The sequence below is a fragment of the Podarcis muralis genome, chromosome 3 (assembly GCF_964188315.1).
Source record: "Podarcis muralis chromosome 3, rPodMur119.hap1.1, whole genome shotgun sequence".
Taxonomy (NCBI): domain Eukaryota; kingdom Metazoa; phylum Chordata; class Lepidosauria; order Squamata; family Lacertidae; genus Podarcis; species Podarcis muralis.
The window spans coordinates 66425816-66485674 of record NC_135657.1 but is presented as its reverse complement, the minus strand read 5'-3'; the positions used below and the strand labels follow the sequence as shown (position 1 = coordinate 66485674).

The window sequence follows — 59859 nt, the reverse complement described above, 5'->3', positions numbered from 1 at the left end:
GGGTTTCAGGTGAGGTTCTCACCTAACCCTTCCTTGGAGATGCTAAAAGCTGACACCTTTCGAATGCATGTGCTCTATCAATGAAGTACAGAGTTATTGCATGTTTTCTTGGTGACCCATACTTCTGCACGTAAGGGCGGGGGGAAGCAGTCAGTGTCAAGTCACAGATCTTTGGGCCTGTCTCTATTCAGAGTCAGAAAAAAATATTTTGTGTGCACTGCGTTAAGTGACATTGTTGTAACAATATTTTATACTATATCTCACTTCTTAAATACCCTCCATTTTCCTTGGGGAAACAATGTCGCCTTAGTCAGTGTATATTACCCCACCTATTGATATATTTAATTCCTTTTTAGCATGGGTTGGGGGAGAGGAGGGGTGGGCAGATATGCTAATTCTATCTTTCATACTTTCCTCTTTTTAGGGAACAAGGGGTTAATCCCTGGTTTTCTTTGCAAGACAAATAACAGCCCAGTGTCTTTTTAAAATCTTCACCAGCATATAGAGTTTCAGTGGAAACTAATCTGAATGTCTTATTGTGTGGCTCTCCCTTTTGAGGCCGCCACCTCCCTATGCCAAGTTTTCAAACACAACTTAAAAGACCCTCAGACATTTTTACATTCCCCTCACTCACAGAAGAGCCTCTTCTTCTCCCTCCCCTGATTTCCAATCTGAATAGGATGGCTGGTCCAACCAGCTCTGTTGACCCAGTGGCCTGATCCAATCATCTAACAGACTGGAAACCTTCCTCCCCCCCCCCTTTACTCTGCCTCAAAGGAGCAATGAGGAGGCCTGGGTGGAGCCTCCAATTTAAGTTATTTTCGAGTTTGCATGCCTCTTCTCTCAGTAAAGAAGGGGCTGAGCTGGAGTGAAGGTGCAAGATTCTAACACAGGAATAGTAACACCTGCTCTCGCACCAGCAGTTGTCTATCCCTCTCATTCAACAGCTAAAATGGTCGAGGCATTCTGTGCTACCTGGAAGCTGATTGACAGCCAGAACTTTGATGAGTACATGAAGGCACTGGGTATGTAGAAGTAACTGCTTAAGCCAGGTCATCCTAGGTAATCTACTCATGCGGTTTGTGACTGTTTCTTCTTTAGCACAGTTATAGAGTTTGGGATTTTGCAGCGTGCTAACCCATTACAGCAATGTAAGTCTTGTGATACTGACCGAAAAATGATTTTAATATTTTAAATAAGCATGCATTGCCACAGGGAAGATGAACTATGTTCTGTAATTTAGACCGGTATGAACTAATCCACAAATGCTTGAATTTAAGTACCGGTAAATGCTGTTTGCAAGTCTAAATATGCTTGTGAAGAAGTAAGTCTGAATGAACTAAGGCTGAGATTCTAATCATGTATGGTTGGAAGTGCACTTATATTTATTAAGTCAAGTGGATTTGCTTCAAAGAAAATATAGTTAGGATTGGGGTGTAAATGTACATAGATATTGCTAGCATCATTTGAATGAATGTTACTCCCAAGTACATATTTTCAGGAATCTTAGCCTAACAATATGATATTCAAGCACACATATTAAAAAGTTCCATTGGAAATTAATGGACTAAAATACTCATCGCAGTAAATATTTGAGCATAATAGAATTGGAAACAAAATTCTCTTTCAGTATAGCTGTTGTGGGAACTGTTTTGTGTGTGAATTAAAAAGCAGCTGAGGGTGCACTGGCTCAGCTCTGTAATGGACGGCCCATGCTTTATGTCGCTTTATTTTTTGTGGAAAATAAATGACATCTGTTGCAGTAGCAAAGGCAAATATAAACCTGGTGCTGATTAGAGCAAAAATGTCATCTGTGTGAGCAAAATGCAGCAGTCAGTAGACAAGGTAATGAATTGCATCACTGATGATTCTATATCCTCATTATTGCTTTTCAGTGAGCTAGCTCAAGCAAGTATTGGAAGAGGGGGGAATCTCCATATGCATAGACAACTATGCAATGAGTTGCAAAGTAGATGACTGAACAGAAAAATAAAATTCATGCGATCTTCTCCTTTGCAGGTTGACTCTCATGGAAGTCCCATGTAACTGCACTAGGATTGCAGACTTAACATTCACATCTTTATTACAATCACTTTATCTTGATTCGGTGTAATCTCTTGCACAATTCTGATTTTGTGAGCAGTCTTGAACAGACCAATGGAATGGTGAGATGTAAATACAATAAATAAGCAGAAGGAGATCTAAGTACTTCACTGGGATGGATCTAAGCCAAGGCTAGATGGCTGGATGCCATGAGTGCTGTAGTTGCATTCTGCACTGATTCTACATTGAGCAGGGAACCGGACTAGATGATTGTAAAATTTCTTTGTTTCTAGGGGAAACACGATTTTTTGAATAGGGCGGCAAGACCTCCTCCACTTTAAACTTCAGAATCCAATATATAAAATAACCCAGTTTCATTATTTTCATTTTAAATTCTTTTAAAAACCTTAGGAGTTGGCTTTGCTACTCGCCAAGTTGGGAATGTGACCAAACCAACTGTGATCATCTGCCAGGAAGGAGGCAAGGTGGTGATCAAAACCCAGAGTACCTTCAAGAACACAGAAATCAGCTTCAACCTGGGAGAAGAATTTGATGAAACTACCGCAGATGACAGGAACTGCAAAGTAAGTAAGAAACAGCTTGAGCTGCCACAGAGACTTTTTTTTAAAAAAGCTAATCTTTCAGAATTGACAGGAAGTAAAAGAATACAGATATTTTTTGTCTGTTACTGATGGGAGCACTAAGTAAGTAAGAGAACAAGGAAGGCGTTCTTGGTGAGTTCTGGCACCTCTTTTCCAAGAAAAATAGCACTGGCATGAAATAAAGAATGATTTATTTGAACTTATTCAGCACATTGAAACAATGAGGTTATAGGGTTTTATTAAATTTTTGGGCCACCTAAGTTATGACACAAAGCACACCTATTTGGAAGATATGTTCAAACCAATGAGATCTGGTTCTAAATAAATGCATTCAGTATAGGGATCATATACTTGCCTTTCATCTTTTCCAAGGCCTCTGGGAGTGGCATCACCCCCTTAGCAGAGACCTCTGGGCATGCAAGGTAGGCATAGTGTATCTGAAGAACATTCATGACTCCATTATGCATCACCCCATGACTATGTCTCAAATGGTCCAGAATCTGCTGGATTATAATGGGTCCTTGTTCTGTTCCAGAAATGCTTCTGTTCTGATCAGAACCTGTGTTCTTGACTTGAGATCAAACTCCACGTTAGTATTTAGCAATCTGACTTTTAGAGTGAAGGATTTCAACTAAACATTGAATCCATTTACTGGATGATGTTAATCACACCCAGAGAAGACCCACTGAAATCAAGAAACTGAAATGTAAGTCCACTGATTTCAGTGAGCCTACACTGAGTATGACTTGGTTGGATTACATCTATTACAATTCACTGAAATGTGTGAATGGTCCCTACACCTGGTCAAATATGAATTCTGGTACAGCTTTATTTGAACCAACTACGCATATAAGAATCAAATTATTTTTTATATATAGTATGCATTTTATTACCGAGCTGTTTTTAACTGTATTGTTACCAAGTTCATTGATTTGAAATAAATGCTTCAGACTAATAATTCAGAGATTTAAACATATGATTAATTTTTCCATTGATAATAAAGAGATTTTGAAAGTCCTTAGCTGTGGCTGGATGGGCTCAGAATTATTTGGATAAACTTAATGACACTTGCCCTATTCTAAATGAAACATCTGGTGTGTGTTCTTTATACCCACAGTCAGTGGTGACCATGGATGGTGATAAGTTAGTTCATGTACAGAAATGGGATGGCAAAGAGACAAACTTCGTTAGAGAAATCAAAGATGGTAAAATGGTCATGGTAAGTAAATAAAGGTTTATTGAGGCTATATATGCTCATGCTGATAACACTATGAGGTATTATGTCTCAGACTTTCTGATAATTCCCCCCCCCCCTCTTCTGACCACTTATAAAGAACATGTTTAGCATAAGTAACATCTGCAGTTCCAATGTTAATAATAAACTAAACTGATAATGAACATTTTAAAAAAGTCAAGGTGTAGCCATCTTACTTCTGAGTAGACATGGTTAGGCTTGTGCAGTAAATCCTACTTAATGCACTGGGGTTTACGCCTAGCTGAGTAAGATTAGGATTGCAACCTCAGCTGGAAGTTAGTTGGGAATGTTCTAACAATTCCTCTTCCTGCCGTCACATATTGGCAGAAAATCCATTACTTTCTTCTTCAGACATCTAATGAGAATTCTCAACATATCATTGAAAGGTCTGTAAAGAGGTTTTCTCTTCTATTACTCTTCATTCCTTGGTTTCCCTTGAAATTGCATTTTGTTCCATATCTTCTTTCAAACCCTAATGGTTTTCAAAACCTGCAGTGGTACATTCTAATGTGAGTATCTTTGCCCTTGGTAAAATGGTTCTTGACTCGAACCACATTGTGCAATATACTGATGAAATAAATCATAATGCAGTATATTGATAAGGTAATATACTACGCAGGAGGCCCCTCCTCCTTCCCTGTTTGCACAATTTTTGAACGTAAGAGTTGGCTGGATCAGGCTGGCCCATCTAGTGCACTATCCTGCTCTCACAGTGGCCAACCAGTTGCCTGTGGGAAGCCTGCAAGCCAGCTAATTTTTGCAACAATGTCTTGTTTGTGTTATGTCCAAATGGCACATACTGGTCCTAATAACCCAATCTCTCCTTGAATTTGCAGACCCTCACCTTTGGTGATATTGTTGCTGTTCGTCAGTATGAAAAAGCATAGAAATGTCACTCTCTTGTTGGAGTTTGTATGAAGAACTGTCTTCAGACTATCATCTCTGAAATGAGCAATGCTGACATGGAAGGAAAGCCAAGTGCTAGTTTGTTTTTTACCTGTATATCATCAAATTGGCAAACTCTTGCTCTGTAAATTGGCAGCAGTAAAACTTTGCAATAAATTTCTGAAATTCTTGCTTGTCTACTTAAGGATTCCAGTAATATTTGACACTTTATACAATTCAAACAAAACTGAAACCAAGAGAATCTTTGGGCTTCATACTAATGGTACGGTTCAGTGAAAATAATGTTGGTGGGATGGCCCTTTTATTCAATAGTTGATCACAGGGAGGGACAAACTACATGTTACTCACCCCACTCCATCTGTCTTCCAAACATATGCATATTCTCTTACATGAACATCTATATCTTTTCTGTTACCCATAAACATGTCAGGTGGGGGATACCTTTGGCCCTCCAGATGTTGCAGGATTGCATCTCCCATTATCCCTGGCCTTTGGCCATGCTTGATGGGGCTGATGGGAACTGTAGTTCAGCAACATCTGGAGGATCAAAGGCTCTCAATCCCTGTGGCATATGCTTGAATCCCACCTGCAAAATACTGGACACACACAATCCATATTATAAAAGAAAAGAGATTAAATTCCAGTTTCTATTGCCAATATCCCATCTTATCAAACTTCCCTATGGGATTTTATATGTAGTTATACATCCATATACACAGAGGCTACTGTGTTCTGGCCGATGGACCTGGGGAACTTGCAATCCTCTCCATGATTGTGGCTATTTCTAAAATGCTGCTGTGATTTTGAAAGGTGAGGTCATCACGCACCACTGCAAGAAGTAATTTGATGGTGTATGAATTTATTGTTCACAACTTCATAAGCTGTAACGATTCTGGATGTTTATAGAATCCCAAAGCTTGTAGCACACACTCTAAGTGGCAGAATTGTAAAATCCAAAGTGGTGTATATTTAGAGGTCCTTGTCTCTAAAGATCTAACAAGAATAAGAATGGTCCTCTCCAGCATTCTTCACAGGCGCCCAAGAGCTGTAGTTATTTCTGCTTAACTAAGGGAAGCTGAAATAGAGAAGCCACAAAACATACAAGAAAGGCACCATATTGATCAATTCAAAGTTGTAAGGCATGAGAAAAAGCTAAGTTCTGTAGTGCAGCATTTACATGTGTGGGGCATGGGGAACACAGTTGAATACCCTTTGAGACGGTACGTTTAGTTCAGGGGAGTGCCTATGCTCTTCAGATGTTGCAGGACTACAGCTCCCATCATTCCTCACCATTGGCCATGCTGCTGGGGTTGATAGGAGTTAGAGTCCAACAACATCCGCGAGTCCACAGGCTTCGCACATTGGTTTAATTGATGGTTCCCTCTGCACATTATTAAAAGGTTGGTGTCTGGAGAACACACATTACTTCTGTCAGTACTACAAGGATGCTTTGGGGGAACATTTTTGATTGGATGGGAAGTTATATTCATAAAGCCAATGCTGAGAAGAAATGACCACCCAGTCTAAACAACTCTCTTTGGTATTGGTTCCATCCAGACAGAATCATAAACAGCTTTGGAGACAACTGGACTGAATCTGCCGTGGTGGGGAGTGATGAAAGTGTTGAAGTCAAACCTTTTCTTTGTCTTAGGGTTTTAAAATACTCCAGCATTCATCCAAGAATCTTCTGTGCATGGGTGCTGAGCTTGCACTTGAACTGGTTTGGGTCCTTATTCATTAACTGCTACACATTTAAATGTATTTATTTATCCAATTTAACAAGCCAAAGATACTACACAGTGCCCATTTTATATTTTCTTTGCCATCAATTTGAAATATGTGCAGACTATTACTTATTACAGCAGCACATGAGAACCAAAGCAGCTTACAATGCTGACAACACATTCCATCCTTTTATTTCATCATATACTTGAACTCAGAGCCATCCTATAAAGCGAAAGGTGTTGTGTCGGTAATGAGGCATGCATACTTAACCAGTTGAAATAACAATTGCATGGTTTTCACATTTTTTAAAACTTGTTACAGGCCATTAGTGCTATAGCTGGATTACAGCGTTCCCTTATCATCAATGAGGAAGGAAAAGGTCCTTTATTATTTTACTTAACACAAGAAATGTTAGCACCCCATGGGATGCAACAGGAAGTAAAAAGCTCACATTTAAATCAGATAAGTGGTAGCATTGCTTTCAGTTACAGTGGTGAACATAATCATCTTTCACAAGGCTGATCAGAGATATAGCAACATTTGACACTATTTTCCCCAAAGAATGCTGTAAGTGTTGAACGCATATCTCTCCAATGAAATCATTGTTGCCTACAGCTGCCTTTACAAACACTAGTTTTTCCTCACTGCTGTTATCAGACTGAACCGCTTCGGGTGCAATGGAACACCGTGACAGAAACCAGAATGCATGGAAATGCTGTTTACCTTTCTGCGGCAGCGGTACCCATTTATCTACTTGCACTAGTGTGCTTTCAAACTGCTAGGTTGCATGGATCCAAACTGCCAAGCTTTTGATCAGCAAGCCCAAGAGGCTCAGTGGTTTAGACCACAGCGCCACCCGCTCCACTAAGCACCCAGGCACTGCAGTAAATAATGAGGAAGTGTTCATGCCTGCAGAAAGACCTGTAGATAGAATTAAAAATATTTCCAGGCTGCTCTCCTATCCAGCACTATATTTGGCAGTGGGTCCTACACAGGGAGCTGCCGCTGCTAGTGTACTGGGAATGTCCAATGTATGGATGGAATCAATGCTGGAGTGTCCATGACAATAGCATTTAACAATAGCATTAAGCAGGAAGTTCTGTCAGCACTAGTTTTCAGAAACTGCAGCCCCAGTACAGATGTAGAATCATGATGTATGTGTGTGAATCTATGCAAGACTGTAACTTATTTGTGTAACCTCATAATACTCTTCTTCAGAGCTTGCAATGTTTTGTGACTGCAGTATGGTAATACACATTGTGTTTGTAATCCATTAATACAGCTCACATCACTGCTGTCTGGCTTGTGAGTTCAAAACAGATGACTGCCTTTCCCAGACCTCCCATTCCCAGGGATGTGAGAACAAGGTTGTTGACTTCATCTCCATGGAAAAAGCCATCATTCGAGTGGCGTTAATTTCCATGGCAACTGATTTATGGTGGTACCAAGCGAAAGAAAAAAGATGGATTAGGTTAAAAATGGGGAGGAAAGAAAAAAATGGTTGGAAAGGATTCTGGCATATATACTATGTTTAAATGATAAATAAATATTTGACAACGCCGTCTCTTCTGCTGTGTGATATTCTTCACACACATTACAAACATACTGTACTTCAATTCTCCCTTCCCTTCTTTTAACTACACACTTCATGTTATGCATCACAACTTTACTGACTTGCAACTTCATATGTAATCGATAACTGTGAATATCGAAGGACAAGAACATGTTGCTACTTGCCACATCTTTTGGGATGCAGAGAAATTAGGCTGGCTAGCTGCTTGAAGATGCAAAACTCATGTAAAACACAAACAAGGGAAACTATGTATTTCGCGTGGAAAGTTCACGCAACATGTGAGCCTCTGGAGACCAATAAATCAGCAGGCAAAACGAAAGGAGAAGTGCTCCTCCCGAGTCAGCACGAAGGTTACGCTTCCTCAATCGAGGCAGGCAAAAAGTGAAGAAGTGGATCATTGCCTTCCATGGAAATGCGGGCAAGAGACTGGGGTCGGGCAGCTACACCTGTTGGGGACCTGCCGCCGGTGGAGCCCTTCTAGGAGCGGGGAAAGAGAGAGGTGGCTTTTGCCGACACTTTGCATTTGCGCGACGCCTCTTCAGGATGCCTTTCCCCGCTTCCTGATTTACGAGGCGTCGGCTGGCTCCCTTCCAAGCTCCTCCGAGCAGGCCGCGCCGTCTCGAGAAGCAACCGCCTTTCCTGGAAAGGGCTTGAGAAAAAGAAACCAGAAAAAGAGCCAGGCTTCAGCTTCTCCGCGCGCCTCGCCAAAAGGGGAAAGCCAGCTTGGGAAGGGGAGTCGAGTGTTGCGCTGCCGCAAAGCCCTCGCCTTCCTCCTTCCGCGGGGTTGCAGGAGAGCGAGCCCGCTGCGGGGTTGCAGGAGAGGCCCAGCCGAGCATGGGTGGGCGGCGCGGCTTTCGCGGCCTGGCCCTGTGGGGACTTCTGCTGTGCGGCTCGCTGCGGGACCTGGCCAGTGCCGCCCCGGCCTGCGCGGCGCCCTCGGACGCGGGTGAGTCGGGCCGAAGCCGAGCGCGGCCTTGAGTCACTGGGAGGTGCCAGCCGTGTCGTAGGAGCGGCGACCGAACGAGGCGCCTCCCTCCTTCCCGCCATAACAGAAAAGTAGGTCGAGGGGCCGCTCCAGTTGGAAGCGAGACAGGGCTGGCCGGCTGGCGCTGGGAAGGCTGAAAGCGCCGAGGGAGGAGCGCCTTCTTCCTCTGGGCTCAGCGGCAACTCAGCGCCGCAAGGCCTCGCCCTCGCCATTTGCACCTACCTCGGGCAAAGGGTGCACGCTTGCATCGAGGACTCCTCGTAGCAGCGCGTTTTATTGTGCCTCGAGACAGCATTGCGCAGAAGGCGTTAGCAAATTAATACTGATGGTTGTGGTTATGGTTTATTGCAATAATAATAATAATAATAATAATAATAATAATAATAATAATGAAGGCAGGTGGTGATAACAGTGGGCGTTGCTGACAGGTGAGTAGGCAGAGGATTTCAGCCGTCCATCCAGTGCTGCAGGAGCCTGCTGCAAGTTGCTGCCATATGGAAACTGGCAACAGCAAGGAAGTACTGTCAGACAATCCGGATGGAGCTGGTAGAGAAAATATTCCTGTAACTTAGGGTGAAAGTGTGTCAGATAAAACATTGGCTGCATGAGGCAGATCCCATTGCTGATTTCATTATTGCACAGGTGTTGCATACGGAACTATGTACATAACCAAGGGGCTGGGTCACAACAAAAGTCTTGTCTAGTTCAGCATTGTGGCTCTTAAAAGTGGCCAGTCAGATGCCCTTGTGGCATTCATAAGCGAGGGCAGCCAAGAAGAGCTTGCTGGATCAGGCCCAGTCGCCCACCTAGTCCAGCATCCTGTTCTTACATGCACCTTAAGTGGTGCTGATTCCAAAGCGGACACAATCTTGCCCAAAATTGGTGCTGATGACGGATGTGCTTCTCTACTAATAGCAAAGATGGCGGGACAGACTCACAGGGGTGCTGCCTCTGGGGCTTCTGCTGTCTGGGGCAATAGCTGCTCCCTGTCCCGTGGCCTGGCTCTGTGTGTTGCCATAGAGACAAATGAGTGGGCATTCCTCCCTCACCTGGCTGGATGTCATGTTGTCCTATGGGTGAGAAAATAACAGGCATGGGGAGCTGCTCTGGATTCAGTGACTGAAGTTGTGATAGGAGCGACAGAGTAGCTTGACTTGCTCTGTATGCTGAATCCAAAGCTATGGCTTTGGGGGACCCCACTAGAAAACTAAGATCTTCTGGAATATCAATGTTGCAAGCCCTTTCATCCTGTGCTCAGGTTGTATATGCTTGTAAATAAAACCATATATCCTAAAGACACTACAGTCTCCACTTTTGTTCCAAGGAAACTGAACCTTCAGTAAGCACTGGAACCCTGAAATCTCTGTTTCTTGGAGATTGGGGTGCACACAACAATATTTTGCAGTGAGTTTGGGAGCAGAGCTTGAGTTTGGGAAAATGGGAAAGAGGAAGAGAGGTAATTGATATGCTCAAGCCACTGCCCTGGCAGCTTAAGGGAAGTATCATGAAGGAGGGATTAGAGTCGGGAGAATGCTTTCCCGTCTCTAGAACTTCATACCCCACAATATTTTTTCTCAGTACAGGGACTTAGACTCAATGACCTTTATGTCCCTTGCATCCCAATAATTTGATGGTTCTATTATTCCTTGTCCTCAAGTAGCTTTTACCATCTGGGACTGTTGTTACAAATAGAACATAACACATGCCAAGCAAATAACTACCTGAAGTACAAAGTAAGTAAATGGATATCTTTTAATTAAATCAGTCTCCATTGTTGAAAGTATGCAAGCTTTTGAGTCTATTGAACTAATCAAGAATTCTGAACTTTTCTCATTATTACATTCCCTTTTGTGATGTCATTCCCAAAGAGCTGAGCAGTGTGCAACTGTTCCCTCTTTTTCCAACAGGTTGCATAATTTCTTATCCTTCTCTATTCTGAAAACAAATAAATCCCAATGTGTAGCAATAAGAGAGCTGGTTGTGTTCTATGCTGTATTGACGTCACCTTGGCTTGGATCCAAATCTGCAATAGCAAAACTCTGCTTGTAATGAGAGTTTCCCAACGTTCGTCCTCCTAAAAAGTTTCCCCTGATGATTGGCAAAACCTCAATAAAATGGTGTTTGACGTGGTGCATAGGAGAGAGTAATTGGTTGAAATTGGAAAGCCCTTTCCAAGTAGAAGTGCCTTCTGCTAACAAGCACCATTGGATCCTTTTCTTTTTCTTTTTGTCTCAAAGCACAGTCTAATCCTTAAACTGTGAACAAAGGCAGTCCCTCATTTTCTGTATGATTTACTTTCCCTATTATTTCTAGAAGTGGCATGTTTGCGTGTTCTTCTGACTCATGTTCTCAGATCCATACCACTGAGACAGTATTGATAAAATTTCTTAAGACTGGCCTGAAAAACCCAATTGCCCTGAAAAAAGAGTGATAACACTCAAAATGTATTGGACATCAATCTGGTTTGATTAACTGTTCCATTGCTCCTTTTGATATTTGTCTCTTCAGCTTTTTGTAATTACGCAATGACTTCTGAGGAAGAAATTTAGTTCTCAGAGATTTGCTGCTGTTGCTTCTTCTTCGTCTTCTTCTTTTTAAAAAAGCTCATAAACATAGGACTCTAATCCAGTGTTGTTGTCAGTTTTGTCCCAGACAGTGTTTAACTCCATGTAAATCACTTCACCATCTGTATGCCATTTTCAGAACTAAAATTTGTTTCGTTACATTTAAGAGACTTGCCTATTTAAAAAGTGAGTACCAATTGAAAGGTACCAACCGAAAGTATTGCTTAGTGTTAGAATAAACATTTATTAAATTCCATATTTTTTCAGATCTATGTTTTGGTTAGTCCACTACCTATGCACAAGTGTTTGTGGTATGTTTCAATTTGTCTACTGTCTTGACCTTTGCCTGATCAGAGTGGCTTTCTGGGCAGGAAATTGTTGTCAACAATTGCCATTCCTGGTCAGTTATTTCATAGCCATTGATGGAGAAAATAAACCTTAGTTGCTGTCACCTTTTAAATCTTCTTTTTAAAAAACACAGTTTTGTAGCTGCACAGCTGTGCTTCATGAAGTGCCACAGATTACTTTCCATTTTATATCTCCCCCTGCCCTGGAAGTTATGGGATGCAAAAAACCCCCCCAAAACACTGCCAACTATGAAGTAGCCTTCCATTGTAATCACTGCCATGTGGCAAGGAGTTCCTTGATTAATTTAAGAGGAAGAAAACACTATAGTACAGTGTGTAAAAGCACCAAGAGCACGTCCATTTATAAAAACAAAGCAGCACAACAATGCCTCAGCAGTGTAAAGCTGACTGGTGGAGATTTGCCCCAAGTCTGGAGAAACAACATAAGTACACCTAGGATTGCTTTTAGAATTGTTGTGATACAATAGTTCATATCTTTCATTCAGAAAGTTCTGTAAATCCAGACAAGAGTTAAAAGAAAAAAGCCTAAAGTTTATAGTGAAAGCTTAAAATTCTGCAGGAGTTGATGATTCAGACCTTGTCCTCACCAGGGAAAAACTTTCTGGTCAAATGAATAAATAATTTCTAGGTACTGACCAAGGTGATGAACCCTTAATGGGAACATGGAGTCTTAATGGGAGTTTCAGGATTTTTCAGTAGCAGTATTTTTTTACATTTTGTTAAGAAAATGTACATCTAATTCTCAGTTTTTTCTTCTCTTTTGTCTGGAAACAGGCCAGTTCTGGCACATCTCCGATTTACACTTGGACCCCACCTACCACATTACAAGTAATCGCACTCAGGTTTGTGCCTCTTCCAAAGGAGTGAATGCCTCAAACCCTGGCCCATTTGGAGATTTCATGTGTGATTCACCATATCGGCTTATTTTATCAGCTTTTCAGCACATGAAGGATTCTGGTCAACAGGCATCCTTCATGATATGGACAGGGTAAGTAAGAAAGACACTAGTATTTCTGATGTAAAGCTACTGAAAGGTTAGAGCAAATGTATTTGGCCATTTCATAGCCTTATTTTAACTTATGGGATTAACTTTAAGGGCCAAGTTACACATTTTATTTGACTTCTGAAGCCTTGATTGACTTGTCCCTGGGCTCAGCATGCAGGCAAGTGGAATGGGGGGGGGGGAGCCCAGATAGATCCTGTTTTTTGGGACCCGGGATTACAGTCTGGCTGACAGGAAATGTTGTATGCTACATCCTGGGGGTTTTTTCTCTTCATATTGGCAGATTCTCCAGTACGCACAAATGGGAGGGATAGTAATATTGCTTCCTGTAGGTTAGACAGATTGCAGGTTACAAGGACTGAAGATTGCGTGCATTGAAGCCCAAAATGTCCTTTGAAGGGCCTGCAGTTTCTTTTAACTCTGGTTAGTCATAAAGCAATTTATGTAACACATGAAAACATTTCATGCTTAATTAATTTCTTTGAAACTGTTTGAGTACGTTAATTATAACTTTAATCACTCTCAATATGCAGTACTGAAGTACTTTTAGAGTACGACAGAGAAACTAATGTTTGATTTCAAAAATAATTACACAACTACCAAGTTGAGTTTTTTCTTTTTCTTTGCTTTTCTTAAAGAGACAGCCCTCCACATGTTCCTGTAAAAGAACTCTCCACAAAAATTGTCATTGACATTATTGGTAACATGACTTCTACCATAAGAAGTTTCTTTCCAGATCTCCAAGTTTTCCCTGCATTGGGAAATCACGACTATTGGCCACAGGTAAGACAAATTCTTCAAGAGAGTGAATAATTTGGCAACCTGATCCTATGTTTCTATACTCCTTGGAGGTTGTGGGTGCAAGTATAACTTAACTGGGCACTATCTGCCTTTGATTAGTAGTCAGCGTTATAAAAGATGGCTTAACAATACAACAGTGCACATTTGCTTTGAAGAAAGTGCTGCTGAGTTCAGTGAGACATACTCTCAAGTAAGTGTAAGTAGGATTGCAGCCTAATGTTTGTACATTTCTTAGGTTAGGAAAATCCTGTTGCCCCAGAATGAACTGCCCATAGAAACACAGTGTGTTTCAGTGCTAAAGTACAGAGGAGCAAGCAGTAGGATAAAGTGTGTTGTAACGATATGGAGTTAACTGCTTATGGTTGAATTCTTACCTGTTTCAAATACATTTGTCACTATTTGAGGATTCAGATGTTTAGGGTTTTTGTTCTTAAACGCACCTCATGCACCTATATGAGAATGTGGCCTGATCTACCTGTAGTGCAAAATGAGGTGGGGTAACTCTGAGACAATAAAATCAACAATGCTATTTCAGAATGTAGGTGGGGGAATAGAATGATACTCTCCTTTATCCAATGTAGAGTTTGGGGTACATTCTTGGTACATATCCAAACTGAAAAGCTAAGATTTGGACAAATAATGATTAGTAAGGGGATGTCTGTATTTTAAAGGATCAGTTGCCTGCATCTGTCAGTGAAGTTTACAATGCTGTAGCGGATTTCTGGAAACCTTGGCTTACGGATGAAGCAGTCAGCACCTTGAGAACAGGTAGGATGGATAGTAAAACAGCACACATTTGCTAGGTCCGCTGTCTTTATTTGGCCGTGCTGGATATGGGTGAAATTGACATGGTAAAATTTCTAATATTGGGTTCTTATTGCAAGTGAAAATGTTTCATATTTCAGGGCACTTTCTGTCCCTGAATCGCCAAGGCCTAATCATTCTACTGATTTACTAAACATTAAAGTTATATGTGACAACACCCACGATGTTGTATATTTTGTACTGTATATCCTTGATAGTTTGCATAGGCTTTTCTCAGAGTTTAACGTGTTTCTAGGTGTTTAAAGTCAATGTTAAGGATGTTGTTTACAGGAACAGAATGGTGTGATACAAGATATAACCCTCCTCTTTGTTGTTGTTGTTGTTTAGTCATTTAGTCGTGTCCGACTCTTCGTGACCCCATGGACCAGAGCACGCTAGGCACTCCTGTCTTCCACCGCCTCCCGCAGTTTGGTCAGGCTCATGTTTGTAGCTTCAGGAACACTGTCCAACCATCTTGTCCTCTGTCGTCCCCTTCTCCTTGTGCCCTCCATCTTTCGCAACATCAGGGTCTTTTCCAGGGAGTCTTCTCTTCTCATGAGGTGGCCAAAGTACTGGAGCCTCAACTTCACGATCTGTCCTTCCAGTGAGCACTCAGGGCTGATTTCCTTAAGAATGGATACGTTTGATCTTCTTGCAGTCCATGGGACTCTCAAGAGTCTCCTCCAGCATCATAATTCAAAAGCATCAATTCTTCGGCGATCAGCCTTCTTTATGGTCCAGCTCTCACTTCCATACATCACTACTGGGAAAACCATGGCTTTAACTACATGGACCTTTGTTGGCAAGGTGATGTCTCTGCTTTTTAAGATGCTGTCTAGGTTTGCCATCGCCTTTCTCCCAAGGAGCAGGCGTCTTTTAATTTCGTGACTGCTGTCACCGTCTGCAGTGATCATGGAGCCAAAAAAAGTAAAATCTCTCACTGCCTCCATTTCTTCCCCTTCTATTTGCCAGGAGGTGATGGGACCAGTGGCCATAATCTTCGTTTTTTTGATGTTGAGCTTCAGACCATATTTTGTGCTCTCCTCTTTTACCCTCATTAAAAGGTTCTTTAATTCCTCCTCACTTTCTGCCATCAAGGTTGTGTCATCTGCATATCTGAGGTTGTTGATATTTCTTCCGGCGATCTTAATTCCGGCTTGGGATTCATCCAGCCCAGCCTTTCGCATGATGAATTCTGCATATAAGTTAAATAACCAGGGAGACAATATACAGCCTTGCCGTACTCCTTTCCCAATTTTGAACCAATCAGTTGTTCCATATCCAGTTCTAACTGTAGCTTCTTGTCCCACATAGAGATTTCTCAGGAGACAGATGAGGTGATCAGGCACTCCCATTTCTTTAAGAACTTGCCAAAGTTTGCTGTGGTCGACACAGTCAAAGGCTTTTGCATAGTCAATGAAGTAGAAGTAGATGTCTTTCTGGAACTCTATAGCTTTCTCCATAAGCCAGCGCATGTTTGCAATTTGGTCTCTGGTTCCTCTGCCCCTTCGAAATCCAGCTTTGCACTTTGGGAGTTCTCGATCCACATACTGCTTAAGCCTGCCTTGTAGAATTTTAAGCATAACCTTGCTAGCGTGTGAAATGAGTGCAATTGTGCGGTAGTTGGAGCATTCTTTGGCACTGCCCTTCTTTGGGATTGGGATGTGGACTGATCTTCTCCAATCCTCTGGCCACTGCTGAGTTTTCCAAATTTGCTGGCATACTGAGTGTAGCACCTTGACAGCATCATCGTTTAAAATTTTAAATAGTTCAGCTGGAATATCATCACTTCCACTGGCCTTGTTATTAGCAGTGCTTTCTAAGGCCCATTTGACTTCACTCTCCAGGATGTCTGGCTCAAGGTCAGCAACCACTCTACCTGGGGTGTACGAGACATCCATTTCTTTCTGGTATAATTCCTCTGTGTATTCTTGCCACCTCTTCTTGATGTCTTCTGCTTCTGTTAGGTCCTTTCCACTTTTGTCCTTTATTATGGTAATCTTTGTACGAAATGTTCCTTTCATATCTCCAATTTTCTTGAACAGATCTCTGGTTTTTCCCATTCTATTGTTTTCCTCTATACAAATGATCAAACAATAGTTTATTACATAAATATTCAAGCAGTGATCATAGAATTGTAGAGCTGAAATGGACCACAAGGCTCATCTAGTCCAGTGCCTTGCAATGCACTGTAACAAAGCCAAATAACTGAGGTCATCGTTTATTTTTCCCTTGGTTAACAGTTTGCAAATAGTTAGCATGATATCTATAGTTAAACTGTTCTATTTTTGCTCTGAGATAAGCAGGAGCTACAACCTGCTTATATAATCGGCAAGCAAATAAATTTCCAAATCTATTGTAGCCTCTTAAGCATTTGAAAATGGAAAAAGGGTTTTCCCCTTGAATTTGATCCTTATTTTGCACATTAAAATTCAGGAAGTAAAATGGAGACCTGTAAATCAAATTTTAGGTTACATATTTTTTTCCAGCAAATGTACAGAATATTAGAAATATGCAGAATTCTTAAATGTTAAAGATGTTAGAATTCCTGCTCCATGATTGCAGTCATGGGATTTTAATCTATCACATGATGGTGTATGTTTTGACTCCACAAAGTGGGAAGTGACGGAGACAGGATGTTTGTGTTACTGTGTTCTGTGAAGTGGGACTGTGGTCCTTTGTTCTTTTTCTCTTTGCTGTCTGATGCTAGAGAGAGAGGGAGCCATGTTGCAGTGTTCTGTGTGTGTTTATATGTAAATAAATTAGATTAGCCAAAATGCTGAGTTGCTGAGGTCTGTTATGCAAGCTGCGAAGACTGCGGATCCCTAAGTGTGCCGATGTCTGTTGGCATTGGTCGCTGTGATGTTCGGGCTGAAGAAAGCTTTTGAAGCTCCCAAACGATCGGCCAGGAGGGAGAGAACATGCCAGTCAGGCATGTGTCTCTGCCAGAGCCCTACTCGAGTGCGGAATGAGCTCATGACAAAAGATGCAGAAGTTATATTCCATTACTCCTGTTTACCCTTTATTAATTATCCCATTGGAATTATATCCATGGAACATCTTGAAGAATGGTATTTCCCAGCAGGAATATGTATGTTAGATTTAGGCCCATAGAAAGGATATTGCATTTAATTTGCAAGCCAATTCTTAGATAATTCTGTCCTATTCTATTCTACCTGACTGGAGAAGACAACACAACCAAAAATCGGTGGAACTTATCCATAGTAAATTAAAGACATACATCTTCTCTCCACCCTCCCCTAGGTGGTTTTTATACACAAACAATTCAGTCCAACATGACTGCACAACCTCTTAGGATAATTAGTTTAAATACCATCTTATACTACCCTCCCAACACTATGACTCTGAATATGACTGATCCAGCAAACCAGTTTGCATGGCTGGAACGTGTATTAGAGACGGCACATCAAAACAAGGAAAAGGTAAGGATTTTTTTAATAAAAAAAGTAATATGAATGAGAAAAGGGTAACTATTTGTTTCAAGAAAGTTTGCAGTTGGTGGGACCTTTGAGCAAGGTAGGTATGTCCCCTGAACTTCCACTGCTCTGAGTAGAAAGCATACTAAACTTGTATCAGTTAATCCAGGGGAACTCCTAACTTTGATAATAAGGGAGCACCCCAAAGGCCACCCATACACAATGCTAAAGTATGGGGACACTCTTACTCAGTCTGGTATGCTGCCAAAAGTATTCAGAGTGCCAAATACCAGGTCCCACCAAATAGTTTGGTGCTGCCAAATGCCAAGAGTTGGAGTTGCTTTAATCAGTAAATGTGAATGGGTTGAAAGCATGTGAGCTTTTCTGTGTGTGCTTGAGCCTGGAGCAGGTATAGTCCTGAAGTTTGGAGTGTCATCTAATTCTTCATGGTGCTTATGTCTATACTGGGATCATTAGTTCAAGGCTTCTAACTCCTAAATACATCAGTTGTTGTGGCCAGAAAACGAAGTGACTAATTAAGATAAGTCCTACCTGAAATACTACAAATGCTGTTTGAATGCAAGACTTCTTGTAACAAAGGTTTGTGCAGTTAATAGGAAATAAGTTGTAACTCATGCCTCTAGTCAATGGCATTGTAGAACTTTGGTTTATTCGACCTGTAATCTATATCCTCCAAGCTTGTAAGCCTTTATGCCTGTTTCAAACACTCTATGACTTCATTCTTAGTAGGGGGGAAAGTGTTTACCTTTCAGAAAGCAACGAATGGAAAAGTGAGATTATAAGCAATTTCTTTCACGTCAACGTTATAGTATACACCTAACGTATTTGATGTAATATTAAAGTGCCTTTTCTGATATTTATATTCTTATCTCCTAGGTTTATGTAATAGGACATGTGCCAGTAGGTTATCTGCCTTTCTCTCGAAATACCACTGCCATAAGAGAACACTACAATGAGAGGTTGATAGAAATATTTCGCCGGTATAGCAGCGTGATTGCTGGGCAGTTTTTTGGACATACTCACCGAGACAGCATCATGGTTCTTCTAGATGAAAAGGGTAATGATGTTTGCAGATGACAGCTTTCTTGGCTGGTGACACAGATTACACAGTAATGGGAGATCTTTTTTATGGTGCTTTGGGGATAGGCAAAGGCCATATTCTCTAATGGGATAAATCAGAGTTAACCCATATGATGCCATTCATATGTTGTCAGGTTGCAACTCCCATCAGCCCCAGCTAGTGTGGTCAGGGAGGATGGGCGCTGCAGTTCAGTAACATAGAAGGCACCACTAAACCTGGCCCTGCAGTTCCCAGCTTGAATCCTCCTCCTCCTTCATCATACCCTTGCTTCATGATTTTGGTACATTCTTACCCTTCCTAAATCTATCAGTTCTATTTAAAACTATCACAAATAATCAACGTCGCAGAAACTAATTCCACTTTGAAGAAATAGATGGTTAAAAACAAAGGGGCAAAACCAACCACATTGAGTAAATGCATCCCAACAACTTTAAAATTCACACTGGTATTATTACAATCAGTACTTTTCTAAGTACCGAATCGTGTTTTGCAAATGGTTTGGCTTGTGCTTTATTTTCAAATACGAGCCATAACAGCTCTTTTGTTAGGTTCGCACTTCATCATAAGACAATAGCAGATCCTATACAAAAATCTTTCCTTCCTGTTTCTTCAGAGACAGTCGCAAATTACACTGGCCAGTTCCTACCCATTGTAGAATGTGTCAGAAGGAAATGTTCTCAAGCTTGTTAGATACACTCAGTTTTTCTGTGTGTTTCCTGCATCTTTACTAGGTCTCTGTCTGTACTGGGCTCCCTGCTGCTTAAGAGTTAATTAAGACAATAACAGAGAGTGAAGATAGAAGGAGAGAGGAGTCTTCTAACCCATAATAATCTGTAAAATGTAGCCAACATCCAACTTTCAAGATTATATGCAGTATTATATATTCTTCTCTAAAGTTGTTTCAGATTGAACAAAGAAACTTGCAGCAGCAGGAAGCATTAAAATCTAAGAAACACCACTTAAATATTGTATCCCTTTAAACATCATGGCCTAAACAAACTATAAGCATATTGGCTTAGTGTTGCATTTGCTGGTTCGGACATCATGCTAAACCAAGGCACGTTGTGGTTTAAATGAACAAATCACAGAAGTGTTATTTGCAAAGGCAGTTGTTATCTCAGTAAGGCACTATATTGAGTTTCCAATAGTGATATAATCATTTGGTCAATTGATTAAAAAGCAGGTGCTTAACCAACTGGATGTTCTTTAATTTGATGTCAATCCCAATACAGTGGTACCTCAGGATACATACGCTTCAGGTTACAGACTCCACTAACCCAAAAATAGTACCTCGGATTAAGAACTTTGCTTCAGGATGAGAACAGAAATTGCACAGCAGCTGCGGCGGCGCGGCGGCAGCAGGAGGCCCCATTAGCTAAAGTGGTGCTTCAGGTTAAGAACAGTTTCAGGTTAAGAACAGACCTCCAGAACAAATTAAGTACTTATCCCGAGGTACCACTGTAGTAGCATCCCAAAATGACATAAAAAATAAGCAAGTTCAGTGTCTGTATTGTAGAAGATCCACATTTGAGACATGCTGGCATTCATTCCAATTGATGACAGTCTGCTTCAGTTGCCTATGGCTTAGAAGGGAAAGCAAAATTGTTTCACCCAGAAAAGCAGAGCATGTACTGATTTTTTATACACATAGTGATAACCTATCCTCTTCATTTAATCTGGTATCTGTAGATGTAAACCAGTATGCTTGTGTAACCTGAACAACAGCAGGTTTTTGAAGCATCCAAAATCCTTTTGCTTGTTGATAATTGGTGAGCAATTAAATCTTTAGTCCTGGAATCTGGAACTGGAGAGCCTCTGGTTGTTCAACTACAAATCCCATTATCCCTGGGCACTAACCGTGCTGGTTGGGACTGATACAAGTTGGACTCCAACAGCATCCCTTCTTTAGCTGATTAATTCAGTTAATTGATATGCAGCCAAATCCTACCCATGTTTACTTGGAAGTAAGCCTGACTAGTTCCCATGGAACATACTGCCAAGTAAGTATGTGACAGGTTCCAAAAGCTTTGAACTAGTCTAGTTAATAATGTCTGGAAATTTCCACATTTTAAGTAGAAATACAAGTAATTTAATGATGTGAATGCTTATGCAATTTGACTTTTTTTAAAAAAAGCGGTCCATGTATTCTTTATGGACAAACTCAGTGTAAATAATTTTTTAAAACCCTAAGTAGTCAAATTGAATTGTGTTTTTCTTTTTGGACAACTGTGCAGTACAAATTTGTGTATGTTTACTTAGAAGTAAGTCCCACATGTGACTGACTCTCTAGTAAACGTGTTTAGGTTTTCAGCCTAAATTCATCTGAAGAAGTCTTGCTTTTACAAAGCTTTCTTAAGCATGGCTTTTGTAGAGATACCTTGACTGCCTTTCAGAGGATTACCCAGAATCAGATCAAGACAAGGGTCATAAAAGTTGCTTAGGTGCACATAAGGGGCTTTCAGTGGCTTTTTAAGTCTTTTTTACTCTGAACAGTAGACACCCCTCCCAATTTCAAAACTGTGTTCATTGTTATTTAAATCTATCCATTGCCCCAAAATGTGAAATCTCCAAAATAAGTTTTACTTCAGGGAGTTGGCATAACTTTAATGATTGGCAAGCATTGATGGCTGCATCAGAAATTGTGGCGAGGGGTTCCCATGTGTGGTTATTGCATAAAGATTTTTAATGTGCCGGTGGAAGAGCAGGACACAAAGTACATGTCCTAATGTAGTGAACATATGTGTAAGTTTAAACATTGCCACTTATTAAAACCTTTCTCCATTTCCCCAAACCTTTTGTTTTGTAATCGTTCAGAAAAGCCAGTAAACTCCTTGTTTGTGGCACCTGCTGTGACACCAGTGATGGACGTATTTGAGGTAGACTCAAACAATCCTGGAGTGAGATTATATCAGTATGACCCTCTTTCTTATAATCTACTGGTAAGTAAAGAAACAAAAATAAATCAGGTCTCCTGGAAAGTAAAAAATTAATGTGATGGGTTTTGTGATTAGTTTTTCAGCTAACACTAACTTCTGTGGTTAGTGGTAAAGCCATTTGTGCTTCCTAAATAGTCATTTTCCATGTTTCCATAATTGTGTATCAATGTTTAACGTATATGAACGGAATTGAAACCAGTAGCTAGAAATGTATGAAGAAGTATGGGGAAACGTCTGTACATTTTGTATCCTTACCTGTCTCCCAAGTTTCACATGCTTTAGAATTCCCTTGTTCCTCCCTTCTTCCCCAGTGATTGCACAGTTATTTATTTATTACACTTTTTTCTCCAAAGAGCTCAGTTGCTCCTCTCCCCACTCTCCATTGTTAACTTCACAACAACTTTATTGAGGTAGGCTGAGGGATTGTGGTTGCTTAAAGGTCACTCAATGAGCTTTTTTGCCAAGTAGGGATATAAACCCATATCTCTCTAGCCCTAGTCTGGCACCCTAACCTCTACACCACACTTGTTAGAAATAAGCTACTGTTCTCTTTGCTAATCCTACAAATGGTCTTCTCTTTCATTCAGTGGTGCAGTTTAGACTCTGGACTTAATCGTCTTATGCCCCCTGCATCCCTCTTTAGATGGCAGTGCAAATTACTCCACTTACATTAAAACTTGGTAATCCATCTCTGCTGTATTTGTGGGTCCTCCTGCTCATTCTGCTGTGTGTGGCCCTGGACTCCTGCCCTGAAGGCTCCACTGCTTTTTTCTTCATTCTGCCTTGGTTTCTCAAACTGTTTTCATTTGCAGGAAAGGAAGAGCAGCAATCAATATGAGGCAGCTCTGCAAAGAGGAGGAGGAGGAGGAGGAGGAGGGGTTGGGGTTGGGGAGAACATGCCTTGTTCAAATGTTATTTGTAGTAATTCATTGAGGGAGGTGTAAATCACAGTTCTGCTGGAAGCATTATCCAAAGCGGTGTACATTAATGAACCCTATTATCGCTAAAAACAATGGGATAAAACAAGCCACAGACCAGGATGGGGATGCAAGCTGTAATTAAAGCAGCCAATAAATCTGCAGGGCTTGCTTGTTAGCAGGCATTTACCAGTTGCTGAAAGACCCATAAGGCAAGGACCACCAGACAAGCATTTCCACAGTTTGGAATGTGTCGCCAGAGAGACCGGGAGAATTTGGTTCCACACCTTCACTTTTAAAAAGGAGGACACAGAGCAGGCTTGCCCCAGTGGATCTGAGAACATGGGAATAGATGTATGGGAGGAAGAGACCCTCCCTAAGGTGTGCAGACCTAGAGCATTTGGAGCTTTAAAGGTCAGCAACTAGGCCTGGAAACAAAACATGCCATTGAGCTAGAACTAGAACAGTAAATGAGATATTCCCATCTGGTGTCACACATTTTTCACTGGCTGTTGCTGCAGAATCCTCTTCAAAGGCAGGCCCATGTCGACCACATTGCTGTGACCCAAACAGATGATTGCTGAAGCATAGATAACTGAGGCCGACTTTCTGTTTGAGAGAAGGGGTTGGAGTCAGCTCCTCAGCCTAAGCTGGAGAAAGTAGCACTCCTGATCACTGACACCATGTAAGAACCTAATACTAAAGCGAGATTCATGGGCATACCAGACTCTCAGCCAGCCTCTGCCAACCTAGTGCCCTCCCATCAGTATCGGTCAGAATGGGCTGGCTGGGGCTGATGAAAATAGTACCCCAGACCAAGAAGGTGCCAGTTTGACAAAGACTGCTCTAAGCATTGCCCTTCATGGGGTGTCTTAACTTCATATGGGAATGCCACATTCCCTTCCTGTTTTGGGCTGTCGCAAGGTCATGATGCTTGTTCTGTCTGGATTCAGTTTCAGTTTGTTAGCCATCTTCCAGCACATACATACAACAGGGCAATTGTTCAGGAAATCCATTGTTGTTCCTGGATTTGCTGGGAAAGGAAAGCTCATGCTGAGTGATGCAGCACTCCATGCTGTCAAAGTTGCCTGTAGATGTTAAAAGTCTTGGGGCCAAGATACAACCCTTTGGTATCTCTGGTTCTGTTGGGTTTATCAGCTGCCTGTCAGGTGCGAGTGAAGCCTCCTGCAGAGCAGTGTCCTTAACTCCCAGCAGTCTCAAGTAGCACAGAGATATCTGATTATATAGTATCAAATGCCACTGAAAGGTTTAAGAGACTGAACAAAGGTATAACTCTTTCTATTCCAGACACAGGTAATAGACTGGAGCAGCTAAGGTGCTTTCAGTCACAAACCCTTTTCTGAACTTCTATAATATGGGTCTAGAAAATATTTATCATTCAAGAGGTTTTGTTGGTCTGGTACTTTCTGGTCGAGGAAGGCAAATTTATACTGTACTATATATGTTCAGATTAACTATCTCAAATGAATATATATATTTTTAATCACGAGAAGGTGGATTGCAGCATCTCTTAAGCTTATTGGCACCATCCTCATCTCTACTAGTATGTGAGAAGCCAGCACCATGAACTATTGGGTTCTGAGACCTTTATCAATCATGCACATTTGCATAATTTCACTTCTTTTGCCCAGATTATTCTACCATAATGGAGAGAGAAAAAGAGTCCTGAAATCCTACTACACCTACTAAAAATCTACTTGGCCAACAGGCATTGGCCTTGCACACATTCAAATATAATTTTGCACTAATGTGGTGCAAAAAAGTTGAAGGTTTTGTTCGCAAGAAGCTATTTTGTGCTCAATTCCACACTCATGGGACACAGAGAGTAATGGGTTATGTTGGTGTGAATTTTCCTTGAGCTGGATATATTGTTTGTCTTATCTGCAGGCCATGCCCAAGAGTGTTGTTTTTGTCTCTTTTCTTCCCATCCGTTCCCTTCCCCCAGTATTAGCATATGTCAGAAACTGAGCTATATATGAGTCCACGTCTTGTGGTGGGACATGACCTTTCTCTTCAGTTGTGAATAATAGGCAGTGACGGCTTCTTAATCAATACATCACTCTAGAAGTTTAATGAAGCAGTGGATACAATTGTGCACTTTTTGTTTCCGTTTAATTCCAGGATCTTTGGCAGTTCTACTTGAACCTCACAGAAGCCAATGTGAAAAATGAATCAGTCTGGAAACTTGAGTATGTTATGACCAAAGCTTATGGAATCAAGGACTTAACGCCAGAAAGCTTGTATGAAATGGCAAATCAACTTAGTGTACCTCACAGCAAATTGTTCCCAAAATATTACAGCCACTACTTTGTGAGTTACGATGATCCAAGCTTGTTCTGTGGCGAGCACTGTAGGATCAGCCAACTCTGTGCAATTCAATATTTAGACCTCACCTCTTACACTGATTGTATCGAACATAAAGGCAAATTACATGGGTAAAAAGTAGCGCTCACGCTAAAGAATTGTGTCCTCTAGGGCCTGGTTCTGATGTAGCAACTTTAACCGTTGTTTCTTCAGCTGAGAACTAGTGTGGTGTCTACCCACTTCTCTCTTCCTTAGTTTTCCATTACAAATGAACTGCTCTTGGTTTTATATCCTGGTTACCAAGCCATGATTAAACCACAGTTTCTCAGTTGAAATGTAGCAGGAAATGGTGGTTTCAACTAAACAGAATGGAAACACTGAAGCTAACATGCATTGGGGGGAAACGCACAGGCACAACATTAGTTTTTGGTGCAAAAAACCATGGTTTATATAAGCAGAGGTCATTACTGCTGTATTGAGCCTAAATAAAGTCCAAATAATATTTTGCCAAATTAATTTTGCCTGCAAATTACTGTATTTTTCGCCCTATAGGACGCACTTTCCCCCCTCCAAAAATGAAGGGGAAATCTGGGTGCGTCCTATGGGGCGAATGCAGGCTTTGGCTGAAGCTTAGAGAGCGAGAGGGGTCGGTGCGAACCGACCCCTCTCGCTCTCCAGGCTTCAGGAAGACATCCGCAGCCTGCTTCCCGGAGCGCCGGGCGCGCTGAAAGCAGAGCGCCTGGCGCTTCGGGAACACATCCGCAGCCTAGGCAGCCCTGCGGGACTTCCCACAGGGCTGTCTAGGCTGTGGATAGCAGCCTGCTTCCCGGAGCGCCGGGTGCGCTGAAAGCAGAGCACCCGGTGCTTCAGGAACACATCTGCAGCCTAGGCAGCCCTGCGGGAGTTCCCCGTAGGGCTCCCCACGCTGCGGATAGCCTGCTGCCCGGCGTGAGGGGCGCCCTGAAGCAGAGCGCCCTCGCGCCCGGCAGACATCGGCCAGCCCCACAAGCTCGGGGGACAGCAGAGAGGCGCAGCGCCGCCATCCCGCTGTTCCTCAACCTGGTTCGGTTTCCCCAACCTGGTTTTGGGGGGGGGGGGATAAAGGAAATTTTTTCCCTTTTATTTCCCCCCCAAAAAACTAGGTGCATCCTATGGGACGAAAAATATGGTAATCAAATGGAATGTTGTAGAACGAAACCAGGTATTTCATCAACTGGAAGGGGTGGGATGGGGTGCTTCCCTGTACTTTTAAAGCTTAGCTGTTTCTTCAATCAACTCCTGCAGTGTATGCAAACACACAAAATATCTCATTCAAGTGACTGTAAGCGTATATAGCTGCATCTTGCAAGCCTTTTAGAAAATTTTTCTTGAATGTATGATTCATTTTAAAATATTTTTAGAGATATTTATATGGAAATTGTACAATTTGTATGGTAAAATTGTCATACATCGAATCATGGAAAGTATCTGTATATATACAAAGTTATGGCTTTGTTTCTTTGTAAGTTTTAAGAACTTGTGATTTTGCTCAAGGGCAGGCAAGAATTCATATGGCCATAAAATAATTATTTTTCTGACACAACTGTGTCTATCATCCGTATCCATGGGGAATGGTGTTGAAAGTAAAACAATGAAAGGAGGGAGCAGTCTAGTTTCTTACCACAAATAAAAGATGAAAATAAGAACACAGGCTGCACAATTTGCTTCATATCTCAGGTTCAACAAAATTTCACATTTTCTTTCAAATGAAGATTTTGGGTTATATATTTGCTTTTCTTGCTGATTTATATGAATGGCTTTGTCTAGCTGTTTGTATAGGCTTGGATCCTAAGTTGCTTCTCAGTTCATGTAAAGGGCAGATTTTTGACCATTTCCTCTTTGTCTGTAGCCCTTCACTCATGCCATATCCAAGAATCCCACAACCTCCAGGAGCAAAAGTTCAGGGGCTGCAGGTGGATGGGGTGAGGCCTCAAATCCCTGTTTTGTGAATGCGAACTCTGTTCCACTTATGGAAAGAAAGTTAGGATCCAAGTCATGGTGTTTAAGAAAGATTTGGTTTTATGAATCTTTTAGGTGTGGGTTCCCCTTCACCCTGGAATAAATAATATGGCTTGATCCTAAGCATAATTTACTTCTATTGCACACAGGCTTGCAGAAATTAATTGGTGGTGTACTAGCTCAGGGACTTTCACAATCTTATTTTTCATTGTGTTAAAATAAAACTTGCTCATTCCAAGTAGATCTGCTAAAAATGTGTATGTGTAAATGTTTGGGTGTTTATAAAAGAAGATCTATAAGAAAAGCTCCAGTGGAGAAGATGGGGACAAGTTACATATTTTTTGTTAGCAGATCAGCAATTTCACTTTTGAGTTATTTGGGAACTTTCTGGTGGATGCCCCCTGTCAGTTTTTGTTTTGTCAATAAAGTCTAGTACTTATCACCACTATTTGTCTCAGTTACTCAGGCTCCCTGTGAAAAGTTGGTTAAAGCACATGGTCAACCTTATATCTTCCCCTGTGAAGACAGGTGGAAAACATTTATTCAGTTTCTTTGCAATCTCTGTTAGCACATCTTTGACTCCAAAAGCCCAACTGCCTCTCTAGTCCTGTTCCTGCTACTAATGTATTTAAATATTTTTTTGGATCTTGCTCTTCATGTTTTTAGCAATGTGTTCCTCAAATTCTTTTGTTTAGCATCCCTTTTTGCCTGCTTGCATTTCTTTTGTCAAAGCTCCTTTCCCTCCTTATTTAAACTAAGAATTCCATTTAGCCTCTGGTCTTTGACTATGCTGGCATCCTCTTGGCCTTGTCGGTACCTGCTTTGCTCTGCGGTATATATTCCAGCTGAGCTTCTAATATTGTGTCATTAAACAACTCCTAAGCCTTCTGGAGAGATTTGAGCCTCTTGCTTTTTTTGCCTTTGGAGACTCCAGTTGTCATTCCAGAACACACAGCTGCAGCTGGATGTTTCAAGGGAAGATGGATAGCAGTGGGCAAGTTGTCTTTTAGAGAACGTTTGTGCAATTACCAGTTTTCCCACTGCAGAATCTCTCAGGCTTCCAAGAAATTGAGGAGTCTTTGGAAACAGCTGAAGCTCAATGGGAGAGTGCATGCTCTGCACACACAAGGTCCTAAGCTTAATCTTGGCATCTCCAGATAGGACTGGTGGGAAATGCCCCTAGCAGGAGAGTTGCTCCCAATCACTGGAAATTACTGAACTATACAGATGATGACAACTCAGGATAAAGCAGCAGTTCCCTTTGGGCCTATTTGTACTATGGAGAAATTAGCTTCCTACATGCCTGGGAACACATGTTGAGTGTCATTTCTGTACTGCAAGGCACATTAGAAATGAGTAACTAGTGCTGGATGTCCCAGCATTAGTGAAATGGCAACAGAATAGGAACCTGTTCCATTTATTTTTATTCGAAAGGAAAAATACAAACCACTTTTTTTTAAAAAAAATCTCTTAACACTGAGAAGGAGTGGATGCTGTAATGCCTGAGTAGTTACATCACTAACATAGTTGTAGCATGGGCACAGATTTAATTTGCCACTAGGGCTTCTTAGGAACGTTGTGCTAATCCTTCAAATGGCCATGCGAGAATGCAGTGAATTAGAAGAATCTTTAAGCAGGCTGTTGTATTCACTCTATGCTCTTAAGATTCAAATCACTTCCACAGCAGAATGCTCTCATTCATTGGAAACTGATGCAGATTTCCTATGTAGATGGACTTTAAGATATCTGCATTTTTCATCAAACATAAACACAGCCTAGACAATTCCTGGAGAATAGCCTAGAAAGCAGAGAGAATTGAAAGATGCCCTTTAGCTACCTATACTATTGTTGCAATCAAGAAAATGAAACTTCTAAAGATCATAAATGTGTATATATGAATGAACAGCTTAAAACAGGCTAAATTTACTCATTCCTGTGCTTGATTTGTACCTGCTCAAGATTATGTTTGTTATTTTTCTTCTACCAGTGATCCATCCAGGCACTGAACAGACCCATGCACGTGTAACTTCAGCAAAGCGATGGCTTCATGTGCTTTTAAATTGTTCTGTGATCCAAGCTATATTTATTTTAAGGTGTTATATATAGTTTTTCAGACATAACAGTCTCCCAAAGTGGGTTGAAAATGCAACAGAATCAGTAAAGATTCTTAAGGCACAAGAAGATCATGGCAGATGAGCCTAAAAAAACTCATCACTCAAAAACCGGAGATTCTGAAAGGCTGTGTGAATAATAATAATTTTGGATGGAATTCAAGATCATGAGAATGTTAGTAGTCCACCAGCTCAAGCATTTCTGCTTGCCAGATGGAACAATATCTCCCCTCTTTCTCCTGCTCACTGTTCTGGGTATTCTCCCAGCCCTTGGGGAATTAATGTTACACTTGCAAGAGTCGCTGCATTCTAGAGCAATGGGGTAGTTGAATCTGGCCCAAAATGTTTTTACCTAACATGGAAAACTCGTAGCATCACAAAAGAAAGTGAAACTGAAACTCCACCTTTATGCTTGTGCAATGGATTATTGCACATTAAGCAATATTCTCTAGTGCAAAAGTAGGACATGTTGTCGGACTACAACTGCCATCAGCCCCAACCATTGACCCTGCTGTCTGGGCCAGTTGGGAACTTAAATTCAACAACGTCAAGAGGACCATATGTCCCCCAACTCTGTCCTAGTGATACTTGGAACACCAGCATCCCAATCCAATGATTACCAGACAAAGGAGATCTGTCATGTACATATATACCTTTTCCATTTAAAAAGACCTCCAGTTCCTCCAGTGGAAGAAAAATGCTCCTCATATAAGCAAAGACACATGTGCCTCCTCCCACCCCCTCCAGCCCAATGAGGTATGGCTCTGTTCTGGGCTGGACTGGTGCAAATGGGGCCAGGGTGGCAGATAGCAAATCCATATATACCATATTGGCCTGAATATAAATCACTTTTTTTAGAAATTCCGACCAAGAAAAGTTAAAGTGTGGCTTAAATTTGCAACAAAAATTACAAAAATTGACTTTTACAATATTGCTGGTGAAACTGACATACAATAAAATGGAACAGGTGTTCGTGCCTGCGGAATTTTAAGGGAGTGGCTTATATTCCGGTATTGTCTTTTCTTCTTTCCCCCCTTAGAATTTTAAAGGTGTATATTCAGGTGCAACTTATATTCAGGCCAATACGGTACATAGTACAAAAATGAATTAACTAAAATTTGTAAGTGAACGGCTGACTTTAAAATATGCATAATGGTGATGTGTGTTGAATGGTCTCTTTAAATTTGAAGGTTCATTCTTGTTCCACAAGATGTGTATGTCTTTAAGGGCCAGAGCAAATAACATGACCTAGTTTTACAGCTGTGAAACAGTATTGCAGGTGCTGCTAAGTTGTGTTAATTAAGCTGTGTCAGCAATTGGGTATAGTATATAAAGAGCAGCACCTAGCTCTGTCAGTACCCTGGGGGTTGGATTGGTGGATGGGTCATGCTTATTGGTATTTTTATTGCAAAAGGAGGTTGTTTTTTTGTTATTAAAACCTAGCTAAAGTTATTTTGTGTTCCTTGTAATGTGTGGTCTCCCCAGAAAGCTTTCTGCAGCGCAACTAATCTGCAAATAGCCAACAATATGCTCTTAAGTAATATCTGTGCTCAGATATTCCAAAGGTCACAATAAATGTGGCACTGTTGTCTTCCATGCACAACTTCATCTCTGAATATGAGAAAATACCAAAGCTGTATAAAAAGCCACAACATTTCCATAGAACTTTAAGATGAAGATGATGATTATGCAGAGAAGCTACTTCACCACATACACATGTGGTACAATTTTTAGCTAAGAGCTTTAAAAGTATCCAAAATCACACTGGCAGAAATCAATGTGATTAATGGATCCTTCTACTGTGGAACAAAAACTACACAGGGTTGTCACTAGATAGTTGCTATGGTTTCTTGAGGCCTCCTGGCAGCAATTTGCTAGCTTAGCAGGGAGGAAAAGTGACACAATAGAAAAGTGTTCCATCGACTGTTCACAGTCATTGCAAACATGTCCCTCTGCATACGTCCTTGAAGGTACGGTTTCAATTTTTAAAAGAAGAAAACATTATTAATGACAAATATAGTTTGAAGTAGGTCACACAAGCAAAATGTTTTTGTTGAAAAGCAATCCCAAAGATTCCATCTGGTAAATAATGGACTAACCATGAGTGCTTTCCACGAATTTATGATGTAATAAACCAAGATTTAAGTGATTGCTAGATGCCTCAACTTTAATGATGCTTAACAACGATTAACATTTAAAATTGGTTTAGAATTATGTGCAAAGGCTTTTAAATAAACAGCTTCATTATAACACGTAATAGATTATTTAATTGATACATAGGGCAGCACTTCCAATCCTTAATCAGTCCAAGCCTGTCCAGAAAGTTCCATGGTCGATGGTTTTCGAAGCTGCTGAACAATCCAGAAGAATCTGCAAGACAGAAAATTTGACCATAAGAGAAGTTTGAACCAAATACCAATAAGGGCTGTGGGAACTTCCTCTCTGGTGGTATTCGAGCAAACACTTGATGAGTCATTTCCTGGGGATGACTTGGTGCTGACTTGTTTGCATCAAGTAGAGGCTGGTCAGGATAGCCTACAAGAGTCCTTCAACTCTATGATTCCCCCTGTCTCTCTTCTAGCATAGGCCATCTGTCAGAGTGACCAAAGCAGTTTCAAAGCCAAACCCAGGCATAAAATCTAATTGAAATGGAGCTAGGAACTCCACCTCATCCAAATAATGGAGGCTCTGTGGTAGGCATGAAGCCAGAGTTAGTTAGGTGTGTCATTTTTCATTATTCCTATTAAGAAATAATTACTGTTGCTAACGATCAATTTTGGCTTGGCTTCACTGGTGAGAGGGAAGAAGCCACACCAAACACAGCACGTTTGCAAGTTTCAAAACATAAGCACAGAAAAGAATTCAAGTTACCGCTACATTCACAACCCAGTGATTTGAAGACTGATGTGGATTATTAGGAGAATTAGTTGTCATTTTATGCCATTAGCTATTTACTTATAGCTTCATAACCTTCTGCTGTGATGTTTGTGTACACTGAGGAAAACTGTCACAAAATCGGTACCTTCACAAATACTCCTCCACCCACCATAAAGACCAAAACAACTTGGTCCCACAGAACTATGAGCCATGTAACAAGAACACAAGGAAACCGTATGTGTATGTTTATTGTACTTAAAGGTTTGTAGTGATGTACATTGGTCTCCAATTCAAGCACTGACCAAATTTGACAGTGTTGAACAGAAGGTTGGTCAGGACCTCCCAGTAGATATCTAAGATACTATTGCACTAGATTAGCCAGAGATTTTACAGTAACAACACACTCTCTTGTGCCTCTTAGCATTAAGAGACGTGCTTGTCTCTAACAGTGGAGGCATAACGTAGCCGTTTTGGCTAGTAGCCATTGATAACTTACCTTCCACAAATTTGTCTAATCCTCTTTTAAAGCCATTCAAGTTGGTGCCTCCGATGAGAACAAAAATCATAATTTAACTAAGCACTGTGTGAAGAAGCCCTTTTGTCTGTATATTTATCTACTGCCATTAATATGCAAAATGAGCCGTGCGTTTCAAAGCTATTTGGGATTTGTGGGTCACACTTCAGAAATTATAGAGAAGGAAGAAATGTGAATCATAGTGTTCTGCTCTTTTTCCTGAAACAGAAAATTGGGAGGGTTGGAGGTGGATGAGACTAGAGCTAGTTCAAAGGTTAGAAAGAAGAATATCTCTCTCTCTCTGAAACATTCATGTTTTATTATCCAATGTGTCTATATGAGAAAGAGAGAGCCATAGTTCATTGGGTCATATACTGTACAATATTCCCTTTTAAAATATATTTGGCACTACATTTCAAGGCTTTTTCCCACCCTGGCAGAAATCACTCCTCAAACAATACAACCCTTTGTTAGGTAGGAGCTTAGTAACAATTGGATTGTGTAGAATAGGCTTTCAGGCTCCTTTTCATTGAATCCGCGTCCATCCATTCTCAACACGTTTGGCACTGCCTTTAATGAGCCTGCCTGAACTGTAGTAACCCCTCTGGCAATTTGTAAGGAAGAGAAATTAGATGGATCGCTCTCCTCTGTGTGTTGGGGATGAAGCACTCAGCTTTCATTACAGGATTTTCATTTATAGGTAGCAAATCTCACCCAGAAGTTCCAGCACTCTCTATGGGCATATGGAGTATTTTACCATTCCAAAGGGTCAAAGAAATGATCTCGTGTGACTACAGCTGGCAAGGAGGCCCCACTCCACACTCTGCATAGCCAAATTCAACCTTGGCCATTTTCACTATCTTGCAAGTAATTTGGTAACCTTCGAATTTCTAGCATTTAATGATAATTGTTTCATGTTAATGAAGTTAATTTACCCAGCACGGTGAAACCGTATGTTAGGGATATATTGATAGCTGCTAAAACAGTATGGAACAAGCACTAGAAAAAAACCTTTTAACCAGGATGAGAACAGAAATTGGGTGGCAGCGGCACAGCAGCAGCAGGAAACCCCATTAGCTAAAGTGGTGCTTCAGGTTAAGAACAGTTTCAGGTTAAGAACGGACCTCCGGAACGAATTAAGTACTTAACCCGAGGTACCACTGTATTTTCTGAGGGTTTCAGCAGCCAAACGACGTATCACGGAAGTGTTTCACTCAGCTATCTTCATCTGTCTCCCACCTGAAGATCCAGCTTGCATATCACAAGGAGCAGAAAAAAATTGTCGCCTCCTGTTACCACATGGCATAGTCGCCAGCCTTTAACTGAAAGAGCTGGCAACTGTCTCTCTACTGAATGCAAGATTTCCTTTGCTTTCATGCTCGGCTGGTGCTTTGTTAGGCTGTGAATGCTTTTTCTTTAGCCGTCTTTTGTAAGGACAGATTTAGCTTCAGTGTGAGTGTTGTACACCGACTGCTCTGCCATGTGTGGACAAAACATGACCAGTTTGGCTGCAGCCAGTCATCGTGGATCTTCTCCATTACATCACCATCAGACGATGGCTTGGCCTAACAACGCAAAACAGACTTCAGCTTGTGCGAGGTGGGTTTGTTTTTTTTAAGTTAAGAAGAAAGCCTGGGAGGAAAAAAACACTGGTTCCCCAGACTTCTTTTTTGGTGAGGGGAAGAATAGTTGAATATCGTCTGCATGGTAATAAAGAAAACCAAGTTGGAAACATCATATTCTAAATTTACACAAAGTGGCTTCAGAGTGGGGAACGGGACAGAGAAATGTTGGGAAGCAATGTCTTCACAATTCCACAATATAATTTATTGGAAGAGAATCCAAGGGATAAATAAGGGATATTGGTTTCATTACTCTCTTAATAAACTTTTCTGTAGGAATACCATGAGCAAGCAACAGAAAATAAAAAGTGATCAAAGGGATCATTTGTAAACTAGTACATTGGTGTTAAGCAAATATAAAGGTAACACTCGTTTCTAGTCCTGCTATAGCTCAAAATCAAATAAGGCCTCCCCCTGAAAACATTTTGATGCCATATCTTCACATAAATATGACACATTTTTTTCTCCACATTTCCTGAGCAATGGTAGGTTCTGCGTTCTTTGAAAGAGAGATCATGAGACTCTTACAGATTTTTGTTGTTTTGGTTTTTAATTTTTTACAATTTGTGTATTTAGGAATGATTAGGTTGAGAGGAGTGAGGGGAAGGAAACAGCCAATACACACAAACCTTTCTTAAGCCAGGGGTGGACAACACATTGCCCTCTAGACATTGTGGACTACAAGTCCCATCATCCCTTACTATTGGCCATGCTCACTGGACCTGATACGAGTTATCTGAATAATAATAATTCCCTGTTCATCCTCCCAAAGGAGCCCAGTGGAATAAGTAGAATCACTAGAATCCAACAAGTCAATCCAAGCACAATCCAACAAGTCATGCACTATTATTGTGACATACCTTTGGTTTTTCCTTTAAATCTGATTCAATTCTTCAGTTTAACCATAGCAGTGTTTTCCCATAGTTTTTTTCTATCCTTTCTTTAATAGGCAGAGTACAAGCTGATTTCCACATTTTTGCAAAAAGAATTCTGACTGCAGGCAGATTGGAGGGAGACCATTTCATGGTCCTCGGGTATCTTCCCGTGTAAAAGTTGGGGTGTCTAGGCGACGTTTCGACGAGGTCTCACTCGTCATCTTCAGGCTGGTGCTTTCGGCTTCTTGTTACTGGAACAGAGCAGGATCTCAGTGTTTGAGTTCCTATAAATACTGTAGAGGAGGTATGGTGTATAGCCTCCAATGTTCTGGGCAGAGAGGAAGTTCCCAGGCTAGTGTGCCTTTTCTTCTTTTGTTCCTTAATTGCTTGAGGGATATCTTGAGTGATTTCTTGAGTGATATCCTGAGTACCACTTAGGTGGGTCATTAGGTGTGGATTAGTTGCTAAAGCCTTTGTGTCTTGACCTCTTGAACTTTGTGAAGAGTTTTTCTGAGAAGATGGGTGTACTACATTTAGTTGTGCTCTGGCTTGGCTTCGTGTATAGGGGCGAGCTGTGGTTTTGTGGCCTGTGCCAGCCAGATCTGTGTAGGGATTGCAGGGGGGTGCAGCATCCGGAGGTGCCACCATGGTTTGGCTACTGGATGGTGTCTGTAATTTATCTGTGGAGAGGGTCTGGGTTTGGGTCTGGTGTGGTTGATTGGTGATGGCGTTCTGTGTGCCTCTGGATCTGGTGTCAGTTTTTGTGGGGAGGGCTAATTTCCAGATGTCTGGCAAGCGGGATGTGTCGTCACGCTTGTTCATGTTGTGAGGGTGTTTCTCTATCTCGATGGCTTCCATGATTATTCTCTTGTGGTGATGTTCCATGTTAGAGAGCAATTTGGAATCTGCAAAATTAATTTCGTGTCCTGTTTCGTGTCCCGCTTGCCAGACATCTGGAAATTAGCCCTCCCCACAAAAACTGACACCAGATCCAGAGGCACACAGAACGCCATCACCAATCAACCACACCAGACCCAAACCCAGACCCTCTCCACAGATAAATTACAGACACCATCCAGTAGCCAAACCATGGTGGCACCTCCGGATGCTGCACCCCCCTGCAATCCCTACACAGATCTGGCTGGCACAGGCCACAAAACCACAGCTCGCCCCTATACACGAAGCCAAGCCAGAGCACAACTAAATGTAGTACACCCATCTTCTCAGAAAAACTCTTCACAAAGTTCAAGAGGTCAAGACACAAAGGCTTTAGCAACTAATCCACACCTAATGACCCACCTAAGTGGTACTCAGGATATCACTCAAGAAATCACTCAAGATATCCCTCAAGCAATTAAGGAACAAAAGAAGAAAAGGCACACTAGCCTGGGAACTTCCTCTCTGCCCAGAACATTGGAGGCTATACACCATACCTCCTCTACAGTATTTATAGGAACTCAAACACTGAGATCCTGCTCTGTTCCAGTAACAAGAAGCCGAAAGCACCAGCCTGAAGATGACGAGTGAGACCTCGTCGAAACGTCGCCTAGACACCCCAACTTTTACACGGGAAGATACCCGAGGACACCAAAACCTGCATTCCTGTACCCGTGAAAATCTACGAAAGCAAATATATATATATATATATATATATATATATATATATATATATATATATATATATATATAAAACACCACATGCCCATATTTAAGATATCTACTTTGGCACTGGGAGACCACTATTATATACTCTCTGAGTATATAATATTGGCAAGGCAAGCAACCTGGTGCAGGATCAACTGAAGCTTCTGGACAGTGTTCAAGGGGCGTCTCACATAGTGCGCATTACAGTAGTCAACTCAAGCGAGGACTGTGGCAAACACAAGCTCTGAGGGAGTGTGGCTTTCCCTCATCCCAATCTATAACAGCCAATCCCATCTTCCATACATCAAACAGCCCACCCATCACCACCACCCATTCATTATAGTGTAGAGATGCAAGTTCACAGCCAATACCATTGCCCTTAGATAAACAGATGATGAAAAAAGCACTATCATCAGCAGACAGATGACAACAGTCCCTGTGCCCCCAATTTCACTCAAGAGATTTCATATAGATTCTTGAAATTGCTGGGGAAGTTCTTGAAGAGATGAGATGCCTGCACATTTCACCTCTTGTAACTTTATTTCAGGTCAAATCTGATGTAATGACAGTTGATAGCAGGAACCATTTAAAAGCAGAAATGAGCAAGTGACCTCTAAAAGTACTCTGTGACACAAACAGAATATCCTCTCTCTCTGCCTCTAATAGGTTATTGGAGGTCTAGTAACTGTTAACTGGCCTTTAATGACAGACAGACAGACAGACAGACAGACAGACAGACAGACAGACTCCCTCGATATGCAGGGGAAGGCTATAGTAGCTGATAGAGAACAATGGATCCAGCATTTACAGCAGACAGGGCATAATCTGAGCAGTTAAATGAGCACCATCTGGTGGAAAGGCAAGATACAAATTTAACAAATATACAAGAGACTTCCCATTAATTCCAACAGATAACAGTCAAACATTTGCTTAACTCTTCAATTAGGATCAATGGGATTTTCAAATTTACCTTGATTGGACTGGGCCCATAAGGATACTTTATAGTAGTACTTCCTCTCCCCCCAAAAATGTTTAGGGGTACTCTCATTTTCCTACTCATATTGAAATACTGCCCCTCAATGAGGCCAAACTTAGATTCACAAAATGTTTAGGGGTATGCGTACCCGTGTGTCCCCCCAGAAAAAAGCACTGCTTTAGAGTATGCCCCATTAAATGAGTTGCGACTTGCTTCTGAATGAGAGGTTTGCACTTGTCATGTATACATGATAAGGCCAATAAAATGATTTCAGCTCCAAAATCTATTTTAACAGCTCTTTCCATATGAGAAATCATTGTGCAACTCTTTAGTGCCCTCCTCTGGTCCATTTTAGAAGTGCTACATTCTGGTGAGGAATCTTAATTTTCTGGAAAGAAGCATCTACTCCCCTCAAAAGAAATATTGTGAGCTATGTGTTATGCAAAAAGTAGCCTTTCCTATATCCAAATATAAGCATAGCAACTTTTCTAAGATTAAAATGTGGTGGCAGTAAGATTGCAGCACCCAAGTGGAGAACATTTATTTCAGTGATACACCAGTTCTTATACTTTCCAGAGTGTCTTAGGTATATACTGTGAAATCCAAACTTTGGTCAGCTGCTGGCAGGGCCAGGGTCATATCCACAGTCCTGCCATTCACGTCAGCCAGGGTGGAGGAGACAAAAGTGATTGGGGCAAGATTGTGTCATGTGATGGTAGTGGGGTTCACTTGGTCTGCATCTAGGCCAGTTTTAGAACTTCTATGGAGGAGGAAAGGAAGCCAGGTGGTCCTGTTTGTTGTACCGTCTGGTTACAAGTCCAAACCTTGGGCTCCAAGTGCTCTGACCCCGTTTCAGTCAAGTATCAGATGTGTGAATCTTGAATGTTTTGGGCATTTGTGGCAATAGAAGTGAAGTTATTGTTCCTCAAGTTCTGTCATTTTATTCTCTCCAACCAACCTATTAAATAACACACATGCTTATTAAATTTTGAATTACATTAAGATGGGTAATTAATTCACCATACTTCTAATTGTTTATTATCTGTTTCAGATCACAGATCAACCCAGAATATGAATGATGTAATGAGAGTTTCCTGGAAGGTAATCCTAGAGGACACAGGATAGGTCACATATATAACTCTGATGTTAAGACAGAGAAATCTGGTATCAGAACGTCCCTCCTCCGCAATAGTGCCCCAACCAACATCAGAGCTCCAGGTTGGAGGAGATCAAAGGGGAATGATTTGGGAAGCAGGTTGGTCTAAGTTTCCAAATCCTCCTGGTTTCCAGGTAGCTATTTAGTTATACTCTTGTGCATGACTAAATCCCCCCCCCCACTGCTTTCAATGGGAGAGAGGAGGGGTTTTTTTTAAAGCAGAAAAATGTATATAGAAATGTAGGGTATTCCCCTCGCTCTCACTTCTGCCTTGCAAATTCAAGCCCAGAGTTGGATATGACAGTAGAATTGTCTCCACATTCCCAACTTAGTCACTGTTATTGATCATAAAGTAATACAATTCCTACTTTTCAAAATATGGAAATATACTGATCAAACTTTATTTTAAGAATACTTTATAAATTATACATGGTTTGTTCCTGCAGTTTCCTTCATAAAAAAGTTTCTAATTCACTACATTACAAACCTGACAGAGCCATCATAGCCATATGCTAAAACAATATATTCATTATGTTTGCCAAACTACGGTGATTGTGCGTGCACAGTGATAAGGACATGTCCTCAGCCGAAATAAATTGGACTAGTGTAAATGGTTGACTATGCAGATTGCAGGCAACTGCTTAGGTTATTTAGCTATAAAAATAGTATTTCTTTAGATAATAAATTATTGGAGTATCTTGAAATATGATTCTATTCTTGATGTATGATGAACTGCTACATACTTTGAAATGAAGTATGTGTCATGAACCATTCACAAACTGTGTAAACTCCATAATTTGTGAACACTTCAGATATTCATTGTAAAATAGAATTTTACAAAATCATAATTTGTTACAAGAATACTCAGTTCAAAGTGCCTAGCATTAAGCCAAGGCCACATCCCATAAAGAGTAGCACAGGGCCAAAGTTCAATTCTTTCTCTTCACGATCAAATCACAAATGCAAGTGATAGATTTTTAGTATAAACAGTAAATGTTTGTAAACCAAACACTTATGAGTCAAACAGTAATTAAGGCTCAAATCACTTTAGTGTACAGCAATGCAGAGCGAACGCATTACAACCATCTTTTTTTGACACAACACAGTCTGGAATGTTTCCTTAAACTTCATTACAGGCCTCTAAGGAGGCTTGCATTACGTTGCGCATCTAAAGCCATCTGGTCAAATGAATTGCGATTTATCAGGTCTCTCACTTTTTCTCTAAGGTCATAAGATGCTTTGGCTATTCTCCTAGACTCGTCGATAGCTGCGTCCTTGTGCCTTAGAATCTGATTGCTTTTCTGAGCTTTCCTTCTTAAAGCTTCTTGCATTTCCTGTAGGTGACATTTTTCGTCATAATCAAGCTTCTGTTTGCGAAAATGGTGGTTCCGTTCTTTCATACAGTTCAGCTCTCTCACGCGCTGCGATCTGTCTCGGATATTTTTGGACATGATTTCTCTGGCCTGCTGGATCTTCATCTCGGCTATCTGCAGCAACATCTCCTTGCGCCTCCTCTTCTCTTCCTCCGTCTCTTTGGCTCTTACCTTGGCTATCAAGCCCTGCTCTTCTTCCTTTAAAGTCTTCTCCTTCAGTTCCCTGTTCCTTTCTTCAAGCAGCTGCTCCAGGATTTCCTGGGACCTCTGAAGCTTTTGTTCGATACACAGCCTCTTGTACAGCTCGTCGGCTTTGACCCGATCTTCCACCTGGTCCTTAGCGCTCATGTGCTTGGTCTTGTAGTCATTCATATCTATTTTCCTCCTCTTCCTTTCCATATCCTTGATCAGCCTCTTCTCCAGGGCCTGCAGCATCCTTTCCTTGTACAAAGCGGAGTTCTGCTCTTTGGTACGCCTGTCGCTTAACCTTTTGTCCCAGAGCTGCTTTTCCTGGCACCGTTTCCGATACTCGGCCTGAAGCCGAGCATTCTCCAGCTTCTCCCTCCGCCTGCAATCCTGCTCTTTGGCCAGCTTCTTCCACTTCTTGTCCCGAAGCATCACATCCCTCTCCCGGGCTGCCAACAGCTGCTGCTCCTCTAGCCTGAGCTTGGCTTTCCGTTGATCGCGGTCCCTCTGCCACTGGTCCAGGCTGTCGACCAACTGGTACTGCCTCTCCTTCTCCGCCCGGGCTTTGTGCTGCTTCTCCTTCCTCCTCATCTTATCCCAGGCGTCGGAAACCTGCAGCTGGCGGTCCTTCATCTCTTCCTCCTCCTGGTGCCTGGCGAGCATGAGGGCCGCGATCTTCTTGTCCCTTGCGGGGATCAGGTCCTCGTACCTTTTGTCCGTCAGGTCCTGCAGGCTGACCTGCGGGTCTCCCTTGCGGGGCTTGCGGCGGGGCTTGCGGCCCAGGAGACGCTGGTGCAGGTGGGCGCTGGGGTCGCGGGGCAGGTAGGCCTGAGGCTCCTCGTCCTCATAGGGCCTGGCCAAACTGTGCATGAGGTCTGCCAGGCTGTGGCTGCTGTCACAGGGCTCCTGCCAGTCTCTCCGGGGGGGCTCCTTCTCCAGGCGAGGGGAGGCCTTGCTGTCGAACTGGGCGAAGGAGAAGGAAGAGGGGCAGATGGAGGGCGGCTTGCTGGCGTCGGTGGGGAGATCCGTGCCATACTCCAAGGGTCGAGGCACCGGGCTGGCCCACTGGTCGTCGCGGAGCAGCTCCTCCACGCGGGTGCACCTGCCCACCGGGGAGCGCGCGGGGAGATCGGGGTGCCCCGGGAAGTCCCCGCCGTAGAGCGTGGTGCACGAGGTGGTGCACGGCGTGGCGCAGCCTTCGCCCGCCGGGGCCAGGTGTTGCTGCTGCCAAGCGGACAGGCGCAGAGGGGACGCGCAAGAGGCAGACGCGGCGGGCCGCTTGCCGCGCGGCGCCGTCGAGCAGCCCTTGCCCTTGCGCGGCGGGGGCAGCAGCAGGCCTCCCTCGTCGCGGTACGCTTGCGCCAGGAGGTGTCGCCGCAGGCCGCCCTCGCCGCCCGCCACCTCGGGCTCCGAGCTGTAGGCGTCCGGGAAGGGCCGCGGCGGGGAGAAGCGGCCGGGGCTGCTGCGTCGCCGCGCCATCCTGCGCGGGGTCTCGGCGCCCGACAAGCTGCAGCACGACGTGGCGGGCGCCTTTTTGCGGCCCTTGCTGGCGCTGGGCGCGCCTCGGTCGCTCGGGGAGACGCGCCACCCGGGCTCCGCCCCGAGGTACTGGCCCGACCCGCGCCGCGGCCGACGCCGCTGCTGGTGCCGCCTCATGGCCGATGTGGCCTCGGGCCCTGGCGCACGCCGCCCCCGGCTGCGCAGCAGCACAGTCGGCGCCCGCGCGCGTCACAATGCCCGGCAAGGGAGGGCCTGGGCCGCAGCTGCCTCGGCCCGCCGGCGCCCTCCGCCCAACCCCGCCCGCCCGCCCGCGCGGGGACCCTGACGCTGGCTTGTTCCGCACCCGGCCTCGCGGTTGCCCCCATCGCCATGTCCTCCCTCTCTTCCTTGGCGCTATCTTCAGACGCGCGCTTGTTCTCGCTGAAACCAATGGGAGGAATGAAGTCATTCCACCCCAAGTTTGCGTTCAACCCACTGTTTCTTTGGCGGCCTTCAATTCGGTCCTGGGGGGCACCAAACACCTTGCATGTGTAGTTTACCGAGCTACACTTCCCAGGATTTTTTTCTTTTTTTCCAATTTTTTTTATTAGTTTTCACAATATTATAAACAAACAAACACATAAGACAAACAAACATAAATCATAGCCTTTTTGAAAATTACACTTAATAACTTTGTTAAGTGACTTCCTCGCTTCCCAGGATTTTTCAGGGGAAGCCCTCTGCCTTCAGGCACATGTGGTCTGACACGATATCATATAGCTTTTTAACATGAACATTTGTAGGCAAGAGTGAGAAAACTCATTGCACAGTAAAGCAGTTTGGATAATCTGGGATGCTTTCCTGAGTAAACCCAAGTGGTATTAGAGAGAGACTTAAATTTTGTGCAGCGACTTAATGGGATACATAATGCTATGCTAAATATAGCTATAATGCTAAATATATGAATTTTTCAGTGACCTACATCTCTGTTAACACCATATTCCTATGCAAGCCCCATTAAGTTCAAGGTACCTTCTAAGTAAGCGTGCATTGGATTGCAGCCAGGATTATTGAAGTCACAGGATTACAGTGTTTTAGGCTGCAATCCTCATGAAAGTAAGCCTTATTGAATGCAGTGGGTTTTAACTCTCAGACATAGCAAATGTGCATTTTTAAATACTGTTGGCAGCCTTTTGCAGACAAAAGATCAAGTGTGGTATAGTAACGGATAAAGTGTTGGACTTGGATCAGGAAAGAAAATCTGGGTGTATGGCAACCCAAAAACTTCTTTTTTTAAAGCTGAACAACTTTGGGCAAATCTTTAAAATGTCACAATTTAGTAGCTGAACAGTCATCTCAGTTTATCTGGAAGGTGTTGGTGAAGTTTCCAAAGATAAGGCTATGTCTGGAAGAGCTTGTGCAACCAGCCCCTGCAGTTCACATTGCATTGCAGCTTACTTGTATGCAAGGTGCTTTCACCCTGACATACACTGTGTTCTGTGCTGTTATAAGCCACACTGATTTTTGAGATATGTGTTACTGCATCACCAGTCCATTTGCACCTGCTCCGGAGTAGCAGCACCAAACGGCACTGATTCAGCCTCACCATACTCTGAAGGAGGCTTCTAAGCACTTTCCGATGAAGGTTTCTGTGGGAGAAGGATGTTAGAGGCCAGGCTTGCATATGTGACCCTGCTGCCCTCTTCACTGACTGAATGCTTGAAGAGGACTTTATTTACAACTGAATTACAGCACCTGCTTTTTATGCAGTAAGTTAAAATATGCAAACTACTGCTTTTTAATTTTTAATGTATTGCTGGGTCTCATTTTGACCTTTAATTAAAAATTATGAGTGCTGACAAGCTATTTTGAGAAGATATAGTTCCTCATACAGTGATACCTCGGGTTACAGATGCTTCAGGTTACAGACACTTCAGGTTACAGACTCCTCTAACCCAGAAATAGTACCTCGGGTTAAGAACTTTGCTTCAGGATGAGAACAGAAATCGTGCTCCAGCGGCGCGGTGGCAGCGGGAGGCCCCATTAGCTAAAGTACCTCAGGTTAAGAACAGTTCCAGGTTAAGAACCATAGCTGTCAACTTACAGATTTGAAAATAAGGGACCAGCAGCCTCAAAAATAAGGGATCAGCAGCCAAAATAAGGGATTTTAGTCAACCAGCAGCCAAACAAAGCCTCAAGCGGTGGTTCCCACAGCGCAGCAACCCGGCAAAGGGGATGCAGCAAGGAAAACCACTGTCACCTCTCCGCTGGCCGGCAGGGAGGGAGGGAGAGGAGCTGCTTCCTTTAAAACCCGGGAAATTTATGGGATATCATCAATCCGGGACAGCAGCGGGAAACGGCGCTGGGATAAGGGAGTCTCCCGCCAAATAAGAGACGGTTGACAGCTATGTTAAGAACAGACCTCCAGAACAAATTAAGTTCTTAAGGTACCACTGTACCATCAAATCTAGATAACTGGACTAGGGTGTAAACTCATTAAGATCGCTTGAAAGGGCTTTCTGTCCTCTTGAGAAGATGATAAATATACCAAGTATTACCACATGTGCAGGAATCAGGCTGTTTCAAAAACGAATAAGCATCCTATAGGAGGTTGGTTTGGATTTAAGGGGTTAATTTGTTTCCTGTTATCAAGCCTTGCCTCTCAAGTAATCAAATTGGAAGGTATTATAATTTAATTAGCAAAGTTTGGTGCAGATCCTATGGCAGAGCTTTCCCAACTTTTCCTGTTGGTGACTCACTTTTTAGACATGCATCATTTCGCAACACAGTAATTCAGTTTTACAGTGGTACCTCAGGTTAAGAACTTAATTCATTCCGTTCTTAACCTGAAACTGTTCCTAACCTGAAGCACCACTTTAGCTAATGGGGCCTCCCGCTGCTGCTGCTGCTGCGGTGCCGCCGTGCAATTTCTGTTCTCATCCTGAAGCAAAGTTCTTAACCCAGTGTAATGATTATAGGGGTTGCTCGTGTGTAAGTTGCCGCCACTCCTGGCTAGTGTGCCTGGTTAAGCCTTTTCTGTCTGGCCAGCCCTTCACTTCGTGGCTGTTTCAGTCACTAGCAGAATCCGTCAGTGGGCGTTTCTTAAACCTTTTCCAGTATAAAAGCTGTTTGACTCCAAGTCTCCTCCTACTCTCTCTGCCCGGAAGTCTTCTGCGCAGAGAGGGTGTGGGTAGCGGAGGACCTGTGCTCTCCCCGCTGGTCTCCGGCAAGGAGTCCTGGAGCCCCCTCGCCGATTCTCCCATCTGCCCCCCTTTATCCCTGGTGTTACACTCATTTCCTTCCCCAGCTGATGAGCTGCCTCTCTTCCTGCTGGGCCCTTCTCCAGCATCGCTTGGGAGCCTTGCCTCCGCCTCTGGCTCCGATGTCAGTTCCCTGACACCCAGGGTACTATTTCTGGGTTAGCGGAGTCTGTAACCTGAAGCATATGTAACCTGAAGCATATGTAACCTGAGGTACCACTGTACTAGCAAACTGGAGGTTAAACTAGCCGGAGCATTTATGTGACACACCTACACAATGCAGCTGACACACTAATATGTTGTGACACACAGTTTGGAAAGCTTTGTCCTATGGTTTGGTGCCATAGGATCGATACAACTGTATTTTCTTCAATGTTTTGAAATATTTGTGGATTTAAATGTAAATCACAGCTTAATCCAGGCTATAACTAGCTGGTTTATTGCACCGACATTTAGGTCAGGAAGGATCTCACAGAGGGCTTAAAAAAGTTGACCTAACAAGATTCTGCCAAGTCTTTAAATGTTAAAGGTAAAGGTACCCCTGCCCGTACGGGCCAGTCGTGTCCGACTCTAGGGTTGTGCGCCCATCTCACTTAAGAGGCCGGGGGCCAGCGCTGTCCGGAGACACTTCCGGGTCACGTGGCCAGCGTGACAAAGCTGCATCTGGCGAGCCAGAGCCGCACACGGAACGCCGTTTACCTTCCCGCTAGTAAGCGGTCCCTATTTATCTACTTGCACCTGAAGGTGCTTTCGAACTGCTAGGTTGGCAGGTGCTGGGACCGAGCAATGGGAGCGCACCCCGCCACGGGGATTCGAACCGCCGACCTTTCGATCGGCAAGTCCTAGGCGCTGAGGTTTTACCCACAGCGCCACCTGCGTCCCGTCTTTAAATGTTAGGGACTGTCTAATTATGGGCTAACCAGATGTGTTTATTCCTACGTTGATTTCTGTATTTCCGCTCATTTTGGGAATTGCTTTGTATGCACATAACCACTCATCTGCTTAAGCCTCCTCCCCTTCTAAGAACAACTTACCGTTTTAGTAAACATTTAATCATGATTCATAAAACCTTGTGGTCTCCATTATTTTAAACCACCCTGCATTTTAAACCACCCAACAAACACCATTCTAGCTAAAGGGAAGGAAGGTTAAGGTAGCCAGGGAAAAGCAGACTTTTGACCTGGTGGCTGTGGACAGCCCATTGTAAGGGAAGGCAAAGTAGAGAAGAACACATTATTTTGGCCAGATCTCCCTTCCCTTCATGGTCCTGGGTGCAGGGTGCAGCTGGGGTGCCATGACACCACAGTATGTGAGAAAGTTTAAACAATTGATCTTTATGCCTCTGAAGAAGTGGGGTTGGGTTAGATGCATAATCTTATTCCAAATGATTACAAGAGCAACAGAAGAAAATGAATGAAAGACCTAAGAGCGAGAAAGTCCAGAGACTTCTGATTGTTGCATATTTTTTTTCTGCAGCTATGGGTGGATAAGATAGTAAATTGCCATGGTGTACGTTCTATTATTTCATTTTACCATGTTTTGTGCACCTTCATACTGTTGTGTGGCAGCCATTTTTCTGTGGGACTATTTCATATTGCAGTGGGTAGGCTGATCAATTGAATGGGCTATTTTCATATAGCCCATACTGTGTGTGTGGTGTGTGTGTGTGTGTGTCTGAATTTCAACTTTCCATTTGGTAAGGTAATACATTTGATGGGCACATTTGCTAAGACAAACTGAAATTCCCCTTACTAAAAAAAGACAGAAAAGAAAATGTGTCTACATGGTGCCAGTACGTTATCCTGGCTGCTTCAAATATTTGTTTCAGTAACAACTGGAAATTCAGCAAGCTGCAGAAAGAGCCATATGCCGCAGGAAGACATTTACCAGGAACATAATTGTAATTGAATTTAAAGTTTAATTTTCTGCCTTAGTAACATATCATAGGATTAGCCGTTTTGCCCAGACATTTCCTAGCAAAATTTCTCTGTGATACCTGAGGACCCATTTAACTGTGAGACTGCTATAAAGACTCCACTATTGCATTCAGATCTCTGTGTCCTTTTTGCTCACTGCATTTCAGGCAAAGTGACAGTGAGTTGAGGTGCTAAGGATTTGCCAATTGAAAATAAATGATAGGCAAAAATTTGGCACCTATTTTATAAGGGGAAAGATTAGGAGAACTGCAAAACTTATTGGTTGGTTGCCTTTGGGCACTTCCAGACTCTCACTATTCTCATGTGGGCTTCAGTCACATCCCAACAAGTTCAGGCTGGGCAATTAAAGCTGTCCTGGAGCCCTTACGAAACAAACCTCCTCCCCCAAAATGATTATTTCGGGATAAGGAAAGTGATGAACAAATGCACTGGAAAGTGGGGGATAAAACTTGCTTGGTGTAACATTGTTTAATATCCCCCAAACAAATCAGGATGGATTTGTTTTAAATAGCCAGTGTTGCCTAAACTCCATAAACCAATAAAGTTGAATGATCATTATAACAGGTTGCCTGGAAACAACCTTTGTTACTTCTGTGAACATTCGTAAATACAGTTTCATAAAGGCATGGATGGAGAAACTGGCCTTCCAGATATTGCTGGATTAAAATGCTTATCACCCCTGAGCATGAGCTATGGTGACTGGGGATGATGGGGATTGCAATATACTGAAAAGCATATACTAAGAGCTCTGGCCACAAGTTTCAATATAAGGAATAATTCCTACTCGAGAGTTGAAAAGAAAAACGTGTATATTCTGCTAAGAATAACAGTTTGAAGCTAATAGTAAATTTAAACACAACGTGTAAGTACGATAGTTTTAAGGTAATAGTAAATTTAGATACAACGTTTAAGTGCAGAAATAATGTAGTTTCAAATATGCAGTGATATAGTATAAAGGTACATAAAATACCAGTACACAACAATTGTTTTATACAAGTCTCAATGGCAGTCAAAAAGAGTCCATATTATATAAAATCAGAATAAAGAATAAAGAATCAAATAGGGCCAAAAGGAGTATCCGGAGTGTGAATCAGATGTACGACTCAGTAGTGGTGACCAGGACAGGGCCCTGTTTCGGAGTGAACGCCTTCTTCAGCTGGTAATATCAAATAATATGTCAAAATAGATCAAGGTTCTTCACTACCATAGATTGGGGATTGCAATATGACAATGCCTGGAGGACCACAGGTTCCCTGTTCCTGCATTAAGGGAACTTCCACGTGTCAATGACTCCATTGCCAGGTTATGTTTCATGCTGTATTGGGAGCCATGGTTTGTTTTAAGTCTGCCTTCTCCCTCCACCCCTTTTCTTATTTTTCTCTAATGTCCTTTACCTATTTATTCATTTTGCCCCTGAAGTCTAGTTTTCATGCAGTTATAACCACTCCCTCTTTTATGTTTTGCTTGTACGATTCTGTAACGAATATTCAAATAAAAAATGGGGGGGGGGGAGGAATTCATGTGTAAGAAATATTCCACAGAGAGTCCAGTAGAGAGCACTAAGGGGCCATTGGAAGTGCACCAATCTGGGAATTAAACTGAGAGAAATAACTTAATTCTCCTAATTTCTCTGGAAACCTAAATCTAAATGTGGCAGTATTTTTAATGGTATAATATGTTTTGTAATAACCTTTATCACATCTATGCTGTTACTTACAACTGCCGATTTTTTTGCTGTTCTTCTTCTAGAGGAATTTCATTCTGACACAAATTCTTCCCACATGTTACATCATTAGGCATGTCTGAATGGACACAATTTAGGAGAAGACACTTCTTTTGAGGCGCTCCAGTGACAGCAATAGGGCACTAGTTATGCAGGCTTCACAAAGCATGTGCTAGTTCCACAGTTTTCCTCATCAACCATTTGACTTCACAGCATCATCACTGTGAAGACAGATGATGGTTTTCAAGGTGAAGAATCCTGAAGGGAACTGGCGCTAAAACTTCATTGACGGTTCCCATTTTTCTGTTTCAAAAGTACTGACCTTTCTGCCCCAGGACTAAAGCAACTTGGAAGGAAGGAAGGAAGGAAGGAAGGAAGGAAGGAAGGAAGGAAGGAAGGAAGGAAGGAGAAAGTCAAAAAGAGAATCAGCAATATACAGCTCCTACTATCTAAATGTCACTTTGCTAAGTGGAATCTATTTTACATAATAATCAGAATTTGTTGGTGTTTTGTGATTTTCTGGCCACAACTTCCATGCTTTTTCTGTTGAGTTAAAAATCAGAAGTCTTATTAAAATAATAATAAAAACATAGATACATTTCAAGTACCTCTAATACACATTTAAAGCATGTGGCTCCCCCCCCCCCCATGGTTTTCCCCTCATGGAGACCCTTTCTCAGCATACTTAAAACTACAGTTCTTAGAATTCCAAAGACACATGCTTCAAATGTGTGTTGCATGAGCTTTAAATGTATGATGCTGATACATGCAAACCCCCCCAAACACAATCAGATTTGCCCATAGAAACACAGAAATATAAAAGCAGTATGTTACCGCCAGATTTGTTTTCAATCGCTTTGCAAGTGATAATTCGCCTTTTTCACAGTAGCTACACACCGGGTCAAAATTTTCATTGAGCTATCCTCCACAACTTTAAGATTCCTTCCCTGGTCATTCATTGTCAGCTCAGACGTCAGCAGTGTATATGTGAAGTTGATATTCTTTTGCTCCGATGTGCATAAGTTTACACTTGCTTCCACTGAACTGCATTACAATTTACTGCTCATTTGGAGATATCCTTTTTGAGCTCTTTGCTATCCCTTCTTGTTATAACCACCCTAAACAATTTGGTTCCATCAGCAAACTTGGACACCTCACTGCTTACCCCAGCTCTAGATCATTTATGAACAAGTTACAAAGCACCAGTCCCAATGCAGATCCGTAGGGTACACTACTATTTACATTCCTCCATAGCAAGAGCTATCCATTTATTGGTACTCTCTGATTCCCTTATGGATCGGACCAAAGGCTTATCTAGTCCAGAATCCTGTTCTTTTGGTAGCCAGCCAGATGCCTATGGAAGTCCAGAAGTAGGGCATGAGCACAATAGATCTGCTTCATTATTTAGTTTTGTTATTGTTAAGATGTCCTCTCTCTATGACATGATGGCCAAGTTCAGAAGTTCAGGAGTCCTTAGCAAGTGACTTTGCCAAATGTCTTCTGAAAAGTCAGGTGAACACTCCCAAAGAACTCTGAAAGGAAAGGAGACAGGACTTACTTTTGCAGAAGCCATATTGATTCTTCTTCAGCAATATTTGTACTTCCATATACTTGATAGTTATATCTTTAATAATAGGTAAAGGTAAAGGGACCCCTGACCATTAGGTCCAGTCGTGACTGACTCTGGGGTTGCGGCGCTCATCTTGCTTTATTGGCCAAGGGAACCGGCGTACAGCTTCCAGGTCATGTGGCCAGCATGACTAAACTGCTTCTGGCGAACCAGAGCAGTGCATGGAAACACCGTTTACCTTCCCGCCAGAGCGATACCTATTTATCTACTTGCACTTTGACGTGCTTTCGAACTGCTGGGTTGGCAGGAGCAGGGACCGAGCAACGGGAGCTCACCCCATTGCGGGGATTTGAACCGCCGACCTTCTGATCGGCAAGTCCTAGGCTCTGTGGTTTAACCCACAGTGCCACCCGTGTCCCAGTATCTTTAATAATAATATTATTAAAATAATATTATCTTTAATAATACTTTGCATCAATTTACCCAGAACAGACATTAAGCTAGCTGGTCTTTAATTTCCTGGATCCTCACCCCCACCCCCCTTAAAACAAACCTGGATGCTCAAGAAAGTCCAACTGGACCATCAATGAAGGCAGAAAAAGATCTAATTATGTTACTGCACTGAGGATGATTGGACAAGACACAAATACTCAAGCCACCCTCTTCAGTACAGTATCGCAGTTCTTCTAAATCCAGCTTGGCAGACAGTATGTTTAATGATTGGTACATGATTGACAAGGCGGCATGTTAACACAGGCTAGGACTAATTCTCTGGTCTGATGCCTCCTTCTCTGAATGCTAATGATGTCTGTCCCAGTGAAATGAATGAAAAGTACATCAATCCCTCGTGGCTTTGTGCAGATGCTCAGTTGTGACAGCTGAATTTGCCCAGGAGAAAACTCACAGCTATAGGGCCATCTGGTTATATAGCATAAACTTTAATCTGTCCAGCCAAATGTTTGGCAAATCAGTAGCTGATAGAAAAGGATTTATTGTTTTCATGCTAGATAGCGCCAAAACCTCGCAGGGAAGAAACAGCTATAGTTATGTTATGGGAAATGTGTAGGCTAGGTATAATGAAATTAAGAATCATTTCTGGTCAAATAGACATGATTATACCTAGCAAGAAAAGCTGAGAAGTAGTCACCATATAATGAGAATACAAAATAACTGTGTGTTTCTAGTTATTCTGGATAAACTAAGCATTTGCTCTGTTGCAGGCTCCTTAATCATCCTATTATATCCAGCTCCTGTTATAAAACCCATGACATCCCATATTGTATCAATAAATCATAACCTTTTTTCAATTTTTTTAGGTAGCATTCTCACAGAATATTATTTCTGAGCTGCATAGTCTATCTTTGAGTATGACTTTTAATATTGATGATGGATTCACACTCCTCAGTGCTTATGAAAGGAAGCTGTTACATCTACTAAGGCAAGGAGACGCAACACGCCATCAAGGACTGAGGCATCTGGGTGGCTAGGAACATTCAGGAAGGACCAGAACACGGATGACATCCATACCATACATCTAAAGACCTTTTGGAGCCACTTTTGCAGTCATGGCTGGCCCAAAGAATCCTGGGAACTGTAGCTTGAACTAGGCACAGTTAGCTATGGAAAGCTCCTGCCTGTTTGCTTCCCACAGATCTCAAGTTGGCCCCCGTGGGAAACAGGATAGTGGTAGTCCTGTGATTGACCTGACTCATCTGAGCTCCTCTTATGTCCCTGTGACATATTTTGTTTGGCGTAATGTAAACTCGTAATTTAACAAAGTTGCTCTTCCAGCAACGGGCGATTCCGTTTCCAGAACCAGGCAGCCAACTAGGTAATTGCTGTAATTCTCCCTCAATCTCAGTAATAAAGTTATCATTCTATTCAGTATCCATTTTGGCCTGGTTTCTGCCAAGGCATGACCTCACACAAGCTGTAGCAAAAGGAGTTGACGGGAGTTGAAGAGGTTTAAAGTAGGAGGTATATCTTGCCTTGCAAATCTGTCATCTTTGTGCCTTTTTAGGGGTGTTTCCAAAGAGGCATGAAATTGTGCTTAGAAAGGTGGGATCCCTTCATCTGTGAATATGGCTTATAAGGTGTCATATCTTCATTAGCAGGCTGTTTTGCTTGCTGCGGAAATAATGCACATGGTGGAAGCATGTGTGTGTGTGTGTGTGTGTGTGTGTGTGTGTGTGTGTGTGTGTGTATATATATATATATGCAGGTTTTGGTGTCCTCGGGTGTCTTCCCGTGTAAAAGTTGGGGTGTCTAGGCGACGTTTCGACGAGGTCTCACTCGTCATCTTCAGGCTGGTGTTTTCGGCTTCTTGTTACTGGAACAGAGCAGGATCTCAGTGTTTGAGTTCCTATAAATACTGTTGAAGGTGTGGTGTATAGCCTCCAATGTTTTGGGCAGAGAGGAGGTTCCCAGGCTAGTGTGCCTTTTCTTCTTTTGTTCCTTAATTACTTGAGGGATATCTTGAGTGATTTCTTGAGCGATATCCTGAATCCCACTTAGGTGGGTCATTAGGTGTGGATTAGTTGCTCAAGCCTTTGTGTCTTGAACTCTTGAACTTTGTGAAGAGTTTTTTTGAGAAGATGGCTGTACTGCATTTGGTTGTGCTCTGGCTTGGCTTCGTGTATAGGGGCGAGCTGTGGTTTTGTGGCCTGTGCCAGCCAGATCTGTGTAGGGATTGCAGGGGGGTGCAGCATCCGGAGGTGCCACCATGGTTTGGCTACTGGATGGTATCTGTAATTCATCTGTGGAGAGGGTCTGGGTTTGGGTCTGGTGTGGTTGATTGGTGATGGCGTTCTGTGTGCCTCTGGATCTGGTGTCAGATTTTGTGGGGAGGGCTATATATATATATATATATATATATATATATATATATATATATGCAGGTTTTGGTGTCCTCGGGTATCTTCCCGTGTAAAAGTTGGGGTGTCTAGGCGACGTTTCGACGAGGTCTCACTCGTCATCTTCAGGCTGGTGCTTTCGGCTTCTTGTTACTGGAACTGGAAGGTTTCCTCCCCGTAGAGGTGAGATATTTGCTTTCGTAGATTTTCACGGGTACAGGAATGCAGGTTTTGGTGTCCTCGGGTATCTTCCCGTGTAAAAGTTGGGGTGTCTAGGCAACGTTTTTCGACGAGGTCTCACTCGTCATCTTCAGGCTGGTGCTTTCGGCTTCTTGTTACTGGAACAAGAAGCCGAAAGCACCAGCCTGAAGATGACGAGTGAGACCTCGTCGAAACGTCGCCTAGACACCCCAACTTTTACACGGGAAGATACCCGAGGACACCAAAACCTGCATTCCTGTACCCGTGAAAATCTACGAAAGCATATATATATATATATATACTCTGACTGTGCTATGCTACTCAGTTTCGGTTTTCCTTCCAATATTTCTTTCATGCCCGCATTTTATTTCCTTTTGTTTGATAGATGTAAGCACAGTTTTATTGATCTCCTTTTATCATTCTTGCTTTATGGTGCAAGAACTAGAGTGTCGTCTAAATCAGTTTGATATTGCAACTGTCATCAAACATGTAATGATTTCCCCTCCAACCCTCCCATCTTGAAGTAATATCAAGGGAAGATTTATACATCCATCAGTGCAATATTATTTGCCCAGTGGCAAAGGCAAATTTTACATAACGGAGAGAGCAGCAAAACCAAAGAATTCAGTAGCTTCATATGCTGACTTACAAGGCTATTTAATTTTTATAGAGTCCTGTTTATTCTTCTTCCTTTTCTTATTTGATCTTGATGACCTTTTTTCATTTCACTCCTCCAGCACCAAACACATGCACACAAGGCAGAGAGATTTCCTTCTTACTGCAGTTTGCAATCATTACCGAAGGATGAAATTTCAGTTTATGTTCAGTGCGGGAGCATTTCAGTCTTATGTTTCTAATGCTCCCTCATATTTTCTGAAAAAAGTCTTAACGGCAATAACAAAGCAGGAAGGTCTTCCTGTTGTAGAGCAGTTTATGTTACATAAAGCTGTTATTAAATACAAAGTATGAGTGTAGCTTTATAGTATCCCAGTTTGCAATATACTTGCTATTTCCAGCTGATCATGTATCATTCCATTTCCAGTAGCCAGGCTGTGAGTGCTGTTGGTTATATACATACACACCAGACATCTAAAAGTGCAGGACTTCCCCCAAAGAATCCTGGGACCTGTCGTTTGTTAAAGGTGCTGGGAATCAAAGTTCGGTGAGATAAATTATTGCTCCCAGGATTCTTTGGAGGAAGCCACATGCTTTAAACAAACTATAAGTGTAGGGTGTTGGCAGAGGATGCTGCTGCTGCTGCTGCTTGCTCTCTCACTCACAGAGGATGCTGAAGAGATGTGCTTTTGAGAAGACTTGAAGACTTGCTCTGATCCTCCAATGCTGGGAACAGGGCACAGAGCAGATGTGTGGTTTGGGGGAAATGGCTTCACAGGCCAAATTGGACCTCCTGGTATGCCCACAGCTATAGATGCCTCACCCCTAGTGCAGATTCTGTGCTAGATGGACCAGTGATTTCACTCAATATAGGAAGGTTCCTATATGTCCGCATTTTACTTTCACACAGACACAGAGTGAGGGGGGGAAAGTATTTGATCCCCTGCTAAATTTGCCCGTTTGCCCTCTGACGAAGAAATGACCAGTCCATAATTTTAATCGTAGGTTTATTGTAGCTGTGAGAGACAGAATAACAACAATATATATGGAGTGTTTCTCTCTCTCTCTCTCTCTCTCTCTCTCTCTGTGTGTGTGTGTGTGTGTGTTTTTTTTTTTTCCATTATAAGACACTCCCAAATTTTGGACATTATTTTTTAGGGGGGAAAACCTAGTCTTATACATGGAAAAATACGGTAATTCTTTTCTACAACAACATTAAGCTCACCCCCAAGTACATGTGCTTAATATCAAGACACCAGAATCAAACTCTATTATGGTTTAAAATTCAAAACCACACATGCATAGAGTATTATTCTTAAAATTCATTGTTGGCAAACTGTGTTTTCTTTGTGTTTCACTCTAAGAATCAGGAATTCAGCAGCAGTTGTAAACTATGGAATGGTTGCGGGATTATGGGGAGAGAAGAGAAATATTAACTGGGTGCTTCACAACCTAAGTAAAACACATGACCACCTAAAAGGAAGCATTAAGACCAAAGTCTAAAATTACCTTGCTCTATCACTGATCAAGGCAGTAAGTCGTTTTCAAGGGAATACTTAAATTGTGTTGGTTTAAGCAAACTGACTGATTTTTCACGTTCTAAAATACGGGGCTTATCTAGGCTGCCACCTTGCGGAACACATTAATCTCTTTTACATGTGGCTTTAATGTGTGTCTCATTTGTAAGATCTGCACAGGGCACAGCTGGTTAGAAGTGTAGTCCCTAATGAATGTAGCCATGGCTCAGTGGGAGAGCATCTGCACTGCATGCAGAGTCCCCGGTTAAGTCCCTGACACAGCCAGGTAAGGCTGGGAAATATGCTTGCCTGAAATTCTAGAATGCCACCGTCAGTCAACGCAGACAAAACTGATTAGGTGTGATTCCTGTGTACATTACCAGGGTGTTTGTGTGTTGGACTAGATTACCTTTTCGGACCCTTCCAACTCTACAATTATGTGAGCTAGATTGGAGGATTGGTGGCCAAGTTCTAATCCATTATGTGCAAAACCAGGAAGAAATAACGATGTGTGTACTTGCCACTCTGAGTACTTAGCTGACGCATAAGTGATGAGCTCTGACAATGCCTATAGACAACACATTTATCGAGAAGTTATCCTTATTTTATTTGCACATAGCTTATTTGGAGGTTAGACCATACCTGAGCTTTATTGAGCATTCACTCTGATTTGTTTGATGGGAGGTTACAGTATAGGACCGTAAGCATTCATCTTGATTTGCTTGCATGGTGTTTATACGTTTGTTCGTTCCACATTCTTCAATGCATTTTCAATGTACAGTGGCACTTCGGGTTACATACGCTTCAGGTTACATGTGCTTCAGGTTACAGACTCCGCTAACCCAGAATTAGTACCTCGAGTTAAGAACTTTGCTTCAGGATGAGAACAGAAATCGTGCTCTGGTGGTGCGGCAGCAGCAGGAGGCCCCATTAGCTAAAGTGGTGCTTCAGGTTAAGAACAGTTTCAGGTTAAGTACGGACCTCCGGAACGAATTAAGTACTTAACCTGAGGTACCACTGTACTTCCCCGTCAGTTTCCTAACAGCAAAAATAATTGTTGAACTAGGGCAGCAGAGTGCTTTAATTCACTCCAGTTATCCAAATCTATACATCCTGATTTGTTCTCAAATTCCTCCTGCAAAATACTGAGTCTGGTGATGCCCTTAAGGATATTGTGAATTCTATTAAACTGCTCCATGCTACCCCAATCTCTGAGCAGCACAAGATTCCAGTGGTACCAGACACTGACCCAGGATTCCAGCAGAAACCAGCCTTGGCTCACTCTCTCTGCCTTTGCAGCCTGCAGCTTTTGCATCCAGCTTCTAGCTCAGACCACTCAACTCTGGCCTTTTGTCTTTCTAACAGACAATTGAGGGATGGAGGGATTTTCCCACAGAGCCACCCCCTTTGTTCGCTTAAAGACTCATCTTTAGTGGGCCATTACCAGACTGGCCTGGCTATTCCAGCAATGGAATCCATTCTGGATCCCGGAATTAAAAGTGTTTTTCGGGCACACAGCGCCCCCCCCCTCCGCCCAAACTCATAACAATACATTTTGTGGGTTTTATTTTCATCTTGCAGTAATTATTATTTTATGGCGAGCTGTTTACTTACATTAAAAAGTGCAAATACTTCCCCCCCTCTTTTTCCTAGAAAATGAATAGGTGATCAAGGGGGAAAGAGTAAGAAATCACCAGTCCTGGGACCACTGCATTTTCAGTCGTGATTCCTGAGACAGCTTCTGAACTGACTTACAAGTACAAAGTCATGTAGAGAACAGCACTGCAGAAACAGTGGCTTGGTTTTATTCTCTAGTATATTGTTTAATTTTATTCCTGGCTTGCATGCGTGATGACATATTGCTTCTTCCCCACTTTTAATGCTCCGAACACGGGAAAGAATAATCAGTACTTTTAATTGCTGAATTTAAAAACATCCAGATAACAAATGCCCCCTACTTATATAACATTTTGCAACTTCAAAGTGGTACGCAGATCTTAACTCATTAATCTCAAAATATCAGTGTGAGGAAGTTAATTAAATATTACTGTGCATATTTTAAAGATAGGGAAATGGATTTCAGGAGACCGGTAAGAGCCTCCAGCAAGGTCACAAAGCTATAATTCACAAAACTGTTTCAACTGGAGTCCTTAAATTTGAGGTGTTGGGCAGCAAAAGCGCTCGTTCAGATTCAACAGAGCTGAAAGAGGTTTGTATTACAATTGGCAGAGACTAGTCCATTAGGGCAAGTGAGGCACTACCCAACCAGTCTTAGTCTGCCCTCAGTCAGCCTCTACGTGCCCACTTTCTTATTTATTACCTCCAGTACAGGGAGTGGCCTTGGATTCTTCCTCCTTAGGGAGGAGGGCAGGGACAAAACCAGAATTAGTTGGCTCTGCCTGTCATTGGCTCTGGCGCCATCTACTGTTGGCCTCCCAGCCTCCCACCCCACCAGTCCCAATGGCACTAGCCACCACTGATTGTACCAGCCAATGCAATAGGATTTGCTTAGCAAATTGTGCCGAGGGAAAGGCAACAATCTCCTTGCAATCAAAGAACTGTCACTGAATTTCTCGAAATACTTAAAAAAAAAAAAAAAAGACACCCAGAATTGTGCTTGTTGCAGAGATCTGGGCTTCCAGAGTTTCATGGGACACAATTTAACTGGCCATGGGTAGTGAAAAAGATAACTGTGGGCCAGGTAGCACACAGAAGGTGGCCCATGTGAGGTCATAACATAAGGTCCTCTGAGACCATGCATTTCTGAATACACAAGAGAACACAATTTCCTTTCAATGGCAAAAGATGTGTCTAAGCATATGAAAACATGCTGACAATGTTCAAATTTCCTGTCTTGCATTGTAAGAAGATGGCTTTACTGAAACTAATGTCAAATTGAAGAAAAACATGTGAGTATGGGATTATCCTAGATATTTCCAGAAATTGTTCATAAAATGGAATGCTAAATCTAATACTGCAGAAAACTAGAATTGGATCAAAGGGAGGAGGGATTTAGGCTATGCTTGCAACAACAGATGAAAATGTGAACAATATTGTTCAAGCTAAAAGAGTAGTTCAGGGCAACTCATTGCTAACAAAGGTAGAAAATGAATTTAGTCTTAGGACACTCTCTCTCTCTCTCTCTCTCTCTCTCTCTCTCTCTCTCTCTGGTGTTCTTTAGATCCTTCAGAATTACAAGTATCATTTGGGATACATTGTCATTCTAATACTTTTTTTGAGGTACCTTCTGTGTGCTAAGCGTGGATAAATCCCTCGGTTGTGACTGAGGAACCAAACTAGTTAATTCCAAAACTATGAGTGCAATTATATGTACTAGATATGACAACAGAGATTAGGATTTTTCCTAGACCAGGGGTCAGCAAACGTTTTCAGCAGGGGGCCGGTCCACTGTCCTTCAGACCTTGTGGGGGGCCGGACTATATTTTGGGGGAAAAATGAACGCATTCCTATGCCCCACAAATAACCCAGAGATGCATTTTAAATAAAAGGACACATTCTATGCATGTAAAAACATACTGATTCGCAGACTGTCCGCAGGCCAGATTTAGAAGGTGATTGGGCCGGACCCAGCCCCCGGGCCTTAGTTTGCCTACCCATGTCCTAGGCCACCACCAGTGTAACATTACACCAGCCAACAAAAGATGTGGTAAGTCATAACTCTTTGGAACACAGGAAGCTGCCTCATACGGAGTCAGACCATTGACCCAGCTAGCTCAGTATTGTCTCCACTGACAGGCAGCACCTCTTTGGGGTTTCAGACTGGGGTCTCAGTCCTCCTGGAGACGCTGGGGATTGAACCTTGGAATTTCTGCATGCAAAGCAGATGCACTACCACTGAGCCTCAGCCCTCCCCTACTCTATGGAGAACCACCACCTGGTGTTCTGCAGACCCCCCACTAAGTCAGGAACCTCTTTGCAAAGCCAGGCTTTCTCCTATATACCATGGGTAGGCAAAGTAAGGCCCGGGGGCCAGATTCAGCCCAATCACCTTCTAAATCCGGCCTGC

The 59859-nt window shown here is 42.4% G+C and overlaps 3 protein-coding genes across 5 annotated transcripts; 2 read left to right on the top strand and 1 right to left on the bottom strand.

The window, feature by feature from the left end:
* The first annotated feature begins 810 nt into the window (after window positions 1-810).
* FABP7 (fatty acid binding protein 7) lies at window positions 811-4985 on the top strand. The gene is made up of 4 exons (XM_028723297.2): window positions 811-1025; window positions 2455-2627; window positions 3763-3864; window positions 4737-4985. Exons 1-4 carry the CDS (start codon window positions 953-955, stop codon window positions 4785-4787), a joined length of 399 nt encoding a protein of 132 aa, XP_028579130.1. The 5' UTR covers window positions 811-952; the 3' UTR covers window positions 4788-4985.
* Window positions 4986-8804: 3819 nt separating this feature from the next.
* On the top strand, window positions 8805-27789 carry SMPDL3A (sphingomyelin phosphodiesterase acid like 3A). 3 transcript variants are annotated; one of them, XM_028723298.2, is made up of 8 exons: window positions 8805-9050; window positions 12796-13009; window positions 13663-13807; window positions 14497-14593; window positions 17894-18072; window positions 18964-19144; window positions 21983-22107; window positions 25164-27789. In XM_028723298.2, the coding sequence occupies exons 1-8, from the start codon at window positions 8939-8941 to the stop codon at window positions 25479-25481; spliced, it is 1371 nt and encodes a 456-aa protein (XP_028579131.2). In that variant the 5' UTR covers window positions 8805-8938; the 3' UTR covers window positions 25482-27789. The 3 variants fall into 3 exon arrangements, with proteins under 3 accessions (XP_028579131.2, XP_028579132.2, XP_077782164.1); XM_028723299.2 differs by lacking the exon at window positions 8805-9050 and adding an exon at window positions 9057-9160; XM_077926038.1 differs by lacking the exon at window positions 8805-9050 and adding an exon at window positions 9238-9517.
* Window positions 27790-39496: 11707 nt separating this feature from the next.
* On the bottom strand, window positions 39497-42380 carry CCDC185 (coiled-coil domain containing 185). Its single transcript, XM_028723302.2, has one exon. It carries the CDS (start codon window positions 42332-42334, stop codon window positions 40250-40252), a length of 2085 nt encoding a protein of 694 aa, XP_028579135.2. The 5' UTR covers window positions 42335-42380; the 3' UTR covers window positions 39497-40249.
* Between the last annotated feature and the right edge of the window lie 17479 nt (window positions 42381-59859).

Excerpts from the sequence above, each read along its gene's own strand:
- SMPDL3A (XM_028723298.2), top strand. The coding sequence starts at position 8,939 with ATGGGTGGGCGGCGCGGCTTTCGCGGCCTGGCCCTGTGGGGACTTCTG. Across the intron at positions 9,051-12,795 it reads CGCGGCGCCCTCGGACGCGG|GCCAGTTCTGGCACATCTCC; the intron begins GTGAGTCGGGCC and ends GTCTGGAAACAG. Across the intron at positions 22,108-25,163 it reads CTCTTTCTTATAATCTACTG|GATCTTTGGCAGTTCTACTT; the intron begins GTAAGTAAAGAA and ends GTTTAATTCCAG.
- FABP7 (XM_028723297.2), top strand. The coding sequence starts at position 953 with ATGGTCGAGGCATTCTGTGCTACCTGGAAGCTGATTGACAGCCAGAAC. Across the intron at positions 1,026-2,454 it reads TGAGTACATGAAGGCACTGG|GAGTTGGCTTTGCTACTCGC; the intron begins GTATGTAGAAGT and ends TAAAAACCTTAG. Across the intron at positions 3,865-4,736 it reads AAGATGGTAAAATGGTCATG|ACCCTCACCTTTGGTGATAT; the intron begins GTAAGTAAATAA and ends TTGAATTTGCAG.
- CCDC185 (XM_028723302.2), bottom strand. The coding sequence starts at position 42,334 with ATGAGGCGGCACCAGCAGCGGCGTCGGCCGCGGCGCGGGTCGGGCCAG.